We start from the raw sequence: 64586 nt of genomic DNA on the forward strand, positions 1-64586 counted from the left end.
CACTTCTAAAGAGACTCTGTTTTGGTTAAAAGAGGAGGTGGTTTCCAAAGGAAAAAAGTAGAAACCCCTGCTATATCAAATGCTTCACTACTACATTTTGATGTCTCTTATCGAAGAAGTCATGATGCTGCTTCTGGTGGGGTTGTTATTTATGATGTGCAGGGAAATCTTGTGAGGAAGCAAGGGTTAAAACTCAATGCAAAGAGTAATAATGAAGCGGAGTATATGGCTCTTGAAGGCGGGTTACACATTTGTCTACAATTGGGAATCAAACTTTTGCAAATCAAAGGTGATGCGTGTTAGTGGTAAAGCAAGTGTTGGAAGTATGGAAGAATAAGAATCCTAGACTGAAGAATCTATGCTTCAAAGTGAAATCTCTACTCAAAAAGTTTGAGGCATGGAGCTTGAAGCATGTTGAAAGGACTGAAAATGAAGAAGCGGATGAGGCCGCGCAAGCAATGATTACTTGTGTGTTGTGTTGAAAGCGGATGCCCCTGTGTATCATGGAAGAGATGTGTTGTCAAAAGAGGTGGATTTCGTATTGACCGGTCTCTTGCCTGAAGATTTGCCTTCATCTAAAAAATATGCTTTTATGAGAAGAGCAAGGAAGTACAAAATGATTGGTGATATGCTTTACGTGAAAGGAAGTGATTTGGTGTTGGGTCATGTGCCTTGGAAGGAGGAGATTTACAAAATTTTAGAAGAAAACCATAAAGGGTCTTGAGGAGGTCATTTTGCTGTGAAGATTATGCTTCACAAGATCTTGCAAGAAGGCTATGTTTGGCCTAGTATTCAACGGTATGTCAATCACTGGTGTAAATCTTGCTTGTCTTGTCAAAAGATGGGAAAAAGGGTTCTTAAACCTGAGCTGCGAAAGACAATACTGGCTAATGAGGTGTTTGAAAAATGGGGCCTCGATGCTATTGGGCCATTACCCACTACAAGTAAGAGGAATGTGTATATATTGACAGCGGTGGATTATTTATCATGTTGGGCAGAGGACAAGGATGTCAAACAAATTACCAGCAAGGAGATGGGAAAATTTGTGTACGAGCACATATGCTGCAAGTTCGGGGTGCCATTGGAGTTATTGTCTGATAGAGGGCCAGGGTTTAGAGGTGAAATGTTTGATTTCTTATGCAAGAAGCTTGGCATAGAGCATAAATACAGCACCCCTTATTATCCGCAGTGCAATGGACTTAATGAGAGGTTTAATGGATAATTGGTGAAAAAATGACTTTAACACATGCAAAAACTTAGGACTCAGAGTTGCCTTGTGCGTTATGGGCATATAGAACGGCAATAAAAACTAGCACGGGATTCTCACCATATCACTTGGTTTATGGCAAAGAAGCCTTGATGCCTATTGAAGTGGAAATCCCTGTACTCAAGTTTTTGTCATTGCAAGATGAAGAGCAACAAGATGCTTGGCAACAAAGGTTATTGGATTTACAATGTCTGCACCTAGACATGCTTTTGGACTTGGATTACTATCAAGAAATATGTAAAAAGGCCTAGAAAAGAGCTAATGAATGCATGAAAGATAAGGGAATTGAGAAAAGAGATCTTGTTTTGCGATACAATGGTAAATTGGACCACACTTTCCAAAAGAAGCTTCAGATCAAGTGGGAGGGCCGTTTTATTGTTGTAAACAAGTTTGATAATGGGACATATCAGCTGGCTCATTTAGATGGTACACTACATAGCTGCCATGTTAATGGTTATAGACTTAAGAATTATTTAGCATGGTTGATGACTATTGTGACAGATGAGATGCTATCAATGGAAACAAAGAGTGTAAATGCGCCACAAAAGGTGGATGAGGTTTCTGGGGATGAGCTGCATCAATTGTTCACCCTGGAGACCTCTGCTTGTCAAGCTAGGGGGGGTTGACAAGTTATGTCATGTATTTTTGGATGAGTACAAAAGCCATAAATGATGCCAAAAAAGCTTGCTGACCACCCTCATGTATATATATATGTACATAGTGCTTCCAGCTTTGAAAGTGTCAGTGTAAAAAACCCTGTACAAAGGCTTGGTTTTGGTCAAGCTGTTGGTTGAGTTTTGGGTTGGTTGAGCTTTGGGTTGGTTTAGCTTTTAGAAAATAGTTTTTAATGAGCATTCCTAGCCGTGCTTGATAGCTTTCAAATCGGACTCCGACATCATGAGTTACACGCACTCAAAGTGGATGGTTTTTCACTTAAAAAGTGGCGGCGGATGCACGTGGGGAGACGGCAAGTGGGACCACTTGATGGTTTTTTTTAGCAATGGTATGTTTATAAATTTTTGGAGTTGCCAGGGTAATAAGCTCCAAGCCATGCTTTACGACGCTACATTTAGTGGTCGGGGTCACCCGCTACGCCTCCGAAAAAATGGCTCAAGTTGGGGGCAAAACAGAAATTTCAGGTTTGGGCATGGGGAAGTTGGGGAAGATGGGAGGATGGTGCCATGTGGCAATGGAATGACCCCACATGGGGGGGAACATGTGAAAATTGGAGGGTATAAGGGGGGGAGTGGGTAACCCTAATGGTGTATCAAAGGAGTTAATGGAGCTTCTTGGCCTTGCTTGAGAGGGCTCGTGGGCTTTGGGGAGAGGAGGGGGCACCCAATATGTGTTCCCATTTCCTGGACAGGTGCCTGGCCTTTTTTTTGGTCCCCAGACACTGTCCCCCCCCCCCACTTGCCTTGGTCAAAAAGTGGCCGACATCCCATTTTTTACCCAAAAAAGGCTGAAAATGGACCAATAAAAAGGTGCCTAAAGGGGAAATGAAGTCGGCTGAGAAAGGAGAGAAAATCCCTTGGGATAAGAACCAAGAAAATCCCCCTTTAATAGCTGTATTTTCGTGCACATCTTTTTTTGCTTATAGAGACTTGTTTTTTGGAGCTTTTGAGAGACCTTCCAACTTAAAAAGCTTGTAACTTTCTTGTCGGTTATCAGAATCAAGCATATGGATGCTCTACGGATATCCTCACGACACAAGCTTTGTCTTCATAGTCTCGATTTTCTAAAATTTTAGTCATGGTTTGAGTTAGATCTGTTTCTCACCCATCTTCATAGGTGTTCGACTTTGGTGTTTTCTACCGTCATACAGGATTTCTTTCCAACGGTGTGACTCGTGCAGAGATAAGGAGGCACTTGTTTTCCTTGTCGTTTGCATGCTAGCAACGTATTTACAAAAGATGTGTTTTATACAAGTTTTGTAGGATTAACAGGCTATGGATCTATAACTTTTACAAAGTGTGAGGACTTGAAGCAAGGTGAAAGACAACATGTAAATAGTGTACAGAAAGGTTTGAGAACCAATGGTTTGATAAACGATGAGGAATGCATTGCAGGTGTGTTTGATGAGTGTTCATTTGTGGATAATATGCAAGACTTGGAGTCTCTAGTGGATTATGATTTGTGTGTTGGAATCAGGTTGTTAAAGTTTGCTCCATAGAATTGTACAAAGTTATTGAGTATTTTGAAAATGTTGAAGGTATTGATGTGTGAGTGGATACTAAGTATAAGTTTGTGCTTTGTAGCCTAGTCTTTGTGACCCGAGCAAGATATTTCACAAGTTTATGCAGGATTTTTTGGAGGAGTTAAAGGTTGGTTGTGAGGACAGATTGACAAAAGATACAAAGAGATTCTTTGAAGACAAACATGATTTTTTTTTGCATTTGAGTCGTATGAGATAAGGGGTGTTGATCCTTCCATTGTTGCTCCTGTGGTAATCTTCACAATACCTTATGTACCTTGGAACTTGCGACCTATTCCATTTCCAAACATTCATTTTCCAAAACTCATCAAGTTACTCAATGGAAAGATAAAGATTTGTATTTTGGAGATTTCTTATGCTCCATATTCAAACATGTGATTCCCATTTCCAAATAAAATGGTTCTTTATGCTTTATCCAGGATATGCAACCTATCAACAAGGTTACAATTAGAAATGTGGGTATAGGGCAAATTGTAGATGAGTTTGTAGAGGCATTTGCAAGAAGGGTGATATATTCTATGGGGGATTTGTACTCAAGTTATGATCGGTTCCAACTAGGAATGGAAAGCGGGGACATTTACATTACCTCAAGGAGCAACTTATTCAGTTGGGCATATGATGAATGGTATGAAAACATTCCTACGTGAATTCATAACACAAACTATGATGCCCTTTCTTGATGATGTGCCGATCGAAGGATGCAATGTAAGTGATGTAGATGTGCCTCTGGACTTGAGGGGGTGCCACAAGTATGTGGAAAATTATATCAATGATTGTGACAAGATCTTGTCAAGGTTGGAAGAAGCGAACCTTATCTTGTCTAGGAAAAAGTCAGTGTTTCGAGTGAATGAAGTGCTTATTGTAGGACATATGTGTGGTCCATATGGTAGAAGCTCTTGTCCTGAAAAAATGATGCAATTCAAAGAATGAAAAAGAAATGTATGAATGTGACTGAGGTTCAAAGGTTCTTGGGTGCATGTGTGTTTCATGTTATTTGGAGTCCACATTATATGCATATAGCAGAACCTTTGTATCAATGTTTTGTTGATGAGATGATGAGAGGCGCATGACGAGAGATGAGAGAGACAAAAGAAACCATAATTGCATCCCCAATAGTGTGTAGACTCTACAAACTAAGTGCACATATATAGTAGGGACCCCACCCTATATATAGAATTAGTGTGAGCTTTATACATAGCTCTTACACCCCCACTAAAATCGGGGTCCCTAACTCTAGATGAAAAAACCCATGGGGGTTCAAGAGAAAAACCCACATTTCTATATAGATACACTGTTGTATTAATAAATTTTCAAATTTACAAAATATGTTCTCGTGGGTTTACATCACTCCATAATAATGTCATAACAGCAAGATCTACATCACTCCTATTTTACAATGTGCACTTTCAAGCGTCTTTGGAATTTCAATCACCCTATGTATACAACTGAATTGAATAGAGCAACTTAAGTATCTTTAAAAGGCTTCATACTTTAGAGGGCCTTGTACATGCTGCCTGACGTGACTTTTATCTGTAAACAATATCAACTCAAGAAACATATCAAAATGTGAAGGTTAATAATTATCACATCAAATTGTCCTTAGAGACGGTTCACGACGCCACTCTAGAGAGGACAGAGAAACAAATGTAATACCATGTAATGTCAATACAATTACATGTATATACATATACTAGAAAGTAAAACATCTGCACACATAAACACAAGGCCGGTACATAAATAGCCATTGATATAAGTGAGTAAATATGGCTATCGGTGTAGACCAATATGATGAAGAGATGAAGAAATTTTGGCCTAGCCATAACACAAGTCTTTGACGACATGAGAGAATTTACTTTAATCATCATGGTATCACGTACCATGGAACCATGGAATTATTCAAGACACAAAAAATAACTTTGTCATGACAAAATATACGATCGTCAAAGAATGGAATATCAACATCCAAAAAAATATATTCAACATCAACAGATAGAAATAGGATACGAGAATCTAAGAGATGTACCCTTAAATCTTTGTCATGTATATCCGGAATGAATACGATGTAAATCTCCGACATCAAGATTAAACCATGGTCGGGTATCACCTCTGGTGTCAAGAGTATAGTCGAAAGAATGTACATGACATGAACATTTGACAAAGTAAACCATGGTCACATATCACCTCCAGTATGAAGAGTATAACTAGATATGAACTTCCACATCAAGACTATAGCCAGATAAATGAACATGATGTAAATCTCTAGCATCCATGGAGTATCAACTCTTCGGCATCGTGAAAATTTGAGATAGTAAACCATGGTTACATATCAACTCCAATATCCAGAGTACAGCTAGATATGAACTTCCGCATCAAGAATATAGCAAGAATAACGAACATGATCTAATAAGCTTCTGACATCAATGGAGCATCACCTCTCCGGCATCAAGAGTATACCCAAAAACATTGTTAGGTACCATCATCACAATATCAAGAGTATAGCCGGATTCTTATCTCTCTTAGAGTCCTCCTCATAGTTGGCCTTGACCTTTGAAAATTGTATATCTTTTAAAATACCATTTGTACATCTTTGAAATCCATCACCTTGATCAATGACTTGATTTTGGATATACTGCAGTTGCTTTGCACAATCAGTAATTGAAGTACATAGTGCGATCTTGATATACCTTCTGCCGGACCGATTTTTCAATCATAATTAATACGTATATAATTCAAGCTAACTAAACCATAAGCATAGAAGAGATTATGTGCGTCTTCTAGTAGTATGACAAAAACGTGATGCACTTGGTCAGGAGAATCATGGTGAGAGTGTAATCAAAGTTTGCTTCTTCTAATTAGTGCAACACATCCCAAATTTTGTAGAATCTTGATCTCAAGATCTTATGGCTTGTGTTGAGCCTGATGATGAAACCATTAAATAAGTTTTATCTCTCAAGCAGGATATGGCTCCAATGAGAAAAAACTATTCCAACTGATAAAAACGCCACCAAATTTCTTTTGAAACTCAATCAATATAATCTAATTTGACCGTAATTTGGTGCTACATCTGCGTCATGCGAGCTCCCAAAAATCGCAAAGACGTTGGGGAGAGTCCTCATAGCTATGTCCTACACTACGCGTGATTTCTAGTTAGATCTCATACTTTAAGGTTTGATAATGGGCTCACATAGGGCTGCTCTGATTTGCTAAGCCAAAGTTTGGACATGATGAAGAAGAGCTCAATAAAGAGGGCTCCATATGGAAGCATCCCTGCCTCAAAGAACCAATAGCCACAAAGGGTACTTCTATTTTGATGGCCGCTTCTAAGGAGCCATCACACAAAATTGATTCAAAACCAATCTATGTGCCATGAAGGGTTTGACAAAGCCACAATAGCTCTCATCTTTTGATCGTCTTTCTCACATTAACAATATTTGCAATTCAATGAAAGCCCCTCTAGATTTTAACAGCGTGAGAAGAAAGCGTGCTCATGGACTTTTGAAGGAAACCACCCATGTTGCTTGCGATGGATACAGATCAGTGAGAGCCTCACTTGTAAAAGGGGTTTTTCTTGATATCCCTTCTATCTTGATGTCAGCCGCCATGCTCCAACCAGCCTCGGGGTCCATCACGTTTTCTTGCCTTTCTGCTTTTTTTTCTTGCGTCTTTCAACCAGGGCCTCTAAGTTGCAACGTGGCTAGCATAGACGGCTCTAATTGTTGATGGCGCAGTTGAGCGTTTTCTACTTGCATATTTCAACCAGAGCTTATCGGTTGCTTTGATGCCATGTTGACGAGATGACGAGAGACACACGAAGAGAGACGAGAAAGAGAAGAGAAACCAGAATTTCTTCTGTAATAGTGTGTAGACCCTACACAAGTTGAGCTTTTTCTACTTGCATATTTCAACTAGAGCTTCCCGATAGCTCTGATACCATGTTGACAAGATGATGAGAGACACGAAGAGAGATGAGAGAGACAAGAGAAACCAGAATTGCATCCCCATTAGTGTGTAGAATCTACACAAGTTTATCTTTTTCTACTGGAATATTTCAACCAGAGCTTCTCGGTTGCTCTGATAACATGTCGACGAGATGACGAGAGACACACGAAGAGAGATGAGAGAGACAATAGAAACCAAAATTGCATCCCCAATAGTGTGTAGACTCTACACATTGAGTTCACATATATAGTGGGGAGCTCAACCTATATATAGCATGAGGGTGAGCTCTATACATAGCTCTAACACTTTTGAGAAAGAACCAAAAATTCCAATGGGAAGAAATGCATACACAATCCATGAGAAAATTAAAGAAGTTGTTGCGCATGTTTCCAACTTTGAGGAAAGTAAACTATGAATGTGGAAGACATGTGATTGTGACAGTGGATACTAGCCCTAGAGGAATTGGATGGGAAATTGGCCAAGATGATGAAGATGGTAAAGCAATATGTAGTGAGATTTGGAGCAAAGGCCGTAAGTGCTCGTCAATGCAATTATCCACAAGTGAAAAGGGAATTACAGGGACTTGTTACAACATTGAATTGTGATATAAAGAGTATTGTGGAGTCTTGTGAAGCCTGTCAAATGTATTCAAGTGGACATCATCGTGATGGATTGTACCCTACATACCCACTAGCTATGCACTATAAGTGGGTAGTAGATCTGGTTACAATGCCATTGGGTTTATGGAAAATGAGCTGTATAGTGCTTACACGATAATAATTAACTAACCATATTGAAGGTTGTGCTATAAGAACAAAAAGCACAAAAGGCTATGTAGTTCCTCTTAGACACTGTGATTAGTTGTTGTAACTTATGGATGTGTTGGGAAAATAACAGCTGACAGGGGTGATTTGGATGTCGAAAAAACCAGGGAGTTTTCTCTAGGTTGGGCATTAAACTCACTCTTACTAACGCATACAATCATGGAGGGAATGGTAAATCAGAATGTGGGCATCCTTCTATCGTTAAAGCTTTGGCTAGGGCTTGCAAAAAAAAAAAGGGAGAATGGCCTAGGCTATTGCCTTATGCTTTATGGACTGATCATACGAGTCATAGATTAGTTACTGGTTCTAAGCCCTTTGAGTTGATGTACGGTCAGAAACCTATCATACCAATTGAGGATGTAATTCCAACATGGAATGTATTGATTTGGGAACGTGGAATGAGTAGGGAAGACCACATACATCAATTAGAAAGAAGGCCTCAAGATATTGAGATTCATTAGCACGATTAAAAGATGCAAGGTTGAAGAATAACGACATTAAATTTGATAAAAGACACAAACTCAAACCTAGAGCTATTGAGGAAGGTGATTGGGTGTTGGTGTATGAAAATAGTCTTGATAACCAACATTCAACAGTAAGAAATATTTTAACAAGAGGGTTTGTTCCTTACGTGGTTAAGCATGTACATAGGAATGCAACTTACACCTTGCATGAGCTACATGGGACATAAATAAAGATTCCCATTGCCAAAAAAAGAATCAAGCTGTTCAAAAGAAGAGGTGATCCAGATCCCTTTGAATCACAAGATAGTCAAAATTATGAAGGCTCCGATGAACATGTTGTGGATGAGTATGAAGAAAGATATGATGATGCACTTGAACTCATTGGAAGTGATGAGAAAGATGATATGTATGCTGACTTAAATAAAGGCTAAACTTGCAAAGGATATGTGTGGCACATGCTGGGGGATGTCCAAGTTTAGAGGGGGTGGATGTCGTTTCGTGACATATACATAATGTAAAACTAAAATATCTTCCTCACTCTCAATGTTCTTTTATGTGGGATTAAATGCTACAATGTACATAGTATGATATGTGCGAAAACAGATGCCACGATTGCCGTTCTGTATGTACCTTGTCAAGATTAAATTTAAGCATAATGGGATTTTTCCACCATTTTAGGGATGCATCCCAAGTCGTTTGGGCATTTTATAGGCAAAAAGGCCATTTTTTGGGCTAAAAATGGCCAAAAAGGTCATAAAATGGTTAAAAATGCAACATCACTCACAATTCCATGACTATGATAGATGAACATTTTTGATGTACAATATCATCACTTTGAGCTCTTCTATGAAGGGATACAAAGACTAAACCTATGGTCTCCTAGTGCGGTCCCGTGATGTTCCAACCCTGTATTTGAGGCTGTGACGCCACCAATAAGGGTTTTTCCTCTTCAAATACTTGGGATTTTGTAATGAAGATGTAAAGCTTCCATGAAATGTCTACGACTGACAATTTAAGCGTTTGTTTAGGGTTTTTAGCAAGGCAAAAGAGCACTGTAACTATGCAATTCGCAGCAAGTATATACCAAATCATCACACACATAAGAGTATTGAGTTGATCTTGGCTCTTTTTCAAAGTTAAGCTTTCATGGCTGGAGTCTTGTTCTTTTTGAGTGTGTTTCTAGCTTCAAATCTTCTTCGACTTGCTTGATTTTGCTACAAACTCTCACACTGAGAGGTCTGACGCTTTACTAGCCGCATTGTGCACTGCTTAACAATGGTGCCTATTTTTGAGTGACCCCTCCATCCTGCCACTAAGTGCACCTCTTTAAGTTGTAGCTAGAGCCACAAAATCTACCTCCCCCTTGCCATTTCATGTGTGCATGACCTCCTATCTCATCGAATGCTTTGTCAATCTCATCTTACCTCTTACCCCCTCAAGTTTGGTTGTTATCTCATCAAATGAATACCTTGTCAATCCCATCTTTTCCTTTATGCTCTCCCATGTAGGGGGCACCTAGCTTTTCCAAATCTAACTACACCTCAAAACGGTGTACTCAATGGAGGGAGGATGGGGGTAAGGGCATGGTCACACGGGGTGCAATTATTAATCATTGAAAACTATGACTATTGCACATTATTCTAAATAAAGAGCCAAGTAGCAAGCCTATACATGGCCACTTGCAAAAAATGGGCCTAGAATACTGCCATTAGAAGTTGAGCAACATCCACCAACCAGCTCATATAAATATAAATATAAATATAAATAAATATATATATATATATGTGTGTGTGTGTGTGTGTGTGTGTATATATGTGCATCTGCATGGATATAGTGCAACTCCAACATGCTAAGCTCAGCAAACACTTCCCTCCTTTCCCAACACTACCTGTTTTGCTGAGCTAGCTAAGGGCTCATCTCATCCTTTGGTGAGTTTGCATTTTATCCATCATTGTTGATAGAAAACCCTTGCGTTAAAACACACAACAATGTGTGTGTGTGTGTGTGTGTGTGTGTGTGTGTGTGTGTGTGTGTGTGTGTGTGTGTGTTTGTGTTGGTGGGGAGAGGGGGTAAGAGGTAAGAGTAGATTGACAAGACATCTGTTGAGAACGCACGTCACACGCATGCAAAGTGGGAGGAAGGAGGCAAGGAAGCACCTACACGAGGGGCGATAGCTATTTTGAGTGGCCCTCCTCCTTGCACTAAATGCATCTCTTTACAGTATAGTTAGATTTGCAAAACAAACCTTCCTCCCTCCCATTTCATGTGTGCCTGACTTGGTGTCTCATCAATTGCATTCTCAATCCCATCTTACCCCCTTGTGTGTGGCTCTTAACGTCTTATTCAAATGTCTTACCAATCCCATCTGCCCTCTTCCAGGTGTTGGGGTATAAAGCCCAATGTGGTCGCCCAGGTAAGTGGGCGGGCCGCCAGGTATGTACACATATTCTTTTGTAAAAACTTAATAAGAACTCACTATGCTCTATACATTACAACACAGCGAGTTCACCATATCGTCGTGCTCTTCTTCTCGCACTCTCTCTCGCGTCGCACTTCCGCTCATACTCCTTCAACTGGTATCAGAGCTCAGATCGAGGCTCAGGGCAGCATTGTAGGAAGCTAGAGTCACCTGCTCAGATTGTACTGAGATTCGACAGGCGAAGACATGGACCCAAATCCTGTGGGAAAGGCCAAAGGACTTGGTGTTCTCAGAATTTCATTCTGAGGTCATCTCGGCCACCGTTCGGCTTCGACAAAGTTCTGCGCAGGCCATTTTCAACTATGTGGTCTAGGCGGGTGCAGATCCGACTCTGCAAATTTGGGGTTTCGGCCTACGACTGCAGGTGTTGAGGATATCGGCACTCCCAAAGTGCTGATTTTTGGTTGTCTACACATCGAAGGATGGCTCACAGTTCTTGGAGGCGTGTCACATACGACACGGACACATCTACACACAGACTATAGGCGACATCCACTAGCTCATCAGGTAGCTTGTGTTTGTTGCTTGATATTCCAGATTTCATCCTGACATTGCAGGTACTTCCACATGGGATGTATTGTCAGAGATGATGTATGTCTGTTGAGGGTTTGCTGGCTGTGAGTCAGGCAGCAAACAACCGCCGCAGCGGTTGCATCATATAGTGGTAAATTTGTGGATGTATGACTTTGTGAGAAGTCTATGTATTGTCAGATTTACTGCAACGTTTTTTGAGGGTCGAGTGAGGTTTTATTGAGCTGGGGGATTCTCGAATGTTGAGATCCTTTCGGTGATACAGGTCTTGGAGCGATCCCTCGAGCACCCTTAGATAGGCAGCTAGGATGTATTGACTGTGAGTTAGACAGTTGGGATTGCATCTTTGCGTTACTGCCATCAGTCTATGGTTACAGGACAGTGACAGGACAATGAGAGACAGTACAGGTGCAGGACACGTTTACCCACAGCTTAAAGTGTTAGAGAGATAGTGGGTTTTTGAGCTATTTTTTGGTCTGTTTTTTAGTACACCAGAGCCATTTTACAAAGGAGACTCTGCCAAAATTTCTGCAGAATCTGAAGCTTTCTTGGTTCATTTGACAGGTTGATATTGGTTCAGAGGTCAGTTTACAGGGGAAACTCTGCCAAATTTTTCCCAGGAAAGTAAACTACTATGAAGCGTAGCTATGGATGGATCACAGGACACTGCTCTTTACAATATCAAGAAGCTGGATGGAACCAATTTCCCATGGTGGAAGAAGCAGATTTGGCACGTGCTGGTACAAAAGAAGAAGATAAAACCTATAAAGCTTAAGGGGATAAAACCAGAAGATATGGACGAAGATGAATGGAGCGAAATGGATGAATTGGCACTTTCTACCATTATGCTGACTTTGGCAGAAAGCGTTTACTTCAATGTAGCAGACGAGATGTTGGCTTATGAAGCATGGACAAAACTGAGTGATCTTAAATTATGAGAAGCAGAGTACAGCTTCACAGGTATACTGGCTTAAGAAGCTTTTTGACTTGAAGATGAAAGAAGGAACACCTATGTCCAATCATCTGAATGAATTCAACACCATCTACAGTCAGTTGTCAACTCAAGGTGTCAAGTTTGATGAACCTATTAGAGCTATGTTCCTGTTGATCACATTGCCGGAAAGTTGGGACACCTTTCGCACGTACAGCTTTGAGTAATTCTGCACCTCCAGATGGTTTGACCATAGCAGGTGTAGAAGGCAGTCTGCTTACTGAAGAAACCAACAGAAAGACAATGGACAAAGGCAAAGGAACAGCCTTAGTTGTCAGGGGAAGGACCAAAGAAAAGTACAAAGGTGGAAAGAGGAATCAGTCTCGTAGCAAGTCCCGCAGTGCTAAAGGCAAGAGTGACATAGAATGCTACCATTGTGGCAAGAAGGGTCACATGAAAAGAGACTGTAGAGAATGGAAAGCAGAAAAAGGCAAAGAGAAAGCTGAAGACCATGGTGAGAAGAACAAGTCCTCAGTGAAGATTCAAGAAATAAATGTGACAAACACTGTTGCAAAGCATGACAGCTAGTGTCAGGAGACATCTACTTCTTGAAGAATACAATGGACTCAGCTCTTCTTACAGCATCTGATGGACATGCACTGAGTGACTGGATTATGGACTCAGGGACATCACTTCATGTGTCTCCAAACAAGGAGTGGTTTACCTCTTATGTGACCACTAAAGATCATGTTCGGCTAGGCAATGGGCAGACATGTGAGATCTTAGGTGTTGGAGATGTTCAATTGAAGTTTCATAATGGCTCTTCTTTCACGCTGAAGAATGTGAGACATGTTCCCGCAATTACAAAGAGCTTGATCAGCACAAGTTTACCTGATGATGCTGGCTACATCACCACTTTTGGACTGAACATGTGGAAGATATCCAAGGGTTCTATGACAGTAGCACATGGAGTAAAGTCTGGAGGACTTTACATGATTCATGTATCAAATGTCTCTAAAAATGTAATCAATGTAACCGAGCAGCCGAACGTTCCTTTGTGGCATAGCCGGTTAGGACATATGTCCAGGAAGGGAATGGAAATCTTGTCTCGTTCCGGTTATTTGCCTAGCTTTTCCTTTAATGATTTTGAATTCTGTGAACATTGTCTGTATGGTAAGCAAACACAGCAGCCACATAAGCATAGAAGCAGTAGAAGAGATACACAGTTGGCACTTGTTCATAGTGATTTGTGTGGACCTATGCCTGACCTATCTCTAGGTGGAGCTTCTTACTTTATGACATTTATAGATGATTACTCGAGGAAAGTATGGGTTTACTTTCTCAAGCACAAGGATGAAGCGTTTAGTGTTTTCAAAACGTTTGTGACACTTGTGGAGAATCAAAGTGGCAAGAAGCTTAAATGCTTACGCACTGACAATGGTGGAGAGTATGTTTCAAAGGCCTTTCATGACTTTTGTGAGTCAAAAGGTATAAAACGTGAACTTATTGCTCCTTACAATCCTCCTCAAAATGGTGTTGCTGAGAGGATGAATAAGACCATACAAGAGAAGGTCAGAAGTATGTTGTCTAATGCACAGTTGCCAAATGGGTTTTGGGCTGAAGCTGTATCAACAGATGTTCATCTTATAAATAGATCTCCTAGAAAGTCTTTGCAGAAGGATTCAGTTCCAGAGATGGTATGGTCACGCAAAATGCCCTCATACAAGCATCTTAGAGTCTTTGGCTGTGAGGCATATACTCACGTTCCAAAGGAATTTAGGAAAAACTTGAGCCAAAGAGTAGAAAGTGCATCTTTCTAGGCTATGGTAATTCTGGTGAGATGGGGTATAGACTTTGGGATCCCGAATCCAGAAAGGTTATGCGCAACAATGATGTTCACTTTAATGAATCCAAATATCATTCTAAACCAGAGAGGGTTGAGGAGATTAGAAGAGTTGTCTTCCAAGAAGATGGACCTGCACGTGCAAGACAAAATGTCACGGCTCAAGAGGAGCAAGGATAGGATAGATTGGAACCACAGGTTGTGGCTGAGCCTGATCCACCTATTTTGCGTAGATATAAACGTATCACGCGACCTCCTGATTGGTTGTTCCATCTATGAACTATTTCATGTTGACTGATTGCAATGAGCCTTCATGTTACAAGGAAGGAGTGCAAATGAAGTACTCCGGGAACTGGCAATTGGCCATGAAGTCAGAGATGACAGCTCTGCATAAAAACCAGACATGGAAGCTAGTTAAATTACCACAGGGAAAAAAGGCTCTACCTTGTAAATGGGTTTATAGGTATAAGATCACCGCTCATGATAGTCAGCCAAAGCACAAAGCAAGGCTTGTTGCCAAGGGCTTTAAGCAAGAACAAGGCATTGACTTTGATGAAGTCTTCTCTCCGGTGGTCAAGATGACTACATTGAGATGCTTTCTTGCATTGGTTGACATATTAGATTTGGTGTTGACCCAAATGGATGTCAAGACAGCGTTCTTGCATGGTGATTTAGATGTGGAAATTTACATGCAGCAGCCAGAAGGGTTTGTTGAGAAAGGCAAGGAAGATTTGGTATGCCAGTTGTTAAAGAGTCTTTATGGCTTAAAACAATCACCGAGGGCATGGTACCATGAATTCCACAAGTTTATGATTTCTCAAGGCTACAAACGTAGGGAGTTCGATCACTGTCTATATAAAAAGAAGGCTAAGGATGGTAGTTGGCTGATCCTTATTTTGTATGTGGATGACATGTTGATTGCTGGCAAGCACTTGGAAGAAATTTCAGCTTTGAAGTCAAAGATGGCAAAATCGTGTGACATGAAAGACATGGGTGAGGCAAGTCATATACTTGGTATGCGCATTGAGAGAGACAAATCAAAGAAATTGATTTGGTTATCTCAAACAGAGCATATTGACAAGGTTTTGCAACGTTTCAATATGGAGAAGGGAAAGGCATTGAGTGTTCCATTGCCACTAATAGCCAACTTTCAAAAATCAAAGAGAAAAAAAAGAAAAAAACTTATTTTCCCCTCCCCACTCTCATTACCCTCCCGCCCGACGGGCATTCGATAGATACCACCCTCTCTCTCTCTCTCTCCCTCATTTTCCCTACATACCCCTCCCCCCCCCCCCCCCCCCCCCCCCCCCCCCACTCTCAAACCCCCCCGGCCATGCGGAAGCTTTTAAAAAACCCCCCCAACCCCTGTCTCAGGCTCCTTCAGTGTGAGCCGCATGGAAACCCCCCCCCCCCCCCCCCCCCCCCCCCCCCCCCCCCCCTGGCCCACTAATATTCCCTCCCCGACCCCTCCTCCCTCTTCCCCACCCGCTTGCCTCACCCTCCCTCGGCCTCATTCCCCCCCTCTTGGCCCACGGATATATTCCCTCACTCCCACCCATTGACTTGTTCCCCCCCCTCGTACTCAAGATCCCATGCAAGACAATGAACCCTCCCCCTCTCTCTCTCACCCACACATCTCCCCTACCCCACTCCACACCTCACCCCTCCCTCTCCTCTCTCTCTCTCTCTCTCTCTCTCTCTCTCTCTCTCTCTCTCTCTCTCTCTCTCTCTCTCTCTCTCTCTCTCTCTCTCTGTCTCTCTCTCTCTCTCTCTCTTATCCAAAGACTCACCCCTCCCTCTCCCTCACAATCTCTCTCTCTCTCTCAGCTCAGCGCGGACCTGCTCTCTCTCTCACCCGGGCGCTTAGGCCATGCAAAGGAAAATCCTCTCTCTCTCTCCTTCTCATGGAGAGTGTCAATAGGACCACCCTCTCTCTCTCTCTCTCTCTCTCTCTCTCTCTCTCTCTCTCTCTCTCTCTCTCTCTCTCTCTCTCTCTCTCTCTCTCTCTCTCTCTCTCTCTCTCTCTCTCTCTCTCACACCATACACACACACACACACACAATCACCCCCCCCCCTCCCCTCTCTCCCCTTCAGCGTTGTGCGCTCAAGTCCGCAGGCCCACCCACACACCCACCCGAGCGCTCACGCACCATACACACACACACACCATACCACAACACATACATACATATACACACACACACACCGCACACACACTCTCTCGACCCCAACCCTCATTTCCCCCCCAGTGGCCTCGCGCACTAGAAGGCAGCCGCCGACCATTTGCCATCAACAAGAAAAAAAAACAACATATATATATATATATATATATATATATTATATATAAAGCCCCCCTTCCCATGCACATTTTCGCACACACATACATATACAATACACACACACACACCCGTCCTCATGCACGAATACATACACACACACGCCTATACGCACCACACCACAGATACGAAGGAGGAGAAAAGACTACGACATCGACGAATAAAGAAGAAGGATCCAAAGCACGCACCGCCAACAACAAAAAGAGAAAATGCGCCGAAGGCATGCCTCGGCCGACTCCGAAAAGAAGTACGCTCGACACCGACGCACCAGTAGCTCACCATTTGCCGGCAACACGCAACCACGATGCCATCCCAGTAATTTATAGGTTATTTTTATCATTATCGTCAGTTTTCACCCGAGCCATTGTAAATTTCTATTTTTTGTAAATATCCTCTCTCTAGGTGATGGTCACAAAGGCCCACCTAGAGGTTCACATATTTTAATAACCTCCCAAAACAATGCAAGGGTCAACCACACTGGGCCCACCACTTGCTTTGTCTCCCCGATTAAGCTTACCCTAACCACACTAGGATTACCATAATACAAGCAGCCAACACCTATAAATTGGCACTGAGAAGTCACTATCGGGGGGGGGGGCAATTCATGAGGAGCCAAGCATTTGGTAGAGTGTAGTGGGAGGGATTGACATCATCACCATCACGGGGAGGGCGCGTGTATGTTGGGTTTGCCTTAGGAATTGCACCATGCGAAGGGAACCACATCCATCTCTCAACTCCAATGGTCGATGCACACACGTATGCACACTCTTGGTAGTGAGTATTCACAATCATTGAGTCGTCTTAGAGAACGCACCAAGTAGGTTGCACCACCTCCTCTCCCTACCTCTCTACCACCACGGCATGTCACTTTGTAAATATTGCAGAAATAATTCACCCTCACACCCCCGAGGGTTTTCATCATTTGCAAATCTCTCTCTCTCTCTCTCTCTCTCTCTCTCTCTCTCTCTCTCTCTCTCGGTGTGTAGGTTTGCGGTGTTCATATCATCGCGGTCTTGCGTCCTAGCCGCTCAAAGCTAGGTGGTGCCCCCTATTCACTTTACCGTGGCAGGCTCGAGGCGCGCCATTCGGCCCCCGGTGTTTTAGAGGTCATCGGGGTTCGGGGTCCGCTTTGCATCCATCACCACCATATGGGAAACTTAGCAAACAAGATTGTCCTGTGTCTGAGGAAGAACAGGCTGGAATGGATAATATTCCATATGCGTCTGCAGTGGGTAGTTTGATGTATGCAATGATTGCTACTCGCCCCGACATTGCATTTGTAGTGGGAGTAGTAAGTCGATACATGTCAAACCTAGGCAAGAAACATTGGGAGGCAGTGAAAGGAATATTGAGATACCTGAAAGCTACAAAGAGTATGCGTATATGCTATGGGATTCAAGAGCTAAGTGTAAAGGGATTTACAGACTCAGATTATGCAGGTGACTTAGACAACCGAAGGTCTACGTCAGGGTATGTCTTTACATTGGATGGTGGAGCAGTATCATGGTGTTCTAGATTACAAGATTGTGTTACTCAGTCTACTACAGAGGCTAAATATGTTGCAGCATCAAAGGCATGCAAAGAATCAATTTGGAAGGCATCAGAGGCCTAATTTTCTTTAAAAATGAAAAAATTTCAAGTGTTTCTAAGTGGCACGTTCGTTTTGCCTAGAAAGATCAATGCGTGCGATCTCGGCCAAAAATAGTAAGTTTCATATGTGGGCATAATAAATGCATCGAGTATGCTTGCCAAGTGGAAAAATGAGGTTCAAGATTAAATTTAAGCGTAATGGGATTTTTCCACCATTTTAGGGATGCATCCCAAGTTTGGGCATTTTATAGGCAAAAAGGCCATTTTTTGGGCTAAAAATGGCCAAAAAGGTCATAAAATAGTTAAAAATGCAACATCACTCACAATTCCATGACTATGATAGATGAAGGAACATTTTAGATGTACAATATCAGCACTTTGAGCTCTTCTATGAAGGGATACAAAGACTAAACCTATGGTCTCCTAGTGTGGTCCCGTGATGTTCCAACCCTGTATTTGAGGCTGTGAGGCCACCAAGAGGGGTTTTTCCTCTTCAAATACTTACTTGGGATTTTGTAATGAAGATGTAAAGCTTCCATGAAATGTCTACGACTGACAATTTAAGCTTTTGTTTAGGATTTTTAGCAAGGCAAAAGAGCACTGTAACTATGCAATTCGCAGCAAGTATATACCAAATCATCACACACATAAGAGTATTGAGTTGATCTTGGCTCTTTTTCAAAGTCAAGCTTTCATGGATGGAGTCTTGTTCTTTTTGAGTGTGTTTCTAGCTTCAAATCTTCTTCGACTTGCTTGATTTTGCTACAAAATCTCACACTGAGAGGTCTGATGATTTCCTAGCCGCATTGTGCACTGCTTAACAATGGTGCCTATTTTTGAGTGACCCCTCCATCCTGCCACTAAGTGCACCTCTTTAGGTTGTAGCCAGATCCACAAAACCAGACATGGAAGCTAGTTAAATTGCCACAGGGCAAAAAGGCTCTACCTTGTAAATGGGTTTACAGGTATAAGATCACCACTCATGATAGTCAGCCAAAGTACAAAGCAAGGCTTGTTGCCAAGGGCTTTAAGCAAGAACAAGGCATTGACGTTGATGAAGTCTTCTCTCCGGTGGTCAAGATGACTACATTGAGATTCTTTCTTGCATTGGTTGCCATATTAGATTTGGTGTTGCACCAAATGGATGTCAAGACAGCGTTCTTGCATGGTGATTTAGATGTGGAAATTTACATGGAACAGCCAGAAGGGTTTGTTGAGAAAGGCAATGAATATTGGGTATGCCAGTTGTTAAAGAGTCTTTATGGCTTAAAATAATCACCGAGGGCATGGTACCATAAATTCCACAAGTTTATGCTTTCTCAAGGCTACAAACGTAGTGAGTTCGATCACTGTCTATATACAAAGAAGGCTAAGGATGGTAGTTGGCTGATCCTTATTTTGTATGTGGATGACATGTTGATTGCTGGCAAGCACTTGGAAGAAATTTCAGCTTTGAAGTCAAAGATGGCAAAATCGTTTGACATGAAAGACATGGGTGAGGCAAGTCATATACTTGGTATGCGCATTGAGAGAGACAGATCAAAGAAGTTGATTTGGTTATCTCAAACAGAGTATATTGACAAGGTTTTGCATCGTTTCAATATGGAGAAGGGAAAGGCATTGAGTGTTCCATTGCCACCATATGTGAAACTTAGCAAACAAGATTGTCCTGTGTCTGAGGTAGAACAGGCTGAAATGGATAAGATTCCATATGTGTCTGCAGTGGGTAGTTTGATGTATGCAATGATTTCTACTCGCCGAGACATTGCATTTGCAGTGGGAGTAGTAAGTCGATACATGTCAAACCCAGGCAAGAAACATTGGGAGGCAGTGAAAGGAATATTGAGATATCTGAAAGCTACAAAGAGTATGCGCATATGCTATGGGAGTCAGGAGCTAAGTGTAAAGGGTTTTACAGACTCAGATTATGCAGGTGACTTCGACAAACGAAGGTCTACGTCAGGGTATGTCTTTACATTGGCTGGTAGAGCAGTATCATGGCGTTCTAGATTACAAGATTGTGTTACTCAGTCTACTACAGAGGCTGAATATGTTGCAGCATCAGAGGCATGCAAAGAATCAATTTGGCTTTATCGACTAGTAACAAATTTGGGAATCAAATAAGAGATGCCTGTGTTATATTGTGATAGTCAAATTGCTATACAATTGGCTCGCAATCCAGTTTATCACTCAAAGACAAAGCATGTGGATGTGAAGTATCATTTCATCAGGGAAATGCTCGAGGATAAGAAACTTTAGCTTGTCAAAGTTCACACCACAGAAAATCCTGTTGATCTACTTACAAAAGGACTTCCCTCAGAGAGCTTTGCGCATTTTCGCAAGCAGTTAGGTGTAGGGTAGTACATCAGTTCTCTACATCTCTTGTATATTAGCTTGTATAGTAGCTTCTCTCACACTTAAAGTACCAGATTGGACATTAAGTGGGAGGTTATTGGGGTATAAAGCCCAATGTGGTCGCCAAGGTAAGTGGGCGGGCCTCCAGGTATGTACACATATTCTTTTGTAAAAACCTAATAAGAACTCACTATGCTCTACACATTACAGTAGAGCGAGTTCACCATATGGTCGTGCTCTTCTTCTCGCACTCTCTCTCGCGTTGCACTTCCGCTCGTTCTCCTTCAAAAAGGTCATAAAATGGTTAAAAATGTAGCATCACTCACAATTCCATGACTATGATAGATGAACATTTTAGATGTACAATATCAGCACTTTGAGCTCTTCTATGAAGGGATACAAAGACTAAACCTATGGTCTCCTAGTGCGGTCCCGTGATGTTCCAACCCTGTATTTGAGGCTGTGAGGCCACCAATAAGGGTTTTTCCTCTTCAAATACTTACTTGGGATTTTGTAATGAAGCTGTAAAGCTTCCATGAAATGTCTGTGACTGACAATTTAAGCATTTTTTTAAGGGTTTTTAGCAAGGCAAAAGAGCATTGTAACTATGCAATTTGCAGCAAGTATATACCAAATCATCACACACACAAGAGTATTGAGTTGATCTTGGCTCTTTTTCAAAGTTAAGCTTTAATGGCTGGAGTCTTGTTCTTTTTGAGTGTGTTTCTAGCTTCAAATCTTCTTCGACTTTCTTGATTTTGCTACAAACTCTCACACTCAGAGGTCTGACGCTTTCCTAGCCGCGTTGTGCATTGCTTGACAATGGTGCCTATTTTTGAGTGACCCCTCCATCCTGCCACTAAGTGCACCTCTTTAAGTTGTAGCGAGATCCACAAAAAGCTACCTCCCCCCTGCCATTTCATGTGTGCATGACCTCCTATCTCATAGAATGGTTTGTCAATCTCATCTTACCTCTTACCCCCTCAAGTTTGGTTGTTATCTCATCAAATTAATACCTTGTCAATCCCATCTTTGCCTTTATGCTCTCCCATGTAGGGGGAACCTAGCTTTTCCAAATCTAACTACACCTCAAAACGGTGTACTCCGCGGAGGGAGGATGGGGGTAAGGGCACGCGGGGTGCAATTATTAATCATTGATAACTATGACTATTGCACATTATTCTAAATAAAGAGCCAAGTAGCAAGCCTATACATGGCCACTTGCAAAAAAATGGGCCTAGAACGCTGCCATTAGAAGTTGAGCAACATCCACCAACCAGCTCATATAAATATAAATAAATATAAATATAAATATATATATATATATATATATATATATATATATATATATATATATATATATATATATAGAGAGAGAGAGAGAGAGAGAGAGAGTTTCATTGTAGTATCGTTGAGTAGATTCCTTGTGCAAGCTAACAGGACAGCTTGGGCTAGTTGCTAGCGGCTAGACTTTTGCCATGCAACAAAAGTGTAGGTGATGTAGGGCTTTCTTTCAAGACGGGGACGGTAGCCTTTTGCAACTATGCCAATTTTGGCATAGTTACAAAAGGCATGCTTAGTAGAACTTAAGATAGTTTCACATGGATGGGGGTTCTACCCCCTCCTTCCTCACCTATCGTGGCTCGACATAATAAAAGAAGGAAACATGAGTCCTTGGTGAGCTGGGTTGCGCTTCAAAAATTCGATGTAGAGGATTGGGTTCTCGAGCTAACCAAAATAGACAGAGTTGGGGAATGAAGCCAGTGCTTGCTGAGCTCAGCATGTTGGGGTTGCACTACACCCGTGTAGATGCGCCCTTAGCTAGCTCAGCAAAACAGGTAGTGTTGGGAAAGGAGGGAAGTGTTTGCTGAGCTTAGCATGTTGGAGTTGCACTATATCCATGCAGATGCGCCCTTAGCTAGCTCAGTTGTGTCTGCACAACCACAAAGGATTCTCTGTAATCTCGTCAAGTTATTGTTGATTGTGTCTCACATGACCATGACCTAAATAAAAAATAGTCACCACTCCTCGTTTGGATACCTCTTTAGTATGCTCTAAAATCAATTGATCCACTTGTGAGTCCCAAGGTCATGTAGAAAAGTCAAACGCATATACATGATGTGTCCCATCTCGTTGCCATTTGCCATTAGCTTCCAGTGGGTAGTCACGGGGTTGAGTTTGCATTCATCCTTTGGTGAGTTTGCATTTTATCCATCATTGTTGATAGAAAACCCTTGCGTTAAAACACACAGCAATGTGTGTGTGTGTGGGGGGGGGGGGGGGGGGGGGGTAAGAGGTAAGAGTAGATTGACAAGACATCTGTTGAGAACGCAGGTCACACGCATGCAAAGTGGGAGGAAGGAGACAAGGAAGCACCTACACGAGGGGCGATAGCTATTTTGAGTGGCCCTCCTCCTTGCACTAAATGCATCTCTTTACAATATAGTTAGATTTGCAAAACAAACCTTCCTAGTCCCCTGCATTTCATGTGTGCCTGACTTGGTGTTTCATCAATTGCATTCTCAATCCCATCTTACCCCCTTGTGTGTGGCTCTTACGTCTTATTCAAATGTCTTGCCAATCCCATCTGCCCTCTTCCAGGGGCGTCCACAAAGTAAAATTTCCTTACATCACCCCTTATACCCCTATTGTACACATGAATCTGTAAATTCACAAGAAATTAAAATCCCTTCGATTGAATTAGGCACGTGCTATGCTACATATACTTTAGTGAACTCCTCGGGGACCTCTTTATGCCCTCCCATGTGGTCGGGGGACACCTATCTTTTGCAAATCTAAGGTGTCGTTAGTAGAGGAAGGAGGGGCAAGGGCGTGGTCACATGCAAAAGAGTTATCAGTAATCGATAACTACCTCTATTGCACTTTATTCTAAATTAAAAGCGGACTACTCATGAGCCATTCGATGGTCACACAAAAAAAAATGCGCCTAGGACATGATTGATACAAAACCTAGTGAGGAAACTAATGATTTTGATTGTAGAGGATGAAGTCAAGATGCTAAATATTACCCAAGGCAATATCTAAGTTAAGTCTCTTTACATACAACATAATCAAGGTGTTCTTTTATATCTAAATTAGTGGTGTTCTTAATTGTGTCTTGTTTTTGGCAGGCCTCGTGATTTTATCACCTTTTTGAGTTGCAGTAAGAAAGGGATTGTATTCTCAGAAATGTGTTAATATTTGGAAATTGAAATGTTCACCAGCTGTGAGTCCCGAATAAACCGACTCCAGAAAAGTCAAACGTATATAAATGATGTGTCTTCCAGCTCACTGTCATCTGGCATTATCTTTCCAGGTGGCAGTCGCGCAGTTTGTTCGCTTCATCCTTTGGTGAGTCTCGATCCATCAATGCTAGAAAACTTGCGTTAAACACAGCAATTTGTGTTGGGGATGATCGAGTGAGAGAGAGAGAGAGAGAGATCAGCGCGATAGAGATCAGACTGCGACAAATTAGCAAACGCTAATATGTCGCAGTCTCTCTCTCTCTCTCTCTCTCTCCCCCCCCCCCATGTCATCACGTACACAACACTACCACACAAAAATCGGCACGTGCTTATAGTCGGCATTGTCAGGACATGTACTAATTGATTGCAATATTTTACAACATGCATGTAGGTCTTCTGCAGAGAGAGGAAAGCGTAAGAAACGCTAGTGAATATGGTCGGAGTGGGCAAGAATATGGATTTATTGCGGTCCATCATGAGGCGTAAATATGGTTTTTGTCCAGACGAATATGAATCGAGTACAGAGGAGATCATGCTGAGCCCAGGTAGCCCTAGCTGCTATTCGCCCGTGGCTGATCCTGCAATTTTAAAGGCAGGCTGTAACTTGGAATGTGATGTGTCCGAAGAGCGCGTGGTCAGGAGAAAGAGGAACCGTGTAGGATCTGCAAGTGAAGCAGTGCAGGTGGTAGCAAATCATGAGGAAACCATGAAAGAGAAGCTCAAGCAAGCAGGATCAATTATGATTGCGGAAGATCAGCGCCATGTCGAGCTGGAGAGTAGTGGAGCTGCCATTGATGTAAAGAAAGGTCCGGAAGGAGCGAGAACGTTAGAGATACGTTGCAAAACAGCTGGAACCGGGAAGGGCGCAGAAGCCACAGGGAGTATGTGTGCAGCGACCAATGTGATGACAAATGAGGAAACAGTGTATCAGCGCGCTTCTCTAATGGAGTACATGCGACTCGAGCACATGCAGAAGCACTTGGCGCTTGCGCGACCCAAGGGTGACCCTCGGAAAACGTGCCCCTCAATATTATATTTGATTCAAGATAAAATCTGCTCTGTGTGCGGCGAGGAAGACTTGCAGTTTTCACCACCACCAATGTTCTGCGAAGAATGCAGGAATGAGGTAAGGATGGGCATTGATGAGTACTATATCACAGGCAAGGCTGATGTGAATATAAGTATCAATACAAGCAGGCGCTTAGGCAATCGGTCCAGAAAAGCCAGTACAAGTGTAGCATCGTCCGCATTGCCAGTTACTGCTGATAAGGAAGTTGATGAAGGAAAACTTGTCAGTGATAAGAATAATATTGCGGCACCGCAGATAGTTCTGTGCAAGCCATGTTTCCAGGAAGTTGGTAAGAATGAGATTGTGGAAGTCGGAGTCACTGGCCTTCAGCTTCACACGGGCCAGTTTCAATATTGTGGGCCAGAGGTCGAGATAACAGTTCATCAGGAAGCGGTACATGCGTATATAATACTGTCTTTAAATGTATTTAATCTGTACTAATTAAGGTCATGATCCTGCATTAATTAAGCTGAGTTCCACTCCACAGTCCACTGTTTTGTTTTATGCATTTTGATCTGCTACTTAAAATAAAATATATAGATATGCTGATCATGAACTAGCGAGAGCTGTTTTTGTGCATGCAGTGGGTAAAATGCGACACCTGTGTCTTCTGGCAGCATCAGATTTGTGTTCTGTTTAATCAGGAGTTGAACGTGGGTGACAAAACTCTTTACAATTGCCCTGACTGCTGCGTTCAGCTGAAGAGCAGCACCGAGCAACGGCCTGCAGCTGTCGGCGGCGGATCAGAGAGTGTGATCCAGACAGATGAGCAGGATATTCCGGCCGACACGACTGGGAATATTATGCAATATTATAAATGGCGTGCTAAATCATTGCCAACCACATCCCTGAGTGATCACATTGAGAATCGCCTGGCTTCTCGACTTACGCAGGAGCGAGCTGAGCGTGCAGCAGCCGCCGTCCGATCATCCTCTGATCCTCTTCAAGTAACTCCACTCCATTATATAAACTGTTTGCCGGTTTTAACTCCGCATATTATAGCTAATTAATTGTAGATGAGCACAAACGTCGTACAGCATTCCAACTTAATTTTAACGTGTATATAGCTCTCGACTCTAGAGACTTGCTTGATAATTAGGTTTCTGCAAATATCTCACAAGAAGATTTAGACTTAGCAATTTTCTCATGTAGGAAAACAGAGTCTTTTTCAAGTGTTTTTCATACAATGCATAACATCATGAGCTTCTGCTCGAGAGGCACCGTATACCTAGCTAGGTACGATTGGGGGCAGGGGACCACCGGGCCGGTGGTCCCTCCCTCCAATCATATCTAGCTAGGTATGCGGTGCCTCCCTGACAGAAGCTCGTGCTGTTGAGGTAAGTCACAATGTGGGAATTCGTGATGTTGAGGTAATTAAGTCACAATGTAGGATAAGTCACTATATGGTCTTGTCCGTTATACAATTAATATCTAATTTGTACCAACTTTGCTCTAATGTACATATTATATGCAGGTCCCCTCTGCAGAGGGCCTTGTCGTCCGTGTCGTCTCATCCATAGAAAAGATAGCCAAATTCAGCCCCAGGTTTTCTCAGGTTGTTCAGTCTCACGTTAACAATATTGACCAAATGCCAAAGCAACTACCTTACACGTCCAAGGTGAGCCATCTGCAGGAAAATCTTCCAAGTTCTATGCTCATTTTTCCATGAATGCCCTATCATTGATTAATTATACACCCCAGCTCATGTGCCTACGCGGTTTAAAAACTGCCATTTACAGATGGTGATGCTATTCCAAGACGTCGGCGGTGTTGATGTATGTCTGTTTGCCATGTATGTGCAAGAATATGGCAAAACAATACCTAGAAGCCATCCTAACCACAACATCTCTTACATAGCGTACCTAGATTCCATAAAGTACTTTGAACCAGCGAATGTTAGGACCGTGCATGGGGAGGCACTTCGGTCCTATGTATATCATGAAATCTTGGTAAGACATAATCTCCTTTATCATTTGAAATGTTGAAACTTTGCAAAAGTGTGTCTGTATGCTCCTAAAAAATGAGACTCCTTAAGATCATAACTTGCGATTTGTGAGTTACTCTTTACTTCATCTTTACTTTGAGATGCAGAAGCCAAATGTGGTTAGATCTTAATGAAAAAGATGTAAACTTATTGGCCTTCGCTTAATATTGCACACATTACATGCTTAGGGGATTTCATATGAATGAAATTTTTTAACAGATCTTTTCCATGTGGTTCCACAAGATAATTTAGAAATTTTCTCATGTAGGAAATTCGAGTCTTTTGCAAAAAAATTTATACAATGCATAACATCATGTGCTTCTGCTCGAGAGGCGCCTCATACCTAGCTAGGTACGAGGGAACCACCGGTCCCCTGCGGTCCCTTGCTCCTAATCGTACCTAGCTAGGTATGGGGTGCCTCCCTCACAGAAGCTCATGATGTTGAGGTCATGAGTCACAATGTGGGAATTATTGTGAGAATTTGTCCAAAACTTCTTGTGAATTCATAGATTGGCTATCTGGAGCATGCAAAACAACGGGGATTTAAAGAATGTTATATATGGGCCAGCCCTCCTAAGAAAGGAGACAGCTACATATTTTACCGCCACCCTTCTACTCAGGCAACACCACAGCAAAAGAAGCTTTGCACATGGTACGTCTTAAAAACCTCTCTCTCTCTCTCTCTCTCTCTCTCATGAGTCAACAAAGGAGCATATTAATTTTGATTGTTTCGCAGGTACCATAGTATGATTAAGAAGGCTAAAGAAGAGGGTATCGTTGTTGAACACTGTAGTCTCTTTCAGCGCTACTCTACGCTCAAGGGAATTAAAGACATCGTAAAGCTTCCATACTTTGCTGGGGACTTTATATCACAGACCATTGACGTCTTACTCTACGAGAAAGTCTATAAAAGAGCCGATCAACTTATGGATGCGGTAAGTCACAATACCATTAAAATGGGGGGCTCGAATCTCGCCCAAGTTTTCGCACTACCTTGAATTTGAATACATCGGCATTGGATTTATATAAATCCTCAAAATCATAATTAGATATGACATTAGCATTTCCTATCATGACCATAAATAAAAGTTCTCAAAATATTTGATGCATACATTTAAATAACGCATTTTGTACAAAAGCTATTTAATCTCGATTCAATTCAGTAACTCTACCTATGCAATCAACTTTGCAGTTAAAAAGGAATATTAAGCATGAAAATGAAGCTATTATGGTTCTTCAGCTCAACCGGAATTCCTCTCAATCCGCACGTGATTGCATCGACATCTCTTGCCAACACAATGGGTAAGGAAAAAGTAGGTTTGTGTTAGAGAATTTTCCTAAAGTTCACTTGATGTATGTAGAGACTTAATTTTAATGGATTTCTGGTGTAGCTACTATGATCATTCAAAGCAAGAGGAATGCCATTCTTTTCGGGAGGGAGTCGAGGACAATAGCGCATTATGGATGGTAAAGCACACGTATTTATTTAAACTCTTTTGAAAAATTTGATAGCATTTGTTATTTTACACGGCCTCATTTTCTTTGGATGCTCTTGTAGGGGAATCCAAATCAACCCCCATGTCATGAATCCAATCTTGACCGTATCATGAATGGAGGAGTCTTTGACGATAGGAATGATTTTTTGGGCCTTTGCCAATCGAACCATTATCAATTTGATAGTTTACGACGAGCAAAGCACTCGTCGATGATGATACTCTATCATCTTCACGACCAGAACTTGTCGAGTTCTTCAAGGAAGTAGCTCAAAAACAACACAAAAGAGCAAGAAAAGCTCCAAGAAAGTATAATTAGGAGAGTTCTCTCGACCTTTAAGTACTAAGGAAAACAATTTTGGTGGCTGAGGTAAACAATATTAATTTTTTGCACGTAAATGGAATTTTTTTAAATCTATCTTTAGAGAAATGTGTTTAGATTCATTCATTTTTAATTCTTGCATATGAAAATCCAAATTCTCAAAGTGAAGTTACAATTGGTAACTTTTTTGGCTTTGGATTCCTAATTATTACCAGAATTATCCATTGCACATGTAGAAAAAAATTATCAACAAAGAAATTGTTTATGATCAACAAAGAAATTCCCACTGCTTTTGCGAGTATTGGACACGTGATTCTATTGAAATGCAAATCATTTATGATCAAAAAGAAAATTCCGGGGTCCATTGACCAAACATAAAACTCTTTATGCGATACATGATGGCTTCAGAGAGTAGCATATAGTCAATCACACTATCCCCATTATGTCTTCTACATGTAAATCCATTGGTTCCACTCCACAAAGATACACCATTAGCAATGAGCATACCCGTGCTATTACACATGTGTAAAAGTAACTTTCCATAGTGATCCGGCTCTTTCTCATCCATTGAAGTACGATCATACAAGTGAACTTCCTCATACTCCCTTGAAATGTATGGCATATCAAATTGTTGAGTATCATGTTGCAATGTTTTTGTGCGAGCATTCATATCCCCAAATACAATAACATCACCTTCACCTTTGAAATAAGCAATGTCCTCTTCCAAATCAGAAAATGGTTGATCTCTATCCATGCAAGCATAAAAGGGAGAATCATGATGAGGAATGTAGCAACCGGCTACAAAAATGGGTGCTCTTTTTGGTGTCATAATTTTCAGCCATACATAACGTTTGTACTTGTCATCTTTCACAATTGATACAAAATCTTCCAATCCTTTCTTAACCATACATGCTAACCCTCCTTGTCCTCTTTGTTGCTTGAGATTCTTTGACCACATCAATGAATGTACATTGTAATCCTCCAAGCCGTTAATCCTTTGTGTATCATGCTCCCAAGTTTCAACAAGAAGTACAACATCGGCTTTGCTTGTTAGTTCATCAATGCCAACCCCCGCATTCCATGGGTATCCATTACAATTCCAAAAGAATATTTTCAATTGTAACTCGGTCTCATAGGTCACGCATCCCTATTTGCTTGAGAGACTTGCCTCCTCCTTGGGCACATTTTCTTCATGAGAGATTTCCTTGTTTTTATTATTATTTTCCTCATATGCCTTGTGACGCATATTTTGTTGCTTAATAGTGTGATCTTCACATACAAAACATTTTGTATTCCTCAAATAGATCCAACTATTATCAAGGATAATCTTTCGCTTGGTCTCATCCGGCATGGTGCATACAATTGGCCGTTCTCCCGAGCGAGGAGCTCCTTGCTTCCCCACTCTATGTGCTCCATAGACCATAACTCCGGACATGCCAAAGTGGGTTTTGAAGAAATCTTCAATAACAATGGCAAGAGAAGGAGGTGTCTCTAACTTCTCTTCGGGAATTCCACGAATAACAATGTTCTTGGAACGTCGCTCCCGTTCCTTCAACTCCTCCACATCCACATTCTCAACATTCTTTGTTTGAACCATAGCTTGCATGAGTGAGGAATTAGAAACCACATTGCTACCACATACATCAGCCCAAGACTTGTTTGTGCATACATTTTTCATGTCGCATACATCCTGGCTCATAGTGTCAAATTTCTCCTCTTTCAATACATGGTCATGCTCTACTTTGCTCATCCGCTCCTTCAAAGCATTCAAGTCCACAAGAGAGCGTTTACATTCCTTGACTTCCTCTTCAAGTTGCATCAAACGTGTTGTTTGCATCTCAAGTGTCCTCTTGAGATTCTCATTCGCAACCACAAGTACCCTTAGTGTGCCATTCTCCATTGCAAGTGCTCGTAAGTCTTCGCCTTGTTTGTTTACGGTCTCTTGCAATGATACCAAGTACGCCATGATCATGGTTTCCGATGTCGTTGGTTGGGTGGTTGTGTTGCTATCTCCACAACTAGGAGATTTTGGATCATTTTCCACAATGGTTGTGGACCTTGTTGAAGAAGAAGAACCCTTGCGAGTGCCGGAAGACATTGTATGTAAAATAGGAGATGAGAATCAATTTTGTTGAACGTGTTCACTTCGGAAATGCTGCTACAGAAACGCCTTCCATAACTCTGAAAATTTCTGTCTTTACATCAATGCGTAGAGGACTTCGTGCTCTTCGATTGAGGCTATAGATCACCCAAATCGGAGTTTGGATGAAGAAGTTATGATCAAAAGAGTGGATTGCTGTCTACTAGGTCAAAAAACGGCTGCACTGAGAGAGAGAGAGAGAGAGAGAGAGAGAGAGAGAGAGAGAGAGAGAGAGAGAAAAGTCTGTGTGGGTGTGTGTGTGTGTGTGTGAGAGAGAGAGAGAGAGAGAAGTCTGAGCGTGAGAGAGAGAGAGGGAGTGAGAGAGAGAGAAGTCTGAGAGTGAGAGAGAGAGAGGGAGTGAGAGAGAGAGAAGTCTCGCTATATTTTAATAGCATACCAAGCAGAGAAAATTGATTTAAAAAAAAGGATCTCAGTTTATTAAAAAAAAAAGAATCTCATTTTATACCGAGGCAAGTCTGAGCGTGAGAGAGAGAGAGAGAGAAGTCTGGCTATATTTTACGAGCATACCAAGTAGGGGGTAGGGGGTACCGGTTGGAGAAAAGTGATAAAAAAACGAATCTTGGTTTATACCGAGGAAAGTCCATTTAATGGGGGACAATCCAGACAGATGATTGCTTGCGTTGGCTCTTGGACCAGGATTTCTCGCACTGGTTGTTGAAGACGCAGGTGCAGATCACGAGGATTGCTTGTAGTGGCTCTTGAGGACACAGGCGCAGATCAAAATCACGTTTTACTATAAGGGTGACATTTCGTGGCAGGATACCGTCAGCATTGGGATGGTTACGAGGACAACTTCCAAATGTTGTCAGTCATGGTGCGTGATCGAATCTCATGACGCTTTTTTGGAGACTGAAAACTTTGATATATATGAATTAGAAGGCTCGAGTTGGGAGGAGGAATCTCTGAAAGAATGAATAAAGGTAAAGATGAGCCAGTAGGAACCTTGAAAAGTTGAAGTTTTACAAATATGCGTTGGACAACTCTCCCCAGTTGTATATCCCATTTGAAGCAACTCGTGTGATTTAGTGTGGAAGGTCCGCATGGAGAATTTGCAGAGCCTTGCATGCAATAAACAACACTTGCAATGCAAACATTGAGTCTTAGTGTTATGAGCAGCCTAGACGCACCGCGACGAGCACCTAGATGGCATAGGCAACAGAGGAAAGCCGTGATGGGAGAGCAGATAAGAGTCGTCTTTTGTGTGCCGTGCAAGCAGGAGCAAATGAGCGAGTGGGCGTGCTTGGTTTGTTGGTTATGGGGGATAGACGATTGGCTGGCTCCCTGCCTGACTGAGTTCGATTTTCCATTCTGCCTTTTAGAGGGTGGAGGAACTCCATTCCAAGGTTGTGACCCCTGGATGAGATTTGGGGGCATTTACGGAACAAATGAATGAAAGTACCAAGCTGCCAGTAGTAGGGGCTAGTATACAAACTCCCCTACCTGCTGGCACAAAATTTAAAAAAAAAAAACGAAACTGAAGTGATGCCTTTACAAGAAGGGTCCTAGGAACGAAGGCAGCAAATGGTTACGGCTGGTGGAGGCAACCATGAAACACCCGTGCAAAAAACGTAGATTGCTCTACATTCAAGAATTGAGCTAGCACGATTGTCGCGGCTGCAGTCTGCTGAGCCTGCACTTGTATTTTCTACAGGACACAGTCGGGCCTCGTAGGGCGCAAGAAGTGGCGTGCTAGTAGGATGATGACCTCAAGCAGCACGCAGAAGATGGGAGCAGGTAGTGTGCAGCATGCAGAAGGCAAGGAAGCCGTGCAAGCCGTGTTTTTTTAAAATCCCATGACGTGTGTCGATGTGAGATGACCTATTGGAGCTCAAGTGGTTACGACTTAGTATTTGAGCTGCCATAGGGGACGAGTTCGAATCTGTCCCTACAATTTTTAAAGGGGAAGCTATGGATGAAAGGGTGGGAACAGTGAGATTCGATATAGGAATCACTGAAGAAATGAATATAATAATGATGCTGCGAGGTAGTATGTGCCCACGATTGTAGAAAAATTAAATAAAGGCAGAATCTTTTGAAGATACCATTAGGGGGCACTGATTGGTTTTTATTCATAAAATAAAGAGCATCTTGGAAGATCCTCTAGAACCGGGGAGGCAGGAGGAGTTGAGTTCGCCCGTATTTCCCTCTCTTTCTATTGTGAGGCTTTGCAGGTCGAGGGAGGAGCGGGAGAGAGCTATAGGCGATGGAGGACTACAGATGACTACGAAAGGGTTGTAGGCTATGGAGGGTAGTGCAAGTCAACGAAGGCCATGCAAACACATGATACAAGAGAGAGAAGAGGAGCGCCGAGGCGAAGGAAAGTGAGAAAGGGGAAGAGGGACATGCCATGGATTGTGGAGAGCTCTGAGGGATAACGAAGAAGCTTCTTCTCGTGACCTTCATGGGCAACCACCATGCTCAAGAGCCGCTAGCGGTGGACACGACCGGCTTGTCTGCTTCCATCGCCATCGCCATCAAACGACAGTCCAATAGGCTCTTCCCCTGTTGTTCATGGCTGTGGACGCTAGGGGAGAAGCAGGGTGGCGAGGGTAGCTATAGAACAGGGCGACAAAGGCGCAGAGGAACATAGGCTGGCAGGTAGGGGCCAGGGGAATATTTCAATGTATTACTGGGATTCTTTTAAAAGAGAAACGAGTATGACCCATTGAAAAAAACAAAAACTTGAGGCATCTTTTTAAGATTCTCTCTTTTCTCATTGGCGGGGTGTGTCCATCTCTCTTGACAGCCGTTATCCAATCTCTCTAATTATCATTCTCTCTCAAGCGTGCATACGTAGAAGAAAGGGAAGTCCTTTTTTACGCATGCGATCACACTATGCGTTGTTTTCACCTAAATTAGGGGCCCCTGAGTTGCATACCGAACTGTTATGTGGTTTAAACTTTAGTCGATTGCATGCGAACTGACAGTCCGATGACCGCAGATGAAGTGAAGGCCTTTCTCTACATGCATTCACCAGATCCGAAGGGAAGGAAGGATTCTCTCTTTCTCTCTCTCTGTCTCTCTCTCTCTCTCTCTTTCTCTCTCTCTCTCTCACACACACACACACACACACACACACACACATGAGGATCCATTGGTGGCCCGTACCCTGCTTTTCCTCGGTCTCTTGTTGCAAAATTGGCTCGGATCTTTCTCTTGCTGGCCATTCAAGGCACAATAGAGATAGGAAGGAGAAGTAGAATTTCCTGACGGGTTGTAAGTGGGGGTGGGAATATTTTAAGGTAATGAATGTATTTTAGTTTCTACGAGTATGGCCCTACGCCACTATGAAAAAACTAAAACTATAACACTATAATTGTCAAACTAAAATCATCATCATCATCGTCAATGATGGAGGATGCCCGATGTTGGGCGTTGTTTGAGAAAGTATAATTCATGTTGGAGAGCAATGTCAATGTCCACCTTTGTAAATAATTGTAATGAGTGTCTTCCATATCGTGCTATAATAGTTTTGATGCTTTGTTGGAGCCTCCACCTCTATTGGGGTCACCCTCGTAGACATGGACGTCTAGCTCTCCCAAGCTTAGTGAGCAGGGCTCAAAAAATACATTTTTCCTAACAAATCAATATAAGGGGAAACTTGAAATTTTTCCAGTTTTTAGGTCAAAATTTGAAGGTTTTACCGGTAATTACACTAAAACTTGTGCAAATTTACCGGTTTTCTTAAAAGGCAAGCTCAAAATCTAAACGGGATTTTATAATTTCAGCCGGTTTGGTTCTAACACTATTAGTGGCTTTGTCTACTAATATACCTTTGGTATAAGTGGGCTTTGAAGTCTGCTATGAGGCCCGCAAAGCGGCACGACAATGTGGAATCTTGGCAGATAGACTTAATAAACTTGACAAGCTGCTAGTATGAATTTAGTATATTATGCGAGTAGGGGTTCTTAGGTTTTCTTTATTAAAAAATAGCCATAACCTTAGCATCCAAGACTCTAAGAAAGGGTTTTTTCAATGCAATAACAAAGTCTAACCACGATTGTAGTCGGTCCACAAATACAATAAAAATTTATTATTTGTAAACAGTAATTGTGATATCAACTTATTGTGTATGAGAGAGGATATGGGGGTAGAAAACCAACACACATCCTCATAATTTACTCATTGTATACACCTAAAATGCTCAAAGAATGAATTCAATTGTGTTGGAGGTCACTTTCAAGCATTTCAAGTACATCTCTAGCATCAATAGTTTAAGTGCACTTGAATCGCGTCCTATAGTATTCATTTAGTTTGAATTGACTACTATGCATTTCAAGTGCACACACATACCCACATATACACACATATATTAATCTACATAATACATACATGCATGTATATAGTTGAATTGTGTGTGTGTGTGTGTGTGTGAGAGAGAGAGAGAGAGAGTGAGAGAGAGAGAGAGAGAATCTTTGCCCAAAGGTTATGGATGATTTGAAAAGAAAACGCGACTCCCAAACTGATGGTATCTCATCTATTTATGACGATTTGGCAACATCTACTCAGAATATAGATGACATAGGTATATTATACATCGATAATTCAAGAGAGGTTTTTTATAATTGCATTATGACCTCGCTCTTCTAATATAGACATTTGTTATTACAGATAAAAACAATCCCAAGATTCTATTGCAAGAATTTCTATATGATTGTGGAGCCATGGAATCATATGATTCATTTTATACAATGTTTAATACTCCTTTTGAGCTTGAAGAAACTCTTATTTTTCACAAAGAAGCTTTATAGGAGTACCACAAAGAGTTTGATCAATTGGTGGATTCAAGAATGGTACTATACCTTGATGAAGAATATATTCACACTATAGATTTGGTTCAAAAGAATCCATCACAATCCCCTAAGCTTAACAAAAAGTATTCCGCCTTATTAGAAAATGTCAAACTGAATCTTCCAAAGTGTCCAAAGTGCAAACACAAATGTAGACTATTAAAGAAAAGTGTGGGGTTTATTTTGTTTTTGTTCTTAAGAGATAGTGATGATGAAGAAGTAGAAAGGGATGACAGTAACTCTAAATTAAGTGAAGTGATCAAAGATGAACAAGAAAATGAAGAAGTTCTTGATGTAGAAAAAGAGTGGCAAGAAGTTGAGAGTCTTCAACTTTCTAGGATTCGAGAAGACAGTATTGCTACCATGCTTTCCTCTTGGCCATGGAGAATATATAATTCTTTCAGATATCCAAAGGTCATTTGGTTTACGAGAGGATGAATTGTATGCTATTTTGGCACAACACTTGAACTATAATGTTGGGTTCGATGAAGAGCCAGTTAAATACAAAGATTTTGTAGAAAAAGATCCTCTTTTAGGCAAGTTGGATGTTTTCTTTGAGCCTCATAAAGCATTGGAGATTTGTTTCAATGAAGCTCTTCAGTATAAAGAGACTACCGAAGAAGAGTTTCTCAAGGCACAAGACAATATAACAGATCCTCATCTTTCAGAAGCGGATAGTGAAAATGAAGATGAACAAGATAACTTACATGTACCAATCATTCAGGAGCCAGATCTCAAAATACGAAATGTTGGTTCAATAAATCTTTGGAAGGAAAATCAATTTGTGTCAGATGAGAACATTACGGTAAGCACTTTATTTGTATAAGCTAAAGTTTTTTTTTTAGCTTTCAATGTTTCTAATGATTAATAGATTTTATATGTTTGTAGATTCAACCACCAAAAGATGAGTTCTTAAGACGGTCATCTAGAGTCGTTGATCTTACCAAAGATGCTGCTCTGAAGCACTACATTAAGTACCTTGTTTGTCCTGATTTAGTTATTTTTCACATGAAGTACTCCTTTGATGGTTATATACCTCTGTTTTTATACAAGACATTGTCAAAGTATCTTGGTGGCTATGTTCTTCATCCAAATGCTACCAAAGTAAGCCTTTTGGAGAAAGAGTGTGCTATCAATGTTTTTGGATATGGTCATGCAATGCAAGGATCACTTGCAGGAAGTTATTTAGCATATACTGGATATGCTCTTGCAAAGGGAATTAAACATTATAGAGAGATTTCTCCTTCTGGGAAACGATTTCTACTTTGACACGATGATTTGAAGCAGCTTGAATACAAAGAGGGGACTTCAAGTTTAGATCAAGAAGATGTTGAAGACATTGAAGATATCATTTGAGAATAGATTTGTATTAAGTATAGACTTTTATAGAATGTTTTCTCGATCTTGAGGTAGAACCCAAAATTTTTTATCCCTCAATCTCTTCGATCTCCACTGATGTAAGGATGCTTTTGCAATAGAAGCCTTCCAGGTCTGTCGTCTTTGAATTTGTTTGGATATCTTTATTGCAAGAGCTTGTTTTTTGTTTTTAGAAATTTTCTTCTCCCTTATTCGTAGCAAGACTCTTCTATAGAACCAAAAAAATACTTCTTTTAAGCTCTTCGCTCTTTTTTTTCCTCCGCCATGTTGAGTGTGTTGAAAGTATGCTCCACGAGCTTGATAATGGGATTTTTCCATTCCTTGAGTGGACCATATTGCAGGACATCCATATTGCTTTGTGAACCAGGGCATATGATCGTGTAAAATATGCTACATTTATACAAATTAAATAGGTTGTAAGAAGAAAAGTATGAATTACCATGTAGTGGGTAATGCTTTGAGTACTCCATGCATCTTGCATACTTTTACCAAAAGCTTGAAGGGCTAGCTTTAATTTCATGTTGTCGTTGTCTATCCATTCTTTCTTGTCAAGTAAGCAAAAAACCTCATCTAGAGCCATCCACACTTTTGCTTTGCGATTCCTAGCCTTTCCATTATCAGCATGGTCTTTAATAGCATTATGAAGCTTCTTCCACTGCTCATACTTTACCGTTGAGAAATTATGACTCTTGTTGATTTTGACAAATTCACCATGAAATGACAAAAACCTACCAGCTTTCACACCTCCAAGTGAAGGTTTTACCGGAACTTCATGTGATGATGTTGAACGATTTTGACAAGCAATTATCTTTACTTTACCTCCGTGGAGCCCCATCTCTAATAGTATTTTCTCTATCTTTTCAATTGCTTTTCTTGACTCGATCTTTGGCTTCAACTTCCATGCATATTCAATGTATAAATATACAAGCTTCTCAACAATCCTGCACAATGCATGCAATATACATATATGGACATGCGAAAGTGGAGTATCAAGAATGGCGCGGAAGTTAGGATCCTCATTAGCTCTAGAGGGTTTTTGGTTGTGCTGCTTCAAGATCAAAGAGCGAGCTTCATTCATACAATATGGACAATTTGATTAGAGCTAGCACCTTTTGCAATGTTATACATGCACTTGAGTGTCTTGAGATCACCAGCAAGATGCCAATCTACTTGGAAGCTTTCAATATCTTCAACATGAAGAAGTTCTCCATTTTTTTGTCTACAAATGACATCAGGAATATTTGTTTGGTGAAATTTTCAATACAAAATGTCATGATCTTCTTTTTCAACTTGCATAAATGAATTTTTGTTACTAACATTACTTGATACATTAACTAGAGAAAGCTTAAAAGTTCGTATACCTCAAAAGCTCCTAGCCACCATATATCATTCTCTGATTGTACACTGAATCTATCATTGTTGTTCACAAGATTTTTTGCTACTCCTTGAAGTGCTCTATTCATCAAAGTTATGGTGACACGTTTTGTCTTTTTTTGCTTCAATATCTCACATTCATCTAGCTTAATTAAGCACAAAGATTAGTTTTCCTTGTACCTCCTCGCTTGTCACATTATAAAATTTGACCATCTTCTTCTGAAGATTTTGCAAATTGACAAAAATATTAGACAATTCATTAAAGTGTACCACTCATCCTGCATATCTAAATTCTTGGTTGATGAAATATGAATCAACCAAGTATTGTGAAACTTCAGTGTTGAGACCTTGTCGTGCTTGACATACATGAGCTGGTAAAGGTAAGAGAGAAGATGAGACCTTTTTATCTTTGAGCTGGCTCTTTACTGATTTAAAGATGCATGAATATCCTTTTTGACTGATGCCACAATTATCTATGACACTTTGAACATCTAAAGTATCAATGGTTGTGCTTTGTAGAAAATCACTGATTATATCCTACTTTATCTTCTTGAACTTTGAGGCATCCAAAATCTCTTTTGCAAGATGAGGTGCAATCAAAGAGGAATATGAAGATTTGGCCATTTGAGGATCAATATTTTCCTTTTCAAGATGAAGCATGACTCTGCAAAAACATATTTTTGATTAGCTAATAATCAATACTTTGTTACAACAAGAATATGTATTAAAAAGGTATACCTTCTTGCTTGAATCCTGCGCTTAAGACCTCCACTTCCAACTTTGAGGGTTTCAATTTTGGAAACACTTCTGCATCTTTGAAGAAGACCAAGTGGAGTGGTTTTATCCTCGTCCTTCTCACCTCCTTTTCAAGCTCAGCAATGGTTTCTTTGGAGGATAATATTTTGTTCTTCAAAAGTGTTTGTTCTTGCAAAAGATTACTGTTTTGCATCGATAAATTGAACAAAGATGCTTGTTGTTGCTTCAATATCTCTAGATTTATCATTGCTTGTTGTGTATTCTTCATCACCAAGTTATTGCAATAACCCAAGAGATCATGAGACCCATCCCCAATAAAATGTAATAGAGATGTAAGATTATTAAATGGAGGAGTAGACATAGCAAGAAGATCCATAGGATAAAGTGTTCCATCACACCAAAGATCAAGATGTTTATGGTTAGTATGTCTCAAGTGATCCGTCTGCAGCTTTGTAAGTTTGAAAGATCTATTCCTTTTCTGAATGGGCTCATAATTTGTGTCCATGTCTATATGAAGATGGTATTTACGCTTAAGGAGTAAAGAATATTGGTTGTTAGATTGTGCATTCTCCATAATCAAGGATTGTTTAGCAAAATGGTTGATCTTTGTAAAACTTTCTCATAGAAATAGATTGGTGCTACCAGCAAATTGTTTTTAGCTCAAATGAGTTTGAACTTTCCCTCTCTTATTTCAAAGTAGTACGTCTATTTAGATCTTGTAAGATCCTTCAAGGCACAAAATTTTAGCAAAATCTTGATCATTGTAACACGAAATCTTTGTTTTACCTTATTGATAGATTTTCTCTATAACTTCAAAATACTTTTGTGCTAAAAGAATTGCACAAAACATTTGTTGAGGTGGAAACTCTTACAGGGCCCAAACAAGACCCCAAAATTTTCCTAATGGATAAATTTTTGCAAACAAACTCTAAAGTTGGCAAAGGTTTGACATTAGAATGTCCTCTTCAAGCTCTATCTACTGATATATAGCATGCCATGGGATTCCTCATATTTTACAAGATTCTTTTTTTAATTCACCTATGACGTGACAACTCTGTCGGAATCTAAGTGAATCAAAAAAAGAATCTTCTAAAATATGAGGAATCTCATGGCGTGCTATATATCAGTAGATAGAGCTTGAAGAGGACATTCTAACTATCAAACCTCCACAAACTTTGGAGTTTGTTTGCAAAAATATATCCATGCACCCGTTTTGGTAGAGAGAGGTAAAGTCAAACTCCTTAAAGAGCCCCTTTGTGAGTCCAAATTTTGCCTAATGACACAGGATGATAAAATCCACACAGGAAAAAGTCCTCCCCTACAAGTAGAGAGGCTGCATCTTCAAAATGGGTCTTCATAAATGACAACGTTTCTCTCGTCTTCATCCTTTTTGTCTTCTGCTATGTGAGATGATCCTCTGTCAGGTCTCTTGCCTTCGTTGCTTCTACTGTTGCTTCTACTGCTGCTGCTTTCTCCACTACTATTGCCTCCATTTGAGTAGCACCAAGAAGGAGGATGTCCCTTCCTACGACATTTGTCACAAGGTTTGTTTGTGTAGCAGTATTTCGCTACGTGTCCCATTCTTCAACATTCATAACACTTTCTTTCGTTTGTCGATGTTGATGGCGAATGCCTTCCCCTTGAGGATGTTGCAATAAAAACTCCTCCTAATGAGGTGAGTGAACCTCTTTTCTTTCTTTCTTCTACTTGGACTGAGTTGATGACATCTTGGAATGGTGGTGTTGTTTCTTTTCTTCAAGAATTGTGACTAAGTGGTCATAAGAAGGTGGAAGTGTACTTAATAGTATGGCTACTTTGTCATCTTCTCGTACTTCGACCTGGATGTAAGTGAGATGCGTGACAATGCTCTTGAGCCTACTCACTAGACTAGCAATGTCCTCCCCTTCAATCATAGTAACTTTGTAGAGTTGTCTTTTAAGACTAACTTTTCTTCTTTTGGCCCTAGCTCCAAAATTATTTTCTAGGACATGCCAGGCATCATGTGCATGCTTACATTCATCTATGAAATGCACGTAGTTGTCATGCAAGGAGGTGATGATGATTCCCAATGCTTGTTTGTCTTTGGCCAAATTCTGTGCACTTGCTATGAGTGTAGATGCCCTGTTGTGCATTCCATCAGGTTCGGCTTGTTGCTCTAAGGTAGTCCTGATGACAGACCACAAATTGTTTTTCATAAGATATCCTCTTAATTTCGTTTTCCAAGTGTGAAATCCCTCTCCGTTCAATTTCTGTATTCCCTTGTCCCCCATTTGTGTTGATAGAGGGGTCTTAGCTTAGGAGACTATCCTAGCTAGTGTCTGCCTCTTTACACTGTGCACAAATAAAGAAAGAAAATATTTATTTGCAAGTTATTGTGCTTGGTTGGGTTCATTTCATTGCAAGTTAAGATAGGGAGAGAGAGAGAAATCCCTATGTGAAGCACCTCTTCACCGTCGGTGAAGCCCCTCTTCACAGATAGGGAAAATAATTATTTGTTTTTCTTTTGATGCTCGAAAGAACTCCCTCTTTGAAGCTGTTGAAGTGGGTGTTCAAGCTCTTTTGAGCGATTTGGAGAATCTTGATGAAGCCTTAATAGTTTGAATGCCTGGACTTTATGCCTGGACGAGCATTCAGTGCTCTACAGTGAGAACAGTCTCCAGTGGCCTTCGAGGCTTTTGGAGGCTTGCCTTGGAGCTCTTAAGGCTGGGAGCAGCACCGAAAGGGGGGTTTATGCAAGTCGTGGCCAGGAGTAGCACTGTGGGAATCGATGCTAATGCCAGTGGGCAAGGCGGGCAGTAGGGGGCAGTCTGAGCAACACGGTTTGGCACCGAAAAAAAAAAGCTCTGCGCGTGATTGCTCTCCAGCGAACCCGCCCTACTCAAAAAGTATTTTGCATGCGATTTTTGGGTCCATCTGCTATCACTCAAATAAGCCAAGCGTTTTGACCCCGAAACATGCTCAAGCCAATAATAGACTATCTAAATTGGGCTAGCCAACAAGCCCACGACCCTTGCTTGTGGAAAAGCTCCGAAAAACAAATTTTTAAGCCAAGCTCAACAGGTTTGCACACACACACACACACACCTCTATCTTTAGGCAAAGTTGGGGATGGAGTTTCAGAGGTTTTTGAGCTCGGATTGCAGAGCTTGCAGGCTCTATGGAAAGCTTGTGTCGAGCACTTCGAGATGAGGTGAGAAAAGCAAAAGGAAAATGAGTTTAATGAATTTAATTGAAGAGGCAAATGATGCAAAAATTGACACAAAAATAAAATCTAAAATACAATTCAAAGGATGCTAATCCTCTCCCTAATCAAGTCTACCTAGCCATGGAGGGTAGTGGCCTCTTGGGTGTGCCAAGGACATGCCCACACATAGCTATATTAGTGCTTAATTAGTGAGATATGCAACTTAACTATGAAAATGTTAATTATGTGCCGTGACAACAATTATGAAATGCTAATCAATCTAATGGAGATGCTAATAATTAACACACACTAATGCATAATGAAAATCCTAGCTAGCACACCATGGCTCTGACACCAAATGTTAGGAATGGATCGTGCTAGCTACGGTGGATGAAAGAGAAACATAGCGTCAATGCGTGAGTGTGTGTGTAAGCAAGGTTATCACTCAAGTGAATTAGGTTCCAAGATAGAATTAGCTTGGACTCATAAACACAATCTTGAGTATTGACTTAGCTTAGCACAAGCTCACCATAGACAAGCATGTAGTGCAAAATAGAGTTTTTGTTTATTCATTCATAAAATGAGCTTTAAGTAGCTCTACAGCCTTGCTCCACAGTATGTGGGATAAATCCACTCTCCTCTCCTTGACTCACACTTTGGGACAAAGCTCACACTTTACAATGGGCAGGTTGAATCAACTAATAAGCAATTTGTTTGCATCTTGACAAAGATAGTTAATCTACATAGAACGGATTAGGATGTCAAACTTCCTTCCGGATTATGGCCCTATCGTACATCATATAAAGTGAAGACCACATCATATACAACATGACTAACTCCTTTCAAGTTGGCATTTGGAATGGAGACAACCACCCCTGTGGAGCATGTGGTTCCCAGTTTGTGGATGCTCATTGCCGATAGACTTCTTTCAAAAGATTCCATTGTTTATTGTTTGAATGTTTTGCAGGAATTAAATGAAGAGAGATTGCGTAGTTTTGCGGTGTTGCAAGATCTGCAATCCCGATGGAAGAAATGGCTAGATCGCTCAAAGCTCGGAAATTTTACGGGGACATTTGTTTTTTGTATTTAGTTCCCACCTTGGGAAGATGCCCGAGAAGCTGAGATTACGGTGTTCTGGGCCTTTCTGGATTTTTAAGTCATGTGGGCCTACCTCCTTTTATTTGGCTGACTGGCGGGGGGAGGTGATTCTTGTGCCGGTGAATGGGTTCTGATTGCACCATTATTTTTTACCTTACTTGATTCAGTTCCCCTTTGCTATGGTGTAAGAGCCGGAAGCCACCGTAATAATGACTGGAGATCATTTAACATGCAATGTCAAAAAGCGGAAAAAGGGCTATGATGGTTTCGACACCATGGCACTCCCTATTTTGAGAACTCTTTGTGAGTGGTTTTGTGCATGCAGTAGATACCTTATACTTTGGATGGGCTATTTGCAAGGTTTCTATTATGTGTTCTTCTTTACTTATGTGTGCTTTTGCCACCATGACGGCCTCCTTGTTATAGTGCATTTCGTTTACTCCTGGGCAGCAGTTGGCTCTCAGAGGACAGGTGGACGCATGGTTGTAGGATTTGCACGTGCGTGTCTTTGCCAACCTCGAATTGTAGGGTATTATTGTTCACCCGCAAGCCACTGCTTTGATTGAGCAGTTAACTCTTGGTGATATGGTGCAGGTTAAGAATCAGCAGATTCAGTTGACAACTGAAATAATTTCAAGATGATGTTTCTTCCCAAGCGATGGTGTTGTGCAAGTGTCACATGTTATTCCTGCTGCAAAGGTAGAGTTGGAGTTTTTTTTAAAAGTGAAGGGTGAATATAAGTTATCAGAGCTCACTGATGCAGTAATAAGAGATGCACCTCGCTGGTTATTAAAGGCAATTTGGTTGCGAGTCAAAACCTACAGCATTTTTGCTAAAGCGCGTAATGTATTGCATTTGGTCAACTTTGGGCCAGTGGCTTGGGTAGCGATCATCGGATAACGATTGCTAGTAGAATGTCAACAAGTGGTGGGGCAGATGGGGCGTTGTATCCCAACGAATACCAAGGCCGTGCAGCTTCTTACTCTGGTATTTTCCTTGCAAGAAGTTTTTCCTCTAACCCTTCGTCCTTTGTACCACTTTGTGGATGATCAATTTCTCGCACGTAATACTACGCAGTCATCACAGGCTCAGAGTTCACCAGTGCCTGTTGAGGGGGTGTCTCAAACACTTGCTTCAGTATTAGATGTGGCTGGTACTTCAACTGCAGTGGTAGCCTCTGGTTCACAGGAGATGGCCACTGTAGGGACATCGAGCCGAAAGCGAGGACGGGAGTAAGTCCTGCGTTCCACACCAACTCCTGCTGCAACATTGTCTTTGATTAGCAGACTGCCAGAGGATTCCGCAATTGCGCACTAGCGGCAAAGAATGCAGGAGCGGGCTAGAACTTCCACTCCGATTGGAAATGGATCTACGGGTGCAGACACTTCCTTGCAACCAGAAATCCCTGATGTTAATATAGCAGTTGCCACTACGGTGGGAACTATTACAGCAGCTCTACCTTGGGAGACTTGTACCACAAATCCCTTCGATCAACTCCAGGCGTGCATAGCATTTTTGCATCACATTGCAGATTGCGTTCGGTGGGTTTGGCCAGCTGTAGCAATTGAGGCACGCGTTACCAAACTCAAAACACATGTGGATGCTTTGCAGGCTTGCAATGCGGAGCTAACAAGCCAGAACTCAACATTGGATAGTACATCCCGGTAGCAGGCTAATGAAATGCAAGCTTGAAGGGGGGCTAATTATGTGTTTGTCGTTTCTCTTCAAGATCAACTTCTTCATGCAAAGTTGGAGGTCAAGGCTATCTGATGAGCGCTAACACAACAACCAACTCAACAAGTTGTGGTGAGCCAACTTGAGCCGCCGACTAACGACAGAGGAAAGAGCATTGTACAAGAAGGTTTTGATATTTTTGATTGGTAGAAAGCTACATAAGAATGTGATGAGGCCCAGGCCCATGTCTCTCATTTGTACCAAGTGATTTGTCGTCTTCATAGGAAGTAGCACAGAGTATATTTTTGGGTGGAGACACTGGCTCATTTTTTTTCACTCAGTCTCCCACCATGTCCACCTTTTTGGCCTGCTCTAAACAGATATTTGGTTTGTTATTACCCTATTCATACCCCTCTTGCCCCTTTACCACCACAGGCCCCTCAATCTGTTTCCTTGCCAATGCAATTCATTCCGAGGGATCCTTGGCTAGAGCAGCCTGAGATAGATCCACAATTGCTAGCGGAGGTCTACAGGGCCCATCGACAAGATTTTCGAGGATTTGGCTACATTGATAATTCCTCGTCGCCAGAGCGCAAAGACGAGCAGCAACCGGAGCCTTAGACACAAATAGGCTAAAGTTGTGGGTTCGTGAAATCCACCGTGCGTGCCAGGTGTTACAACATAATCATCACATTGTGGTCCTATGGATGCTTGGACATTGCAGACTAGGAGTCATGCGGCTTTGGGACAGTTCTTCATGGGATATCATGAGACAAGATGGGTTTTTTGCATCGTTCCCAATCTCCACTGGAGCAGCCGAGGCATTTGGGTGGGGCATACCAGTCTTTGTGGATATCTTTCATGCAATAAATATATCATTCTCATGTAATTCTGTGTTCTGTTACATATCAATGAAGACGACGGTATTATGTTCCTGTGTACTTTCTTCTATTCTATCTTCATATACCTTCGTGTTCATATTATGTAAGGCAGTGTGAGGGTAGCCATTCCCATAGTGCTTATTGTTCCATTACAGAGAAGTAGGCATTACAAAGCCTAATATGCTTGTATTGCTTGCTGACTAAGGTGCTTGAGGCGACTATCATGCTGATGACTAAGGTGCTTGAGTGGCTTGTACTACTTGATGACTAAGATTCTTGAGGTGCTTGTCATGCTTGCCAACTAGGGAGCGTGAGGTGCTTGTGGTAACAATACTCAGTGTTAAGGTGCTTTGTCATGCTTTCTCACTAAGGTGCTTGGGGGTAGTGTGTGAAAAATTCAACAACTATCTCTACAAGGAGCGGACGAGCCCTACAAGAGGGGGTAGAGACAAAACACACAAACCCTCACACAATGCAATCCTGGTACAAAGAAAGCAAAAGGGACACTTGTCAAGCTCCTCCTCATGCTGCGCTCATGCTATGCCTAAACCCTATTGGTTGGACTCCCAAGGGATCCATTGATAAGTTAGTTAATTAATTAATTGTTTTTTCATTTATCAAGTCCTCTCTCTCAAAGGGGACCCGGGGACACTTGTTACAAGGCTACCCTTCTTGCTTGATATGCCTCTTGCTTGTGTTTGGCTAGGCCTGGAGGGGCCCAATGAGCTTCAAGCATGAGCTACACGGGGGGGGGGGGGGGGTCAACGAAATCATGCTAGGGGTTTCTTGAGGGGTATACTCTCCCTCACACACTCACACGCACTCTCATTGTGAATTGTGCAAAGTGCAAGAGCTCGCTCTCCTTCTCCAAGCAAGTAGAGAGGTTGAGAGCCTACACGAGCACTCTTGGCTATGGAATTCAAATCCAACCAAGAGCCATGATTCAATGCTTAATCTTTCCATCTTCTCCATCTTCACTACTATGCTATTACATATGCTAGCAAGAAGAGTGATGATAAGAGAGGAACTAATTTTTTCTCCTAAGAAATGTTTCTTCTTCCTCCTCCCTACCCTCATTTCCTACTATCTCTGTCCACCTACAAAGGTGTTTGAGGTCTTGGGGTATTTAATGCTTTCTACAAAGTTTATGTTATGCTCGTGATGCATGATTCTTTCCATCTTAATTGCATCATGTAGGTCAGAAGGAACACACCAAGATTTTATTTTACCAAGTCTCTCTTGATGGGAGAAACTATAATACAAATGCCTATGGGAGGGGGGACCGGCTCCACATAAATCCCATCCTCAACTGTTGTCATGTTCTCTTAATTCTCTCTCTTGCAAAAGTATTGTTCATGCCAAGTTAACTAAATGTTATGTTTATGTTGCTACCATCAACTAAGTTCAACCGCTATGCTCACAAAGTAATTTCACAAAAGTAGTTTCTCAAATTTTGCTACTCTCAAAGTTAATAGGCCATTTCCATTACATTATGGGAAACCCTACTTTGAAAGCCGAAGTTACTCAACAACTTTGTGCTTATGGAATTTCCTTTCCTCTACAGGAGGAGAGAGGGCTTAGTAGGCCTCTTGATGAGACCCCCAAAACAAGACTCTCTCCCATATGAGGGGAGGAATCCAAAGAATGGGAAAGTAATGAATCCCTAAGTTCTTCTGAAGATGTGGCTCCACAAAGACGGCAATCTAGACGATTTCCAATTCCTACCAAGAGGAAACGGTCAACCCACAGTCCTTCTTATCATCACTCCGAAAGGGAAGAGAGGAAACAAAGGAAGAAAAGGGCAAGAAAGAGGTCAACCTCTTCTCCTTCTTCTTCACCTTCCTCCTATTCCAACAAAATCTATGCCTATTCTCCTAGAGAATACAAGAGGGGAGGACATCATATGTGACGCGACAGGGGAGAGTGAAATACATTCATAATGAAAAATACAAAGTACACATAATAAATAGATTGAATAAAGAATCTTTATAGATGTAAGGTAATCATTACAAGAAGAGCATATCTCGTTCATAAACCTACTGACCACCCTCGAGCTATCTCAATCTCAATCTCAATCACACTCTCACTCTCACTCACAATTGCAATCTCAATCTCAATCTTGTGCACAATCTCAATCACACTCTCACTCTCAATCTCAATCTCTTGATGGCAACAACAATTATAATCCGAAAGTCACACGATTACAATCTGAGTATCATGACACCTTGTATAGATCCCGTTTCACACATTGGTTTCTGTAACTTCTACAAGATAGCCAATAGAACATAGTCATGAAACCAATTCAACATGATAATCAAATTAGAAAATATAAGTTTGTATCATCATAGAAGAGTATAATCCCTTCTTGATTGGATCAAACAAAAGACATATTACCTATGTATATCTGTTTTTAAGCTAACTTTTTACTGCTTGTAGGTTACCCTACTACTGTTGGAAATTTGTTTATGCCATAACTTTGTCGTACAAACTCAAAATATGGATTTCTAGATACTCAAAATGACGGGAACATGTCGGTTCTACAAGACAACACGGATAGAATTGCAAAAAACCTCTTCTTTTGACTAAATAAACAACTTTTAGTTTGTGACTCATAAAAACTCTATTTTTGAATCTTCGTGACTTTTTCAACTTATTTTAAGCTTATCCATGTGTTTTGAGCTAAACACAAATAAAGTTAAAACATTGATATTAATAAAACCATCAATTTTAACTACGCTTTTATAGTACTTTTCATAGAAAGACTATCAATTATTCATTAATATTTATCAAATATATCCTTAGTGTATTCTACTTGGATCTGGCTGCTCTCTACCTTTGTTCACCTTCTGTTTACCCTTCTTTGCTCTAGTTTCACGTTCCGTCTCGGTCTCTCTCTCACCTCGTGCTCTTTTGTTGGCCATAATATCAACCTCCTGCCTGTCAACACCAATAATATTAACCCTTTGCACTTCATTATTACCTGACGGAGCCGCTGGTACTTGGTTTATTGCTTGCTTCTCCCTTTGACCATTATACTGCACCTGACCCATGCCTCGACCAAATAGAGGATACATGCTGTCCCTTTCCCTTGGTGGGTGAGGGCAATCTGGAGCATAGTGGCCCTCCTCTCTGTAGTTGTAACATCTGCCAAGAAATTTCCTATCCCTACCTCTTCCTATCCTTGCTTGACCTCTATCCATAACACTTAAATGTAACTCTTGCATTTGCTTAGACAAATCTTGAACTGTACGTACCCATTGTTGAGGAACGGTTGCTACCCCTCGATTAGGCTGATTCTCCATTTGAACTTCTTCTCTCGGATTTGAGGTTGGATTGGGAACCATCGCTTTGTATCCCAATGCACCTTGCTCAATCTTGTTTTTAATTTTCTGGCTCTTAGATCGTGCAATGTTCCACACATGCCATGGAGCTTGCTTCCTATTCCAGTTCCTAAAGCTCACTTGCCAAATCTTATCAATTTGCTTAATGAAAACATTCAAATGGGAATTTTGGAGCCATCATGTGCTCTATATTCTAATTGACGGTGTACTGTTCCGAAGAAAAATGGTACATTAAGGTTCATTCAGGATATGCAACCGGTTAATAAGATAACAATCCGCAATGTGGGTACTGGCCCAATTGTGGATGAATTCGCTAAGGCCTTTGCAGGTAGATCTATTTACTCCATAGGTGATGTTTATTCAGGATATGATCAATTTGCGTTAGCTTTCCTCTTGGTTTGGTAAGGATGTGCACTCTGCCATAGGGTGCTACTAATTCAGTAGCTCATATGATGAATGGCATGAATAAGTTATTAAATCCCACATGTTACTATGCCTTTCATTGATGATCTACCAATTAAGGGCTGTGAAGAAGGCTCAAAAGATGAAACAAAAGACTGGAGGGGGTGCTGATAGTTTGTTGCTCAACATATTACTGACTGTGATGCTATATTATCGAGGCTTGAAGAAGTTAGCTTAACACTTTCAGGTCAAAAATCAACTTTTGGTGCTAAGGAGGTCTTAATTGTGGGACATATTTGCCATTCTAAAGGTAGAAGGCCAAGTCCAGCAAAAGTCAAAGCAATCCAAAAGATGAAGGAAACATGTTCTTCGGTTACTGAGGTTCGTCGATTCTTGGGTGCATGTGTGTTCTATCGTATTTGGCTGCCACACTTTGCTCATGTTGCAGAGGTGCTGTATCAATTTCTACGAAAAGATAAAAGGTTTGTTTGGGAAGAAGTTCACACACAAGCTATCAAGAAATTAAAGAAGATGCTTCTTGAGGCTCCGATCTTGAGGAAAGGGTGAAAGCGTGGTCTGGTGGTACAAAAAAAGGACCTATTTTACTTCTACCAATGAAAAAGTGGGGACTGGTAAATTTTTTGTAGTTTAGGTCAAAACTTTTCGGACCTTGTGTTTTTAGATTCTCCTTTTGAAGATCTATCCATTGATATATAGTATGATAGGTAGTTTTTCCTGCGACATGTAGAGATTGTAGCTCAAAGATTTGTCAAAGGTGCTGTCAAGGACAGTCATTTTTCTACCACCAAAGCATGCTTTTAGCCAAAAGTTGATTATAAATGCGACATGCCAATTATTTTAACAGTTGACACTAGCCCAGCAGGTACTGGATGGGCTATAGGTCAAGATGATGTTGAAGGACACATGTATGCAGTGAGATTTGGAGCCAAGGTGCTCAATGCTCGTCAACGAGGTTATCCACAGGTTAAGAGGAAACTTTGGGGTGTTGTTGCTGCTCTAAGGACCGATAAAGAATAATTTCTTGGAGCTTCTGTTGTGGTAGAGATAGATTGCTTGCCACTGATAAGGATGATTGCAAACTGCTCTACTCTAGACATTGCCATGCTACGATGGATAGCCTATATTAAGTCTCTTAACCCTGAATTTTGTCATATTGTATGTAGAGATAATCCTGTTGCAGATATGTTATCAATAGCCAGGAAGAAGACATGCTGAATACGAGTGATGATGCTGGCTTGAAGTTCTACATGTCTTCTTATCTACATGCCAACTGTGGAAATATTGGTCATGTTTTTGAAGTCTTTTTTGAAGAGTTTTATGATGGAGTGTGGCTTATGATTGGCCGCTACCTAAGTACTCTCACTAGACAAGAAGGATGGAATGATCAAGAATTCAAGAAGATCAGGGAAATGTCCTATGGCTATTTCCTGAAAGATGGGCATTTATGGAAGCAACCGAAGTGCCCAAGAGGGGTACCACAATGAATTATTTGAGACAAAGAAACCCAGCAACAAGTGATTAAAGAGTTTCATGAAAGTCTATGGGCTGGACACAGAGGAGTCTGGGAAACCTTTGTGAAGATTAAAGACCGGTATTGGTGGAAAGGTATGTACAAACATGTGGTTCAATTTGTGGAGTCATGCTTAATATGTCAACAATACTCTAATGTGCGACATAGAGATGGATTGCATCCCACCTATTGTTGAAGATGATGAAACAGGAAACAGAAGGAAGACAGCAACTCAAAGTAGGAAGAAGATGGAGAAGGAGAAGACACAAAGCTTGTGTACGAGATCTCTCTCGTCTGTCTCTCTGTATTGGAATAATAGTGTATATACAAACTCAGAGCTACAAAGCTTATATGAAACCCTAAGAGATAAGGTGTCCTTTCACACCGGATGTCCAGAGGGAAAAACCCAGTGGGAGAAAAGTGCCCCTGGTGAAGCGCGTATACACACTAACACTACTACATGTCTACAAATCCCCCCTGTAGTGATAGTGTGAATCCGTACAAGGTAGCAGATCATCATGTGTATGAGAGTAAGCCCAAAGCTTTTTGGAAAGCTTCAAACTTTTCTCGTGATAACGCCTTCGTAAATAGATCTGCAATGTTATCCTGTGTAGGACAGTAAGTTAGTGTGATCTCCCCTGCATGTAGCCTTTCCCTGACATAGTGGTAGTGAACCTCTATGTGCTTTGTTCTTGCATGAAATACTGGATTCCTTGCAACTGCCATAGCACTCTGACTGTCAGTGAAAATGGTAGTGGGTGCCTGTTGACACTCACAAAGATCTGCCAATAACCTGCGTATCCATACACAATCAACTGTTGCCGTGAAAGCTGCCCTTTACTCAGCTTCACAAGTTGATGTAGCCACTGTGGGTTGCTTCTTGCTTAGCCAAGATATACATGCATTTCCCAAGAAAAAACAATTGCCACTTGTGGAATGTCGTGTGTCAAAATCACCAGCCCAATCTGAATCGCTGTAACCAAGAAGCTGCATAGAACTGTGCTTTCCATACATATGCCCCCTTAGAAAGAACATGGCAAGATTAGGGGTACCTGAAAGGTAACGAAGTATGCGCTTCACAGCCTACCAATGATGCATACCTGGGCTGTGCATAAATCTGCTTGCTTGTGAAACCCCAAATTGAATGTCTGGACGAGTGTTGCCTTCCAAATATATCAAGCAACCAACCGTTGCTGCATAAGTATGTACATCAAAAGTTTCTCCAGCATCATGCATGCTCAACTTTGATCTAGTTTCTACGGGTGTAGAGATTGGCTTACAATTTTGCATACCAAACTTGTCCAAAATTTTATGCAAATATTTTGCCTGCAACATGTATATGCCATCCTCTGATTGCACAAACTGAATACCCAAGTAATAATGTAGCAAACCAAGATCAAACATCTCAAAGGTTTTTCTCAAAGCATCTTTAAACGCTTCAATTTCATCTGCACTATTGCCTGTAAGAAGCATATCATCCACATAAAGTGTTAGCATAATGAGAACTCCATCTCTCTTTTTGACATACAAACTACTTTCTGTTGGACTATTCTGAAATCCCTGGCCAATCAAATAAGTATGTATCTTCTCATACCATGCTCTTGGAGCCTGTTTGAGACCATACAAAGCTTTACGCAATCTACATACCTTTTGCTCTTGACCTTTTACAACAAAACCACTTGGTTGAATTACATAAACTTCTTCCTGCAAATCACCATTCAAAAAAGCAGTTTTGATATCCAACTGATGCACTTTCCAACCATGATGAGCAGCAATTGCAACTAGTGATCTAATTGTGGACGCACGAGAAGTAGGAGCAAAGGTTTCATCATAATCTATGCCTTTCTGTTGCACATAGCCTTTTGCTACAAGCCTTGCTTTGTACCTGTCGACAGTACCATCTTGTTTCCTTTTTACCTTAAAAACCCACTTTGTACCAATAGGCTTTTTACCTGTAGGCAAGTCCACTAGATCCCATGTATGATTCTTATGAATAGAATCAATTTCTTGCAGCATAGCATCTTTCCACTGAACACACTCTAAAGCTTGTTCAAATGAATCAGGCTCATCTGCATCACAAAGAGTTCTAAAGCAAGCCAAATCTACTTGCTCTTCGCCAAAAGTAGTACCAGCACGTGTTTTTCGTGGCAACGGTGCATCCAACTTGCTATCCTGCAAAGTTTTCTGAACCCATTTAGGAAAGGTTCTTTCTTCCCTGAGAACTTCTTGCTCTTCACGCACAATTTCCTCTACATCATGAGGTGTCACATGCTGATCAAAAGATTGATCAATATTATCAACCTGTTGTGATTCTTGATTCTCCACAAAAGAAGGAAGCAAACCTTCATATACATCATGTGTCTGCATATGAGGTACATCAAAAGCAACCATAGGTTGAGCAGTAGTTTCTGCAAAAATTACATCACGACTTTCAAAAATCTTGTTTGTAGCAGGATTGTAAAGTCTATAACCTTTACTTCCACTACTGTACCCCACAAATATACATTTGATTGCCTTATCATCAAGCTTCCCACGTAACTGCTGAGGGATGTGAGCATAAGCAAGACAACCAAAAACACGAAGATAACTGACTGAAGGTTTTCTGTCATACCAAGCTTCATATGCAGTAATGGTCTTCAAGGCATGAGTAGGACACCTGTTCAAAACATGTGCTGCACAAGCAACTGCCCCCATCCATAGCTTATGAGGCAAACTCTTAGCCTTGAGCATACATCTAGCCGTCTCCATTAAAGACCTGTTCTTCCTTTCTGCAACACCATTCTGTTGTGGTGTGTATGGCATAGTGCATTGGTGTTTAATGCCTTTCTTTCCCAAAAAATCCTTAAATGCACCAGACATGTATTCACCTCCTCGATCGGTACGAAGAGTCTGTACTTTGCAACCTGTTTCATTTTCAACCATGGCGACATAATGTTGAAAAACTGCAAACACATCTGACTTTGCTTTGAGTGGATACACCCAACAAAACCTGGAAAAGCCATCAATGAAGGTCACAAAATAAAGGCTGTTTCCTATAGATGGCGTCCTCATAGGACCACATACATCACTGTGTACAAGCTGCAACTTTCGTGTCGCTCTAACTGAACCATCCTGTGAAAATGCAAATCTGTGCATCTTTCCAAGAACGCAACCTTCACATACATGTGTTGGTGGCATCTCCAATAAAGACAAATCATGCACCATATTATGACGTTGTAAAGTCATCAAACTGCCATAACCAACATGCCCAAATCTAGCATGCCACAACTCAGCATCCTGCATGGCCTGAGTCTTTGTTTCTGCAATACATACCTGAATCTGCTTTTCATAACGATCTAGCACAAATAGTCCATTGTCCAACGTACCTGTAGTGATAAGAGAATAACCATTCTCTCGATCTCGTACAACACATCTGTCATCCTAAAAAATGACCCGAAGACCATTTTTTGCAAAAGAGGATACAGACAACAAATTCTTCTTGATCCCTAGAACATATAAGACATCTGGCAAGCATAAATCTGAACCATCTGAAATGGTAATCAAAATCTTACCAACGCCTTTGATTGGATAAGAAGCATTATTTGCACATGTCACCTTCTTTCCTGCTGGAGCTACATCCAATGAACAAAACAAATCCTTCCGTGAAGTAATATGCCTGGATGCACCACTATCAAAGCACCAAATCATTTGTGTCTTGTCAACACTGTAAGCAGAAAAATCTGAACATACTACAAAAGCATAAGAATCCTGCACAAAGTTTGCAGACTCTTCTTTAGCTGTAGAAGAATCACCAGAAGCTAAAACAACCAAACTTGACTCTTTCTTCTTTTCTTTAGCAATTCGCTTTTTACACTCACTAATGTAGTGACCAGGTTTCTTGCAGTAGTGACATTTACCTTTCTTCTTGGACTTGTCGGGATCACCTTTAGACTTCTCTGAAGATTGTCCTACACTAGACTTGGAGTGATGAGCACTCTCTTTACCCCTGTTTTTGTTCTGTACAACAAGAGCATGATCCATACCATCCACCTGTAAAGACTTGTTCTTACGTGATTGATCCTCCTGCAATAGCAAAGCCACTAACTCTTCAAAATGAAGAGGCTCAGGATTAGCTCGCAAAGACAGAGTCAAAGAAGTCTGAAAAGTCAAATAAGATGGTGGTAGTGAATTGAGTGTTTTGGAAACCAAGTCCTTCTCTGGAATCACTTCATCAATGCTAAGAAATTTCTCTTTAAGATCCCTGATTTTTGTAAGATGCTCGACAATATCGTCACCTTCGTCCATCTGTATTTTGTCAAGTTGTTTCTTCAAAAACTCTATTCTGGCAGCGTTTCTTCCTCCAAACATAGCTTGCAGAGTGTTCCAAGCATCCTCAAAAGTTCTACAAGATCTGATATGTGGTGTGATTGTCCTCTTTATGGTTAAGGCAATCACAGCCATAGCCTGTGCATCTTTAGTATCCCATCTCTTTTGCTCTGGAGTGACTTGTGAGGTTCCTGCACCAACGCTGCACCACGACCAGGCGTGGCAGGTGCAATGCTACCTGGACGAACTTCATCTCCAGATACATAATCCCACAATCCTTTACCAACAAAAACATTTTTGGCCATAAAAGACCAAAGAGAATAGTTGGTACCATCCAATTTGTCTTCGGATGTAAACGCACCAAAAATCTCTTTCTTCGTAGATTGAGCCATACTGTAGATGCACACAAGAGAGAAAAAGAACCTCCAAGAGATTCACAAATCTCCTCTCCAATCCAAGAAAAACTCTACACAAAATCTCAACACAAAGCTAAGACAAGCTGCTTCCCAAAAGAACTGTTTACCTGAAGAAAATTTGTCAAAAAGCACACCCTCTTGATCTAAACGCCTCCGAAAAGTAACTTCTGCTACGCTACTCAAAACAAAATTCTGAGGGTTCGAACGGCTTTGAAAGGGGGGTAAAACCCCAGGTCGCCTACTCAGAATACTCCCGGAACGTCGAGGATGCTCCCACGAGCAAATTTTCCGAAAACTGCCTGCAAACTGCGATTGCGCGCGCGGACGCGAAAACACAAGTAGAGGCTCTGGAAATCACCTTGCTCTGATACCAATTGTTGAAGATGATGAAACAGGAAACAGAAGGAAGACAGCAACTCAAAGTAGGAAGAAGATGGAGAAGGAGAAGACACAGAGCTTGTGTACGAGATCTCTGTAATCTGTCTCTCTGTATTGGAATAATAGTGTATATACAAACTCAGAGCTACAAAGCTTATATGAAACCCTAAGAGATAAGGTGTCCTTTCACACCGGATGTCCAGGGGGAAAAACCCAGTGGGAGAAAAGTGCCCCTGGTGAAGCGCGTATACACACTAACACTACTACATGTCTACACCTATCCACTGGCTATGCACTACAAGTGGGTGGTGGACCTTATAAAATGCCAGTAGGAGTGTGGCAGATGCGATATATTGATCTTGCCAGGGAAGATCTTACTAATCAGGTTGAAGGCAGAGCTTTGCGTACCAAAGCTACCAATTTAGTATGCAAGTTATTGCTTGAAGGTGTTATCTCCAGGTATGGATGTGTTGGCAGAATTACTGTAGATAGAGGAGATTTGGATGTAGATGAAGCTCAAGAATTTTTTTCTCGTATGGGCATTAAACTCGCTCGCACTATAGCATACAATCCAGAAGGTAATGGAAAAAGTGAAAGAGGACATCCGCCTATTGTTAAAGCTTTAGCGAAGGCGTGTGAAGGACATGTTGGTGATTGTCCTAAACTCTTGCCATTTGCTTTATGGGTTGATCGCACTACAAACAGTTCAGTTACAGGATTATTCCGTTTGAATTGATGCATGGTCAAAAACCCATTATGCATATAGAGGAAGCACTTACGACTTGGGCCATAATGGCATGGGAAGAAGGTATGTCTATTGAAGACTTGCTTGCTCTACGTGTTCACCAGCTTGAGAGGCGTCAAGAGGATATCGAACATGCTAAAGAGAAGCTTAAGGAGGCAAGATTGAAGAATAAGGTAGCATTTGATGGAAAGCATAGACTATAACCACATGCTATCAAAGATGGTGACTTGGTACTTGTCTATGAGAGTAGCTTGGAGAACCAATATACTACTACGCGTAAAATGGTGAAACGGTGGTTTGGACCATATGTGGTGCAGCATGTTTTTGATAATGCGACATATCAATTATGTGAACTAGACGGTACTATGCTTAAGGTGCCTTTTGCAGGAAAACGAATCAAGCTGTTCAAGAAGCGAGAAGGCAAGATTGTTCTTGAAGCTTCCCATTCAGATTCGCCTCCAGAGGATCATGTTTTTTTTTTTTGAGAAAAAGATCCTTCTATTAGTTAATGAAAGCTGCCCATAGGGCTACATCCACCTCTGCAAGAGAGGGCTACAACAAACATGATGGGGAGACTCTCCCAATGAAAAAACAGCATATATACAATGGGGCTAAATCAAGAGATGGGAGGAGGGACCAGAGGATCATGTTATGCATACATTAGATGATATGTCTCATGATGATTTTAATGAAGCTGATTAAGTGCAATTGGCACAGACCAGAGGTTGTGCAGGTTCAGAGGGGGTGGATATTGTTGTGCCGCTCCGCTCCCATGTCAAGAAAATGAAAAAAGGGATGTCAATTAGGTGTATTTGAATCCTACATGATTGTTTAGCAGCTACAAGGGCTTGCTAACAAGCCAATTTTTAAGCTAAAAGTGTACCAGATGAGGCTCTAAGGGCCAAAACATGCCTTAATGATGCTAAAAAGTGTTATGCTTGAAGTAGTCATGTCTAAGATATTCTAAACTAGAACTCTAGAGCTTGATGTGCTCTACAGGTTTGTCTTTACGGCTCATCCATTGGAGCTACGGTGAAGAAGTTATGGCAATTTAAAGTTCAAGTTAATTGAAAATCCATACCGGATTGGGAAACTGCACCTAAGGTGACAGAATTGAAATGAATGTACGGGCCTAAAGTGCTCAGTCTAAGGAGCACATCGGTCTTTTCATATTAGTGATCGGAGTTCCGATCGCCAAGATATGGGCCAATAAAGATTCATCGGGGGTTGGTTCCCTACTAGTCCAATCCGCTCGGTCCGTGCGCCATTTTGGAACTTTGAGCAGCAGCAAGGGTTTTGAAGGCAGTATAATAAGTGCTCAAGGTAACAGTGCTTTGGTTGAGGTGTAAGCTGGATGTGATGCACTTCAGATAGCACAATAAATGCTTAAGTGGAATCTTTTTTAAGGTCGTCTCTTGATACGGGCAACAGATTTCATGATGAGGTTGCTCGACAGGGGTTGTTGAAGAAAGATGTTGTGCTTGGGGATGCTTTAGTCCGTATGTATGCCAAATGGGGGGTACCAAGGTTGTTGAGTGCTTGGTATTGCTTGGGCAGCATGTATGCCAAAGGTGGTGCCCTTACATAAGTTATGGCCGACCTCAAAGGGGCATGGCCGCCCGCTCAAGTTCAAATTAATGGCCGCCCAAAATGATTAGCCAATGTGCTTGCAATTTCTTTGCTAGATTAAGCATGTCAAATGTGTGCGCTTACAAGCTTCAATGCCCGCCCATGCCGAATAATAAAGGGCCTCCCAAGGCCATAAGTTAAAGGGCTGCCTAAGGCCATAAGCAAAAAGGCCGTCCAATTAAACCCTAAGGGGTGTGAAGCCAAGGCAAAAACATGGTGTGGAGCTGCAGATAGCGAGCACGAATGCAGAAGGATGAAAATACACTCGCGCTGACCCACACAAGGCTCGGATGAGCTTGACAAAGAGTCGACTTTTTCTCAGCAGGCCTAGGCGCCTTCGTTCAATCCACAAACCGTAGGATTTGGTGTAGTCGGAAAACCGCCACTACCACATCATAGGGTGGCTACCCATTAGCGATGTTGCTAATGGGTAGGCCAAATTTAGAAAAGAGGCATGCAGCCTATATAAAAAGAGGACGAGTCCATCTTAAGCTCTTCTCTTTTCATTAAACTCTCTCTTCAGAAAGAAGGCAAGCCAAAGCTTCTAAAGCTCATTACTCATATGCCTAAGCCCTCTAATTTGAAGCCGGAACCTAAACCTCCATAATCCATCGTAAACCAATTCTAAACTCATTAGCAATTCGAATCGAACCGAGACTAAGGCGGATCATGATAAGCTTCTTTATTCAAGCCTAATCTCTAATCTCTCAGGAGCTAAGTGAAATTTTCCCATTCTCAAACTCATTAGACATATTCTTAACCTCTAAGCTTAACCTCGTCTTCATTAGCCAAGCTTAAGCAATCATTGACCGGGATTCTCTTAAGCCCTCAGACTAATCTTAAATCATTACCCGAGCCTAAACCCATTCAAATCTGGGACTTAAGCCATAAATCTTAAGCCAAAACAGACGACCATTGGAAGACGAAGTTCCTATGGCATAACGGGAAGAAGTAGAAGGTAGTACTAAGCATGTTATTTTTAATTTTCTTGATTAGCACCTGGATTAAGCTAGGTTCCACCTTGTAAGGAGCATAAATCCTCCATTAATGATTGATTAATCATGGATACTGTTGATTAACTGTATTAAGCAAACTGTTTGTTTTGAGCTCTGTTTTCACTAATTGTGTCTGTTGCACCTCTTTCCCCGCACCTCTCACAGCCAGGGGCTGGATGCCTTCGCAGATCACCTTTTGCACACTTATCCCCCGACAACATGGTCGAATCCACAAGACGAGGCTCAATGGATGGCGGCTAAAAAGATACTTCTTAAGGTTTGATCCAGATTTCATGCTAGATATTCTAGAGGAGGAAGAACCCTCCAACTCCGCTGTTAGGGAATCAGAAGTAGAGCTAGAAGAATGAATGCTTCTAGCCATAAGGGAGGGCTAATGGTGGCCGCGAGAACCAACCCCACTCCGTGGGGGGGGGGGGGGGGGGGAGCCTATTAATAAACAAAAGAAAAAAATGATTTAACCTGCCACCCCGTCACCCTCTTCCCTCCCATGCATACGCCCAGAGTGGGCCACCGCCCCCCCCCACCCAAACGCAAATCCCTTGCCCACACTCGCTCCATTCCTCCTCCATCATCACCAAAGGACAACTTCTCTCTCTCCTGCTTGGCTCCGCCAACCCACCTCCCTCTCTCTCTCTCCCTTTTTTTGTGTCACCAAGCCCATAGGGCGCATAAAATAAATTTTCCTCCCTCTAAGGGGCCGCCATGCATGGGACAAGAGTCTCCCTCTCTCTCTCTCTCTCTCTCTCTCTCTCTCTCTCTCTCTCTCTCTCTCTCTCTCTCTCTCTCTCTCTCTCTCTCTCTCTCTCTCTCTCTCTCTCTCTCTCTCTCTTTCGTTATTCATGCACACACACACACTCACATTTTTTGCTACAAACAGAGGCGCGGTTGCCCTGCAGAATACATAAATAACACATTGCACTCCATGAAAAGCACAAATCAGCATACCTGTCATAACCCATAGCGCATATGCAACGCCGCACTCGAACAAAGAGAGACATAGAGTGGTAGAGAGAGAAAAGAAGCCTGCAGCAGGCGCACCTCCTAAAGTGGAGTGCTACGTTGGCACGGCAAGAGATAACAGAAGAGAGAATAGGAGAATACACAGACACTGGGTGCAATTTCCCCCCGTGCAAGAGTGACCATTTCCCTCTTGCACGTATTTGATTTATAGATTTCTTGAAAGGTCAAATTGGTTACAAACTGGCCGACCGGTCATAAATGGCCAAAGCTCATAAAAGAGCAATTGAATAATAAAATGTACATAAAATGTGCAGAGCCGAAGAGCTATCTCTCTAAGTGGTAGAGGTGAGGAAAACGAATCAAATTGTGATTGCAACCTTCCTAGCAGTCATGCATCACCCATGAAAGGAGCATTACATTGTAAGGAGTACTGCAAAATGTGAAGGGGTGGATCTTGCCAAGGCGGCACGTCTGGGAGAGGAATATCAAGGGAAGAAAGCCTTTGCAAGTAGCACAGTTACTGCGGAGGAGAAGAAGGTGGACAGAGGTTGTTGCTACTACTACAGGACGCGGAGAAATGGGGAGAGAGAGAGAGAGAGATTGACTCAGAGACAGATAGAGAGAGAGTTTGTCATGCTGTTTTGTATGCACCAAATGAGGGGTGGAGAGGGAAAAACAAAAGAAGGCTCGGACAACTATGGTTGGTCGAGGGTCCGAGAGCCTAGAGGTGGTAAGTGGGTTTGGTGCACAACCAATTTCTGAGCTGACCTCACATTAGCCAAAAAAGTGGGTGCCCTCTGTCGAGTTGGTGAGGTTGGTGCATGGCACCTCTGGGAGTCGTAGTTGTGGTTGGTCCGGCGGCCCTAGAGAGAGAGAGAGAGAGAGAGAGAGAGAGAGAGAGAGAGAGAGAGAGATTGAGTGGGGCTAGAAATGAGTGCAATTGCCATGCAAGTATGCATGAAACTAGCAGGAACTGCAAGTACACGTATCTGGAACGAGTGAACTTCATGTGAAGCCGTCGTTCTAATGTTGTTGCATGAGCTGGAGAGGCAAATCAGTGTTATGCAGATGATGCCTAGGCCTAGTGAGGTTGGCGATGCATATGATGGTCCATAGCTATCCCCAACTGATGACTCGATGAGCACGTCATGTGATGACGTCAGGGAAAATCGGCCAAGCAGTCATGTGTTGCAGTCATCGTGGCTACACTGTCCCGGTCATAAGAGCCTATTGTTTCTGATGGCGTGTGCTTTCCGGGGGTGGTGACCAGGGTGTCAAGGTGGGTTTTTGGACTGTGGGGATGGTGATAACCATCGTTGATGATGAACCAATAAGTTTAAGGACAAAATTAATATAGTTCCTATTCTTCCTCTACGCCTTTTACAACTCCTTTTCTCTTTATTGTCATAAGCTCGCTTATTACTAATCAATCGACCATGATTATTCATTGGCAAGGTACTCTAACTGCAACCGCACATGCACTAATTACTTAATCAAAGTATTCGACCGATTTGAGTTTTTATTTCCTAGTATGCATCTACTAAAAAAAAAACTAATTCCTCTATTATGCAGTGCAAAGCGCTATATTTAGATATGAATTAATCACAAATCGAATAGGTATAGACCAACCAAAGCATAAACATTCTTTGACAAAGAAAGAGGATATAATCATTGAAAATTTAGAATTAAAAAACAAAAGTGACAACACTTAGCTTTGATAAAGTTCCCCAAATCCATAATCATTGCACAACCATGAGCATAGCCACAACTCTGATACCACTGCTACAAACGGAGGCACGGTTGCCCTGCAAAATACGTAAATAACATGTTGCAATCCATGAAAAGCACAAATTGGCATACCTAGCATAACCCATAGCACATATGCAACGCCGCACTCGAACAAAGAGAGACATAGAGCGGTAGAGAGAGAAAAGAAGCCTGCAGGCGCACCATTTAAAGCGGAGTGCTACGCCGGCATGGCGAGAGGTAAGAGAAGAGAGAAGAGGAGAATACACAGACACTGGGTGCAATCTCCCCCCATGAAAGAGTGACCATTTCCCTCTTGCACGTATTTGATTTATAGATTTCTTGAATGATCAAATTGGTTACAAAATGGCCGGCCGTTCATAAATGGCCAAAGCTCATAAAAGAGCACTTGAAGAATAAAATGTACATAAAATATGATATACTTTTGCAAGAGCCTAGCTCGGTCAAGATTTTTCCACCTGTCAGTTACAATAAATAGTAAAATATCAATTCCATAACATTTTCCTCCCTTATCTCTCCCCTTTCGTCCACACTCTCTCGTCCTCAGCAATATACTCTCTCTCTCTCTCTCTCTCATTTGTCAACCAAGGTGGGCCGCCACACTCCTTCACTCTCTCCCTCACCCACTCCCCCTCTCTCCCCACTACCCACTCTCCATGGCCCACTACAACCCCTCATTCGCCTCACACTCTCCCTCTCCCTCTCTCTCTCTCTCTCTCTCTCTCTCTCTCTCTATACACACACACACACACACACACATACAGCCCCCCCCCCCCCCCCCCCCCCCCACACACACACACTCCCCTCACCCCCCTCAGCCCCTCACTCTCCTCCCATCTTTCACTCTGACCCTCTCTCTCTTCCTCCCTCCTTCAACCATCCATGCTAGCAGCGCAACGCAATCCAACTCTCTCTCTCTCTCTCTCTCTCTCTCTCTCTCTCACACACACACACACACACACACACACAACACACACTCACCCCAACCCCTATCTACCTATCACCCGCTAGGAAGATTAAAAATAAATAAATAATAATAATAATAATCTTATTTTACTCTCGTTCCCCACACACTCTTCTCGTACACACACACACTTACACACCCACAAAGAACTCCATATAACTGGATGTACAGACTCACATGCACATACATACACATACACTACACGCATATATGCACACACAAGAAGTTAAGAAAACAAAATAACTTGACCCAACTTCTTGCTTTGTCTCTCCTGATTAGGGCCCTAATCTAATCAGATTATCCTAAACTAATGCACCCTACACCTATAAAAGGGCGAGTCAGAGGTCACTATCGGGGCGGCACTTGAGCACATGGGCACTTGAGCACTAGGGCTTGGGAATTTAGCACTATGAGAAGGAATCTATGCACACACCCTGACTTCAAGGGTCGTCACACACAAGAGTAGAACCTCCGTGCAGTATAGGCTCTCTATCTCTCACTACTTCTCTGTATCACTAGAGTCGCCATCTTGCCGTAGCTAAGGTTTTTGTAAATATCACTTTGAATCAAGTTTCTCTCACATCCCCAGGGGTTTTCATCACTTACTTCTATCTCTCTATCTCTCTCTCTCTCTCTCTCTCTCTCTCTCTCTCTCTCTCTCTCTCTCTCTCTCTCTCTCTCTCTCTCTCTCTCTCTCTCTCTCATATTTGTGATATTTTAAATTACCATTGTCCGTGTCCTAGCTGCTCAAAGCTAGGTGGTGCTCCACTTTTCATTTCTCGTGACGCGTTCGGCATGCACGGTCCTAGCATAGAGGCCATCGGGCTCCGTTTGTGCTTTGTGCTTGTTAGTGCCTTGTCCTCTTGCTAATCTTGGGCTACTCTTTACCTCATAAAACTTCTCTTTACCTTTGCAATATCTTGTCTCCCACTTTATCTTTATTTCCGTTT

General features: G+C 41.6%; 2 protein-coding genes and 1 pseudogene across 2 annotated transcripts; 2 read left to right on the plus strand and 1 right to left on the minus strand.

Moving 5' to 3' along the window:
- Positions 1-24452: 24452 nt before the first annotated feature.
- On the plus strand, positions 24453-28834 carry LOC147416930 (histone acetyltransferase HAC1-like). The gene is made up of 8 exons (XM_086507949.1): positions 24453-25481; positions 25733-26035; positions 26563-26706; positions 27582-27724; positions 27809-28007; positions 28265-28374; positions 28464-28539; positions 28631-28834. Exons 1-8 carry the CDS (start codon positions 24453-24455, stop codon positions 28832-28834), a joined length of 2208 nt encoding a protein of 735 aa, XP_086364075.1.
- Positions 28835-35838: 7004 nt separating this feature from the next.
- Positions 35839-37107, plus strand: LOC147416931 (uncharacterized). Its single transcript, XM_086507950.1, has 4 exons — positions 35839-35924; positions 36039-36190; positions 36243-36643; positions 36727-37107. The coding sequence occupies exons 1-4, from the start codon at positions 35839-35841 to the stop codon at positions 37105-37107; spliced, it is 1020 nt and encodes a 339-aa protein (XP_086364076.1).
- Positions 37108-37448: 341 nt separating this feature from the next.
- On the minus strand, positions 37449-39721 carry LOC147416932 (uncharacterized; annotated as a pseudogene).
- Between the last annotated feature and the right edge of the window lie 24865 nt (positions 39722-64586).

This window comes from Adiantum capillus-veneris, unplaced genomic scaffold, assembly GCF_014529385.1.
Source record: "Adiantum capillus-veneris isolate H3 unplaced genomic scaffold, ASM1452938v2 Hic_scaffold_349, whole genome shotgun sequence".
Taxonomy (NCBI): domain Eukaryota; kingdom Viridiplantae; phylum Streptophyta; class Polypodiopsida; order Polypodiales; family Pteridaceae; genus Adiantum; species Adiantum capillus-veneris.

What these genes read in the sequence shown, in the direction of transcription:
- LOC147416930 (XM_086507949.1), top strand. Translation starts at nt 24,453, where the DNA reads ATGGTCGGAGTGGGCAAGAATATGGATTTATTGCGGTCCATCATGAGG. An exon ending in AACTACCTTACACGTCCAAG is followed by an intron (nt 26,707 to 27,581) that starts GTGAGCCATCTG and finishes GTGAATTCATAG; the next exon opens with ATTGGCTATCTGGAGCATGC. An exon ending in CAAAAGAAGCTTTGCACATG is followed by an intron (nt 27,725 to 27,808) that starts GTACGTCTTAAA and finishes ATTGTTTCGCAG; the next exon opens with GTACCATAGTATGATTAAGA.
- LOC147416931 (XM_086507950.1), top strand. Translation starts at nt 35,839, where the DNA reads ATGGTACTATACCTTGATGAAGAATATATTCACACTATAGATTTGGTT. An exon ending in TTCTAGGATTCGAGAAGACA is followed by an intron (nt 36,191 to 36,242) that starts GTATTGCTACCA and finishes TAATTCTTTCAG; the next exon opens with ATATCCAAAGGTCATTTGGT. An exon ending in TGTCAGATGAGAACATTACG is followed by an intron (nt 36,644 to 36,726) that starts GTAAGCACTTTA and finishes ATATGTTTGTAG; the next exon opens with ATTCAACCACCAAAAGATGA.